Source organism: Telmatherina bonti (genome assembly GCF_933228915.1).
Source record: "Telmatherina bonti genome assembly, chromosome: 22".
Lineage (NCBI taxonomy): Eukaryota > Metazoa > Chordata > Actinopteri > Atheriniformes > Telmatherinidae > Telmatherina > Telmatherina bonti.
Window position 1 is genome coordinate 21208873 of NC_136631.1, and position 72089 is coordinate 21280961.

Below are 72089 nucleotides of genomic sequence, written 5' to 3' on the forward strand. Positions count from 1 at the left end.
CTTGTCTCGGTTGTTGCCTTTGATCTCTCCCCCCTATCTCAGCTCCTCCCGTTAGGTTTGTTGGAGCCAGGTAGCTCCCATGGCTGGAGTAGATAACAGCCGGCATTATCAGATTCCCAGCATTTAAGCAGCAGCTTTGTATTGATCGCTGCAGCGCCTGCTTACAACTGCTCTGCCGGCATGAAGTCTAGGGATGAGATTTACAAACCACCCTGAAGAAAAACAAATAACATCTCGCAGTTTGACATTCAAGACATACGTCTTTTTCACATGATTCCAGTCAAAAGATCCCACATCCTGCAGATAATCTCTCATAGCTACTGTAGAATTCCGTCAGAATTCCGTCAGGCAGCCTTTTCTGAGGATGTCCGGGTTAAAAAGATTAGATAAATGATCAGATTACAGAAATATTTTACATGTTAACACCAAATATAATCAACATAATTACTGTACTGCCCAGGCCTGAGAGGTAATTAAATATTAGGACTTAGCAGTATCAGATGAGGATGCAATGATTAGAGATGTACGAAAGTAGTCCCACCACCAGAACCAGTCTTTTGTGGATTTAATCATTACAAGTGGCATTTATATTTACATTTGTGAAGACTACAGTTTACTAAGTCCTTTCCTTATATTTTGCATACCACTGCATTGATAAATACTGAGAAATGTCCCTGTAAATAAACAATTTCCACTGATGAAGTTCTGTTTTCTTTTACACTAATGCCTTTGACCAGTTTGGCTCCTGTGTGACAACTACTTTGACTGAAACCTTTCTGTCTCCTACAGCGCACTCAGCTCTCCCTCAGTCACAGCCCATTGTTCTGAGCTGAAAGAAGAGATGACATGCTCTTTAGACACTCTTCCCTTGACAGCAGAGCCAGGGAAAAAAAAAAAAGAAAAGAAAAAGAGAAGCTATGCCAGAAGAACCATTTCCTTGTCCTCTGCTACATGATTGGAGGGTAACACAGTTCAGGAGGAAACAGGATCAGGTTTCAGGACTGGACAAAGAAGCGGAGAGGCCAAATAGGGGACGAATAGAGCTGACTCAGTGATTTTCAATGTGTTTTTGTATGTGTGCGTTTGCATGTATTTTCGTCTGTGTGACGTGTTGACATAATCAGACCAGATGAGGACATGCACTATTTGTAACTCTGTGGCCTTTTGGTATTGACGTAGACATATTACTGTACAGAGTGGCCGGGGTGCCGCTCGATCAGCCCCACTCAGACCATATTCAACACATTAAACCCCGGTCAGCTAATACCCTCAGAGGGCTGTCCCTGAAACTGTAACATGAATGAATCAAAGCAGCCACGCAGTTTTAAGCGTCTGACATGGAGAGAAAGCATGGCTTTTTTTTTTTTTTTTTTTAAATGAAAATGAAGATTAACACAAATTTTGCCCTTGGATGAAGCGAGCCTTCAGGCACTCGCATTCACAGAAATGCAGAGGTAAAAGCCGCGACTTTAATACAGGAGTTGTGTCTTGAGTACTCAGTCTAACTTACCGGATGTTTGGCAGCACGAACATTGAGTCACATCTGCGTGTGTTCGTCTGAATGTGTCTTTGTATCTGCGAGTGTGTGTCATTGTTCCTGAGATGCCACATACCTTGACGGACGTTGTGACTCCATCCTCAGCAGTGCTCTGGCCATTCTGTCAAGGAAGCAGATGTGAGAAACAGTCAGTGTGCGTAACAGTGCACGCAACACAAGCGTCAATGTGAAGGACGGAGGAAGAGGCAGATACTAGAGAGTCTTTGCAAGACTGTGTGGGTGGCAACAGTCCACTCTGCTCCTCTACAGGCAAACCTAATAATCTGAGCCTGACACACAAATGTGCATCTTTTGTCCATTCTCCAGTAGGTGTGCCTTGTTGGAAAGGGTAATGACTGTTATTTGTAAAACAATCGCTTATAAATGGCTTTTGTCAAAAACGACATTTTCAGGATACTAACTTTGAACATAAAATACAATGGGAGTCAGATTAGGTGACCAGATTGCATTTTATCCTGTTGCACACAGAGGGGACAAAAACTATTTTTGTCACATCTCGACTTGCCTTGAAGTTATTTATACTATTACAACTATTTCAATGATGCATGTACCATATACGTATATGTTTTCTTTCTTTATGGTAAAAAAAAGTTTCAGTATATACTGTGCAATTAAAAAAGTAAAAGTAAAAGAAAGTTTTCCATTTCAATTGTCTTTTTTTTCTAAGCTTAAATAGAGGGGTTGCATTGTGTTTCAGCCTTTTTTTGATGATGAGATGACAGACCTATAAACACATCAGAGTAACTGGACCAGATCACTGCTAGCCCAGTGGTTAGCAGTGGCAATGATCATCCAACAACTTTATTTGCATTTTCCTGGAAATATTTATTTCAAGATGAAATAAGCTTTGAAGTCAACAAAGGCAAAACTGGAAATCTAGAGATCAAGTTTATCAATTATCTATTTAGAAAGTGAACAACTTAAGACATATGGCATGCTATGCTATGACAATGATTTTTTTCCTCTTTTCATTGAGTATTGCTCAATGAAAAGAGTGCGTTATGCTTCTTTTAAAAAAAAAAAAAAAGGGGGGGGGGAAGATATTACATGAAATTTTCTTTTTTCTGCTCCTTTTCGAGCATGGTGCTCTGTTTGCTTTGTACTGTAAAATCTTGTGTTACCTTTGTATGACCATGTGAGAAATAAATATCAGCAAAAAAAAAAAAAAGGTTTAGGATGCTATACACATCTACAAGACCCATCATTCTCATAGCTGCTTGGTCCAATTAAAGGTCACAGGAAGGTGGAGTCTATCCCAGCAATTATTGGGCTTGAGTACCTGGAGAGAACCCCCACATACACGGGGAAAACATGCAAACTCCGCACAGAAAGGTCACTGTCCCATTGGTGGAAATAAAATACTTAATTTCATTGTGAAGCATTCCAAAGCAAAAATTAGAACAGAAAGACAAAAAACATCAGACTGTTCTCTCTGCAGTGAACAATGCTGTTACTCCCAGTTGCACATTTTTACAACTCTGCAGTAGAGTTTGTGCATGAGATTGGAATGAGTTTGAAGCAGAACCCTTCCTCTGATCTCAAGGTGTCTGTGATGCATGCCACTTTAATCAAAAACAAAGAACACATTAGACAGGGGAAATGAATAAGCTGTACATGCAGTTATTAAAAAGGGCATTATGATTTTTTACATGTGCAAATCTTATCTTTACAACCCGTACAGATTGAGGACCTTAGAGCTGACATGGCAAGAACCCCAGCTTGGGGACCACTGGTCGAGCTGACACTGGAACTGATAAAAAAATTTAAAAAAACGAAATCTTGCATGCAGCACAGTTTAAAAGGGCTGACTGTCTTGTTGATTAAGACATTTCAGTTCTTCCATGCTTTGACTTTAATCTTCACAGTCCAGCAAAACCTGCAGGTAGTCAGACATCTCTCTGTATATCATCTCTCTGTATATAGCCTATAAATTTTACAGATTTGGGCAATAAAACAAAGATAAAACACAAGCCTTTCCAGTGACCAAAGAACAGCCCTTAATTGTAAAAGTCTATCTGGCCTAGTAGAAGGATAACGCTAATAAGCTCCCTACCCCCTTTCCGTTTTTTACTTTGTTTTTCATGACAGAGGGCCGACCCCGCTTGTTCACTTCCTCCATGTCCTCTTCCTCTTCCCTTAGACGGCACAAAGTAAGACAGGCAGTCAGCACAATGACAAGGAGCAGCCTTAACAATCAAACATTAAACAAAAAAGCCACTGAGTGTGTCGAGTTGTAGAGGGAGGCAGAGGCAGTGACAGGAGACAAGCTTTGATGTGTAAAAAGAACACAGACGGAGGATCTTATTTACTGTCAGTGTGATGCCTCAAAGCACATTCTCTGGGTAGCAAGACTTGTGTTTTCCAACCGAATGTTGATACTTATTTTTCCCACAGAGTTTGACTGTAGCAAAAAAAAATAAATAAAAAAATCTACAAACCAAATTTGATCAGTTTCATACAGAAACACCTGAATGGGCTTTACCAAACGTCTCTTTTTAAGCTAGACAATTTAACTGAAGTCAGAAATAATAGTTTTATTTAGGGGGTGTTAATTTGAAGAAATTCAATTTCAGTATAACCTACAAAGGCTGACCTGGAAGTTCAATAAAAGCCCCTCGACCTCACTTATCGCCCAGATTTCCCCGTTTTATAAGTCATCATCTGTTGTCTATGCATTTTTGCTTGTGGTCCAGATCATCTCCTTCACATTACTGCTCAACACATTTCACCCTCATTAGCTCTGCACGGCTGATCCAAATGGCCCAGTTAATGGCGCTTTCCTCCCCAGTAGACTTCCTCAATGAAAGCAAAGGCATGCACACACACTCCTGCAAGCCGCCACATAAATATGCTGAAAGTTGACTGCATTAATAAACAGATGTGATTTCTAAAAATGAATGTACAACAACAGGTTTTAAGCAGATTATGCAAACAGGATTAAGCGAACCTGAGCCAGACAGGAAAAGACCTTTTAAATTCCTCCTGGAACTCCTAAACTCCTACATGATCAGACAAAGAACATGCTCTCAGAGCATCAACACTTTGAGGGTGTTTGAAAGATGAATCTGGCGCTGCTTTGTAGCTAAGCAACCAAGAAACACAATAACCACTGTTTTTCCCCCCTCCTCCCTCTGCCTGTAATACTATCTGACATAATTTCTTGTAATCTCCTCTGTGAGCCAAGATCGACAGCTCCTGCTCAATGCCAAAAAGGAAAACTTGGACTTTTTTTTTTTTTTCTTTCCAAAAAACAAGTAAAGAGAAGAACCATGTCAGAGCACGAGCATATATGCATCACCTTCTGCATTCCTGACTGGACAATATCCTTTCTGACTGGCTAACATTCACTCTGAATGCAAAAACAAAGATGTAAACCTTCTTAAGTAGTGAGTTGTGTTATCACATGCCCAATCCTCCACACCTGCAGCCCTGCTCAGGTGATCCACAACTGGTGCACACCCAGATTAGCTGCAGCTAAGTGGAAATACACTCACACATACACTCAAGCACTTGACTGTACACTGCTGACCACGCCTGGGGAGCAAACATGGCACACATTCCAGCTGTTAACCCTACTTTCTCCTTCACCTTCTTGACTTGTGCATTCCTGTTGTGCAAATACAAACACTTTTACCTTTCATTGTGATCCATCTGATCCCAACATCAAGAAAGCAGAATTAAGTCAGGATTCTGAATTAGCATGCAGTTATTTAAAGTATACTCATGGGACTTAAAATCCATCACTGTACCTATTAAATAGATATATCTTAAAAAGAACATTTTTCTTCTTCACTGCAGCACAAGTATGAAACATTAAATGGAAATTTCTTCTGTTCCATTTAACTGATTTGTTTCACAAAACAAATCACTGTTGAGAACTGCTAAATAATCAAGAAAGTTGACAAGAGCTGTGTGGTCCATGGCTATCAAACGACCACAGGGTGAAGTCTCTCTCAGATGTTCGCACAATGCCTCAGCTGAATGAAACACTGCTGAAGGGAGCCATTGATCTGCTGGGAGGTAACCAGGCCAAATACAGTAAATAAATGTCATTCCCATCACGACTGTGCATCTAAAGCCAGATCAACCACCCACGTTTGAGCGCAGATCATCCAAATGTAGAAATTCACCTGATCCAACAGTGAATTGGTTTCACTCTGCATCATAAAGTGAAGCTCTCATCATGAAAATGCAAAACACATCTGACGTCTGGCAAATAGACATATGGTTTCTGTTTACGTAACACTGTAGTGTTAAAACGATGTGGAACATTTAGGAATCATATAAGTGTGCTTTTAACCAGCATTTAGATGGCAAATCGGGATTCAGGTTTGGACTGAAATGCTTCTAAATCCAGATTGAAGTCCATTTTAAAACGGGATTTGTAATTCTGTTAATACTTAGCTGTTACACTGCTACTGGGACACTGTCTGAGCAGACAATGCTCAGATATAAGTAGCAGAAAAGGAAAATTGCAAATTTAAGGTAAATTGAAGGTAAACTCACTATTAAATATGTGTTTCAAATGAATGGAAAATTATTCAAAGATATGGATTGAGTTTGGTATTCACAACATAAAAAGTGAACTTCTGAAAACATGCCATAACCTGGCAGTGAGGGTAACTGATGCTGGTGGTGGTGCTGACTCAGCTGCTACAGGAAGAGAGTAATTACTGAATCGCATTTATCAGATATGATTCAGAGAATAAGTTAATTTACAACAGTTGTGGGTCAATGACGAATAAAAGGAATTAAAGCAAAGAACTACATTTTTGCACTTTTCATCTGCTTGCTGTGCAGCTCCATGAAGGACAAAAAGCCAAATTCTTTTTCATTTTCAAAAACCATTTGGTTTCCAAACACAAGCACTCACACACCGAGTAAAGCGGAAAAAGTGACTTTTCGTTTGCTGACGTATCATAATGCTTCATTTTCTGCTGCTTAAAACTTGCAGAGAATGGTTAATTGTAGTCCACGTGGTGGACTTTCATCCTCCATCTTCTGGTCTCTAAATCATCAAAAAAAAAAAAAAAAAAAAAAAAAAAAAGGCGTTTCTGTCTGTCCCATCTGTGCATATGACTAGTTAAGACTCTCCCATGCTTCGGCCTCCCTATTCACTCTCCCCAACATGTTCACTGCACAATTAATCTGAGCCCTGAGCGTCTCTCTCTGCCATCAGGAAGCAAAGTGTGCAGCTGGCTAGTAGGCCAGTGACAGAGACAAATGGCAAAAATCCCATTTGTACAGCCAGTGAATTGTGTGATTCAATTCATTACAGAAACTAGAATTTTTTTTTTTTTTTTTTTTTTTTTTTTTTTTTTAAATATACCAGTGCTGTCATAACAGAAAATATTTTTTTCCATCAAAAATGGCACAAATATGGATAACAGAGTGTAACTCTTGCACGTGCCAAAAAGCATGACATTTTCATGGTCTCAAACTTAGCGCTCTTCACAGACTCTGCACCACCATCTGTTCAGCTGAGCCATGCTACTCACCCAGCTAACATGCTGCAAAATGCTGTAGTGTTTGTGAAAACTCTATGCCTAAGTATGGGTGGCACCATTTATAAATCCCCCAATATCTAATATTTCTTGATTTTTTCAGGTTTTCCCACTCATTGAGCAAGCATTTTTAAATCAGTTTAACATTTTTCCTATTAATAATACTTTCATTTGTTGACAATAAAACTTGTTTTCTGTATTTCATTAGTTAGATTCCAATTTAGACATTCTGGAAATGACACCAAAAATTACAACCCATCACTTAAATCTGCACTCTAATCAAATCAGCTCGATTATCTGGGCCGGGAGATGGAGAAATGAGCTTCATTCATGGCTCATGCTGATCCCCTGCTAAACTGATTGAAGACATTTTCAATGTGGTGTACAGAACTATTCATTAGTGAGATCAGACGCACTAAAACATGGGTATCACATAGTCGCCTCACTCGCTTAATTGGCCCAATAATTCAAAAGGAGCAAATTCGCTTGATAGCCTCAAAGAATTAGTGGTCCACTGGTTGCTTCCACACCCATATCTGCTTATCATAACCTTAATGTGGTGGGTGCATATTCATGAGGAAGCAATCAGCCTGTTCAGAAAGCAGCTGAAGAGTTCATGAATAATGATGCGGCTTCAGATAACATTGGTCTGGACAACATCACAGCTTTAATGTCTCACTCAAACTTGTTCAGGAGTGCATTGTGAGAGAATGAATGTTTGTGAAAATTCATGCTCAACAGTCTGATATTGTATCTGCTATGGGGACTTTAAAAGCCCTAAAAATCCTGCACACAAAATGATTAGACTGTAATTCATAAAGATTAAGAAAAAAAAAAAAAAGAAAAAGAAAAAGACTTCATTCCTGAAGTTATTCTTAATGGTAACACAAAGAAAAGCCTAGGAAGTGTTTTACAGGAGAGAGAAGTGGCAAACAGTGATTATGAGGATGAAAACTGGATGATGGAATGGACTTCTTAGGTTTTTAAGCTCTTAAATTCAGCTTTATTATATTTCAAATGACAAATAAGCCAAGGTATATCATACTTTAGTCTTTAAGCTACATTTAGGGCTCATTTAAAGCTCTCAACATAGAAGTGTGTAGATAAAGATGTCCTTTAGAAAATGATTTCATTCTTATGTGACACATTGAGCCACTCTGTAAAGATCATTTACAGGTCGTATCGCCTCTTAACATCCCCAGCTAAGCTGTCAAAGTGCAGCCATTCAATCACTATAAGTAACTTTAGTCAAAGGTCAACTAAAGTGACAGAAGACTAACTTGGGTGTTTGGCTGTAGCTTCATAAAAACGAGCCACTTCAATCACTTGACGTTAAATAAACGCGTCCAATAGAAGTGGACTAAAATCAAGCAGACAACACATGCATACGTCATAAAATATAGCTATTTTAAAAAGTCCCAATGGACACATGAACCTCTCATTACCTCCGTTTCCAGCTGCACTAGTTCCATTGTGGGCCATGGCTCCGCAATTTGTGCAAGAGGCATGTTGGATGGATTTGCGGTCTCTCTCTTCAGCTCAAGTATAAATCTGCTCTCCACAGATCTGTCGGCGCTGCTCTTGGCAAGTGCAGCTTTTGGAAAGCTCCTCGTTCAGGTCCCAAGTCCAGTTAGTACAGATTTATCAGCACTTTGCTCACCAAGACACAGAAGAAGACGCGCGTACAGACGCTGGGGGCCAGCAGCTTACAAACAACAGTAATCCCCTTGATTTGATTGTGGCGTCAGTGAGCCTCTTGAGCGTTATTTGCTAAGAGTAAAAATCCTGAGAAAAACCGCAAACACCGAGCAGGTAAGAGCGTTTGCAGTTCAAGCTTTGGGTCTGGCAAGCGCAGTTGGCAACAGTAAGATCCAAGCTGCTTTAATTAACAGGGCTGAACAAGACTCTGATGCCACATTTAGGAATTAGCCGGTGCCTGAGCTGTCTTTGCAGTCGACGTCGTCACAGAGCTTCACGTCTTCACTCCAATGTACTCGTGATTTTCTCCTGGTCAGAAGGGGGACGTCTTCCCTCTATCCGCCAGCTTCCCAGCAGTACGCGGTGTGCGCGGAGACCTCTGTGGTTCTGTAGTACGAGCAGGTTCCAACTCGAGTTGTCATTGGCAGACTTCAACAGGATTTTATCCAGCCCCCTTTCCTGCTTGTTCCGCCCAAGTCCCCTCGCGCCATCATCCGGTGGAGAGATGAACTGCAAATACGTAATGCAAGCAGGAGGTTCATATTAACGAACATCCTGCTCTTTTTGATGCTTGTTGGTGCAGCAGAAGGTGCAGCGGATCCCCAACTTCCACTGCAAAGCAAGTCAATCCCCATCAGCAGAAAAAAAGCTCAAGAAAAACAAAGACTTTGTGTTAAGTTGCCTGTAAACTGATGGAGATTGGATTGCCTCCTCAAAATGTGTTTGGTTTTCTTCAGAAATAGACAGCTCGTGTTGCATTTGAACCCACATCTCCACTTCCTTTGTGTCTAAAAATGATACACTCTTGCCAAAATTATATAACATTTCTGATTACACAATAACTATGATGTAAAGGATACAAGTTGAGAGTAAAAGCTACTTTAGTAGAAAGACTAGGTTGTGATTGGTGCTGTTCTGTCGTACTAATGCAGCACTCTTTTCATTGACAATAGCTCTCATGAAGGTTCGTGTAGTCTTCAGTAACATAATGCATCCCATCCACACGCATCACTTCTCTGCTTCATTCACCGCCGAGTGGATTCTGCTCTTGGCCAGCTTTGGTTACTATTGGCAACTGGAGAGCATACAACCGCCTTTCTTTGTGGATCTGATCAATTTTTGATTCAAATTCAGATGAAGATGGTTGGCAGAAAAGAACATTAGAAATTGAATGGAATGGACAATGATTTATGATTTGGCCCCTTTCATGGAAGTGTACAAGCAAAATGGTGCTTCCTTTACTTATCAAGTTGAACTGCCCATGCCTGTCTGAGCTTATTGTAGTAACCTTAACCCTTCTTTGATTTTATAAATGGATCACATTTTGTGTGTGTGTGTGTGTTTTTTTTTTTCCTTTTTGCTCTGAATTCAAGCTGCTATGCAACACCTTGTCGTTTCACATCGGAGAAAAACTATCACAATTCATGCATGTCTGAATGCCCACGCACATGGGGCTGAGAAGGAAGCCAGTGAATAAAAAGAGGCAGCACGTAGATTGCTTATTCCTTTTGGTAAATTCATCTTCTGATAAAACCATACCATCAATGAGAAGTCAAGAGGTGAGATTACCCTTCTTGCTATAATCGAATGACTACAAATCATGCTCAAGTTGCATGTAATTTGCTGTAAGGACAATTCCAAAACTCATATGAACCCATGTCTTCATCATTGATAAGCAGCTGCAGGACACTGACAGCACCTCATTATACTATGTCAGGGTTTATTATTCAGCACAAACTTACAACTGAGTCACGTCTCTATTCATTATTGCCTCTAATTTTTCTCAGTTCTATATGTGCAGAGTTGGTCCCATCCTCTCCTTTTTTATGCCCATCAAGGATACCAGATGACTGATATTTAACGTATGTGGCTCCTTCTGATGGATTTCAGGATTTAACTATGAACCAATAGTGAAAAATAAAGCTTGATAAAGGAAATGTAGGAGAAATAAAGAAAAGTTCACGAAGGGAAACAAGTTATGACAAAAAGACTAAAAATGGTGGGAAAATGTTTTTTGCAGCAACTTTAAGGAATTCTCCTTGAATGAGGATCATTTATCAAATACTCCATTGTCATCACACTGACTCAGAGGTCTCCCTCTCCCTGCGACTCCAGGGATAGCCTACCCCCACCTTCAGCTGAAAATGAAGCATCATGGGAAAATGACTCAGTCTGGCTTTACATAGATGTGCAATAAAGCCCAACTCCACCTAGATGTGTTTGCTTACTGTCACATGGCTGAAATGTGTTTTCTGAGGAGCAGTTAAACAGGTCCATTAGCTGAGGCTTGCAAATCAGAAAATCTGAGCCACAGATGACACCATTATTTCATCTCATTTTCTGCTAGAGTGGAAATCACAGAGGTATAACAGGTTGAGTGATGCTGGATAAGCAGAAGAAACAATGAATCATAATATGCCGATGGAAATAAAATGCAAACACAGCACAATCCAAATGTGATGTGGCTGTCAATTGTGATTCTTAGTTTTGCTTTTTCTCTTATTTATATTTCCACTGGTTCATTCCTTTTTTAATAAAATATTGCACATATTCTAGTCTTTTTTTTTCCTTTTCCTACAGCAATGCTTATTTCCTGCATATCTGGGGGTTAATGCTCAATTTCCCTCCGACAGTAACATTATGCTTTTCAGATATGATTTATAATAGTAGCAGTTGGATTTGTGTAATTAGATTACTAACTTGGATTTTTAAATAAGACGGAAACTATGAACAGGGAAACCTCCGTCAAAATGAAGCCACAGAGTTACTCATCCTACTCGATGCTATTGCTGTTGACAAAATAAGGTTTTATGTGTTCAAATGAAATGAAATGAAATGAAATTAAATTAAATTAAATTAAAAGAACGGTATCAATCCTAAAGTGAAATTGCAATGTTGTAGTAGGTTTTATGTTATTTTCTTAAAGAATAAAACCAATGTTGATTACTTAGAAAATAATATTGAATGGTTCCGCAGGCGATAGCTGCTGACAGGAATGTTTTCTGCTATCTTTCTGTCTTGCATTGAACTTGACGAAGCCTCATACTGAACACACTCTGTTGTTTCTATATGAGTTGTGCTCAGTATACCTTCTTTTGTAATCAGTGTTTTGTTTACTCTTGTTCCTCCTTAAGACAACAATAATCTCTTTTATTTAGCTTGTGTTGAGGTTGAGGTGATTGTTTCGACAAATCTCACAAACTCACTGAGCAGTTCTCCACTCAGCTTCTTGTCCATCACTGATACATCCCACAACTACAGAGTCATCTCAGTTTTTCTGCAAATAACAAAGCTGTGTTGTATTGGAAGTCTGGGATGTACACCCTGTGGTGAGAGTATAGATTCTGGTGGTGCTCCTGTGCTGCTGACGACCATCTCATACACACAACCCTTCAGTTTTACAAACCAGGTGGTTGTGGACGTATCCACCTGGAATTTATGGAGCTTCTCACATAACAGAGCAGCTGAGCTGTATTAAAAGCACTTGAGAAATTGAAGAACAGGATAGGGCTGCCTGATTGGTCCAGATGACTGGGTGCTCTGAAGCAGGTGTAAGACGGTGTCTTCAAACCCAAGTCCTTTACAATAAGCAAACTGTAATGGGTGCTCACTTGTTCACTGAGGTGAATTAATAACAGTCTCACAAAGACTTCCCTGAGACATCAGGACAACTGATCAGTAGTCTGGTCCTTCAGAATGTTGGGATTTTATAGTTTCTGGAAGAAAGCAAGATGTTTTCCACACCAGTAGAACTCTTGTCTGACTTTTCAGAACCCTGGAGCCATTGTCTGGACCTGCAGCTTTGTTCTGGTTCAGTTTCTCCAGTTGTTTCTTCTCCTGACTGCAGGAGACATACAGGCTAGAGGTGGAGGCAGGGGAGGTCTCCGGAGATGTGGAGGCAGATGAGGCTGTGTTAAGGTCCATGACTGAGCTGCAGGGTGACAGAGTGGAGGTGTGACAGGAAAGCTGTGGGCCCATGGAGGCTCGGTGGTCTGTATGACTGGAAGCAGGGGGATGTCGTTGAATAATGTTCTGAACAGAACCGATTAAAGAATATGTTCAGCTCATCCGCTCTGTCCAGTCCACCATCAATCTGAGCCCTTTTTAACTAGAAGCTGACCACACATCCCTCATCTTTTTCTGCTGAAGCTGACTTTCTAACTTTTTCTTGCAGACCTGCTTGCACTAATTTATTTTAAGTGTGTCTGAATATGTCACAACTACATTGCATATTCTTGAAATAACAATTTAATTTAAAATGTTTGGCAAATATAACAAGAAGTCCTGTTTTTTTACATGCACTTTACACCATAAACCACCAATGAGAGGAACTATGTTTTGTTGAAGTAGCTATATCTAATGTTAGCTGTAAAAGCAAAACCCCTGGGCGTGTCAGCGTTCTGTTGAAGCACTTTCAGACATTTGGTAATAATTTCCTTTTAAGTGAACTAAATGAGTGAACGTCTGCCATGCAAAGAGAGTAACAGAGAACAAATTAATTAGCTGTTCAGTAGAGGAGCAAGGGTAATTATCCGACCTTAGCTGAATGACTACAGAAAGAGAAGATGGCAATGTAATTATTCAGACGTCACTCTGGCTCTGGGCCATAAAGAGATGATGCACAAACAGTGTTATTGTATTTCAACCATCAAGGGAATTGTCATCCATCAGAGAAATAGCTAACGTGACAGGCTGGGTGCAGATGAACTGTGATGGTGGTATTGATTGGTCATGAAAAAATAAAAATAAGGGTGAGAGTCGGGGCGACAAGCAGCAGTCTTATATTGTAATCACATTTTTCAAATGGTTTGTTTTTGTTACCAATGTTAGATTGTCTGCAGTAATGCCCCTAAACTGATACAATCTCCACATAAGCATAGAACTCTGACTCTTTGCACTGCTGAGCAAAAACAGCATGTTGAGGCTTGATTTTGTATCCCAGGTATTTGGGCTTGGTAAAAAAGGCAGAGCAGGAACACTGCTTTTATAAGACAACCCCTGTGATACTAATCTCAGCACAAAAAACAGTAACATATCATCACATCAGCGATATTCTCTAAAATATGGACCGACCCTTAAAAACATTAAAAGTCAGGATGCTACATGCTGCTATTAGGTTAGTTTTAGTCGGAACACAACACACATATGGAGCTGCTATGAGGGGCATAAAACCCCAACTGAGCTTGAGGGTGCGGAGAAATGATGGAAATTTTCAACAAGAGTGAACAAGAATTTCGCAAATCACTGATTTTCCATTATGGGAGATCAAGTGTCGAGTTGTCAGGCTAGTGCAGTAGTGTCTCACACACACCGGATCAGTTACTTCCCACCCACACTTTTAGCAGAGAACGTCTTAGTTCAACAGAAGATCAATAGCAATTCGCTCAGCATTGATAATGATATTTCCACTGCTACTATCTATAGCTGCAGTCTAAGTTATTTACAATAAACAAGCTGTAGCTCTTCTGATTAGTTTGGTTTCAGTTTTATCTCAACTATAATAACCTTTCATTTGGTTATCATGTAAACTGATCAACTTACATAACCATACATGGAGAGGAACTAGATGCACATGTCACTTTATTTGTTGACAGTAAATTTAACCCCCCCCCCCAACACAACACTACCTGTCTTTCTTTCTCTTGGTTCAGAGGGAGAAACAGCAGGGGGTGCCAAATATCAGAGGGCAGCTCTTTTATGAATACAGCTTTTTGATCAGGTGATGCCCTTTACTGCTGGGAAGCATTCAGCAGCAGATTCTGTGTGGATGGTAAATTTAGACATTAACAAAGAGCTCCTACAGTAGCTCAGGGATAGCAGCAGAGATTCATTCACAGAAGGTGCTAGACCTAAAATCTCAAGTGTGAATGGAGAACACAGTGATTCAAAAATATCACTCAGATGAACAAATATAATGCTATTTTAATTCATTTAGGGACTTTGTGCATAGGTTTGAATTATATAGTTCTATCAATCTTAAGATACTGACTTTTTCTTTGATGTAACGGCTGATGAAGAATGAAAAAAAAAAAAAACATCCAAAGGGCTGTTCATTTCTCCTGCCATGATGGATAACTGCAATGCACAAACATGTAAGAAATCTATGTTCTCGTATCATTAAACAGAGGTGTTGAAAATTTATCCACTGTAAAATTCATCATGGTACGTGCTGCTCTGCTATATTGAGACAGTAAATAATTTAACAACAGAAATGCTGTCAAACTGTAAACATACTGGACTTTATTGAAATAGTGTTAAGCTAATGTTTTCTTATACTGCAGCCTGGAAGTCAACAGAGTTGAAAGGATAAATAGGGAGTCTGTTTTCTTAGACACCAGTCTGGATTTGGTAAAGAGGATTAGGTCAGCTGTTCCTTTGGATTATGATGAAAATTCGTGAATTCCAGCGTCAACTAATGTGGGAAATGGATCAGAATATCACCTGGAGACATCGTCTGACATGATAAATGGAGACTTTAAAATGTAAACAGCTTACTGCAGACCACAGGGAGGAAGGTGGGTACTAAGGGGAGCTACAAGCCTGCTCAATATCCTTGTAATAAACAGCTTTGTTATGGATTTGTTGTATAATATTACAGGTGTTTCTATTCCGCTTCGCCTCCCTCTGCCGTCTTTTAAGTCTCGCGCGTTTCCCACGCAGACATGCCGCCTAAAAAACGTGACAGCAAATATGAGGAAAGTTACGAGTTATGAGCTACAGAAACTTTCGAGCACAGTCCTTCAGGTAAGGAGGAAGGTGGGAGGTAAAGGAGGGTGGGGTCCTTGCTCCGAGGAGCCTGACATTTCCGCGCTATTGGCTGACAGCAGGTGTTGGGGGTGGCGGCGGTGGTGGTGGTGGTATGGCGCTGGTAGGGGGGGTGGGACTCTACCTGTACCTGTGGGAAGGAGTGCCATTCGTCATCGTCCGACTCCAAATCAGGACCAGCCTTTGCTTCTTCTAACAGTCCGGAGAGGTAGAAGTCGGCCAAGACAGCCGGGAAGTGAACGAGCGACTGCAGCAGGACTCCGAGCATGGAGCCTATAACTTCATGGAGCGAGGAGAGAGTCACCGAGTGGCTCCAAGGTGAGCAACATCATCGCAAGTTCCTTTCACCCCCCCACTCCCCACCCCTCCGAAGGCTTTATCCTCTTATGAGGACATTATCTTAGATAGTTAAGTCCAAAATAGAAACAGCACGTAAATCCAATTGGACGTGAAAGGTGGAGGTGGAATGAGGAAGTGGCTTTTAGTGAGACAGAAGCCGCAACAATGTGTCTCCTATTTGTGTCAACAGCGGCTGGAGTGAAAACCTCTGAAACCGTGTAAATGGCTGCCTGTTTCACTTTCATGACATGTTAGGTACACTCAGCTGGATGGACAGATTGCTTTATGACTTGTTTTCCCTAAACAGACAAATGAGGAGATTTGTTTTTTTTTTTTGTTTGTTTTTTTTTTTACAATCATGAGTTATTATGGGTGTTATTTCTGTTCCTGCAAAGTAACAAGAATCACGACAATTTTTAGATAGTTTTTGCATGAATTACCCGAACTTTAAGCTTCATCTTGTAAACTCATTTTTTATATCTAAGATTATGTTGTAACTCTGACACTTAACGTAATTACTTATCAGTTAATAATATAGTTATTACACAGGGATGTTTTGCAGTTGTATAACAGTTGTTATGAACGGATGTAAAACCTTTTTCCACAGCTGACACCAAAGTACATTTTGCTGCCACCTCTTTCCCTCATTTAATTAATTAATTTATTTATTTATTACCATAATAGCAGAGCATCTTTCATGGTTTTACTGATGTAAGTAATGTAAATGAAACCGACAGTCACACATTTTCATCCAGCATGTTTTTTGGGTAAAATATTTTTATTGTAATATTGTGTAAATGCAGGAAAACAAATCCTTACTTTTTCTGCAGTAGCAGCTTAACCTTTTAGAAACCTAATTGTCATGATGCAGAGCAGAAGTCCTTTTTTTTTCTTATTCGTACATGTAGCCTACGGTATATGATATTCTGTCAGCCAGAGATTATTTTAAGTTTGTGCCCTGTGTGTGGCAAAAGCATTTATGTTTGTGCTTTTCTATCTCTCTTTGCTTAGGTCTGGATGCTCCACTTCATCAGTACCTGATCTCAGACTGGCATTTATCAGGTATGGATCTGCTGCAGTTGACTTCCAAGCACCTGGAGGAGCTGGGAGTCCATAAAATTGGACACCAGGAGCTCATTTTGGAGGCTGTGGAGAAACTCTGCTCCTTGGTGAGTCAGGATGCACAATCGTGTGTTTGTTTACAACAAATATGCAAGGCTTTTTAGTTGAGCCTATTGTGGAAGTAGTGTGTGAAGAGAACTATGATCCCAGCATTAACTGCACAGTCCTCATCTCTTGCAGAGGTGTTGTGTATTTTTTGATACTGCAGCGCAGGGATCTATTTTTTTTCCCATTACTGCTAACATTTTTAGACCGTGTGTGTGTTTGCACAACAACTTTTGGACAGCCTTTCAAAAATCCAGGCAGAATTTAAAGCATCACTGCTTTTACTGCCATACAAGCCTTACCTGAATGACATACTCAGAGCTTTTAGCAGCATACAGCAAGATTGACTTCTTTCCACTTTGCTGTCACCTAAGCTATCATAGTAAAAAAAAAAACCAAACAAACAAGCAAATAAAAAAAAATACCCCCAAAAGCCACCATCAAAAGAGTAGTCATAGCTCAGCTGTAACCAAAGTAGATTTAGATGACAAACTTCTGCCCTAATGGTCACCACTCACATTTCTGGGAAGGTTTTCACAAAACACCTCCCCTCTCCTTTTAAATCTCTGATCTGGGTTTTTCTGTTGCATAATTATATTCACTGTCTATCCAATTTCTAGAGGAGATTTTACGGGCTGGAATAGTTGAGTTGGTGTGTGGGGGTGTTAGTGTATTTCCAGACTGGCCTTTGTTTCAGTACAAGGACTGATAGAGCAGGACAGTGCCAGGCAAAGTTCCAGCTCTGGTGGCGTAACAGCTTGTAAGCATCAGGCTAAGACTGCGTATACTGTTTGTTGAGCAGTTGGGAGCTGAGTTGCTGAAATAATTGTGATCCAGATTGAATAATGTTAAGACTCTAATCCAAAGTCTGCATGAATGAGTGAGTAAACTTTTCTTGCAGTGAAAGCTTTCACCTTGAATGGAGTGTGCATGTGGGTGCATATGTCTGCCATTCTTCCTCTCCACCCTCACCAACACTGTACTCATTCATAAAAAAAAAAAAAACAAAAAAAAAACACCCATCAGATGCTCACATCGAGCAAACCAAACTCATTCAAGTACATAGCCACATAATTAATAGATAAAGCATTGAAAAGGCCATAAAAGATTCATGGCCACTTGTTGACAAGCTTGTTATTCCGGCTGTATCATCTGAACCAACAAAGCCTGACCAGTCTGAAGTGCTTGACCAATGATGAGTAGATGTAGACAAAAAAAAAGCTGCTTATTTAGCACATTCAAGAGCCATGTCCCATGCTGCTGTGCAGAAAATTGTGATGACAGGCATATAAACGATGCATGAAAAACAGTCTTGTTGAAGGACCTTTAAGGTTATCCCTGTATCTGTTCCTTCTCTTTGATTTGCTCACTGTGAGATTATCAACTTGTAGCGGAATGGATTTGTATTAATGAATTTGTTCAGGATAAATTAGCCAAACAAATGACTTAGTGTATATTGTTGGTTATCAAATCTCTAAGACAGGTGAAGAAGATTTTTCATACTCAAAACAGGTGGCAAAATGAGAAATAGTTGGGGTATGTTAGTTTTAGTGTAAGAACTTTGTGTAACATGATTTGTTCCTTTTCTAATGTGTAAGATTAAGGACAATATATTGAAAGAAAAATATTAAGCTTTCAGTTCATCTTTATTATGATAATATGATATTCAGTGTACGAAAACAAGGTTTGGTATGCTTTCGTCATCTTAGCATGTATGTTCAGAGATGCTCTTAGTGATCTCTTTTGCCCCATTGCCGTGTTGCATCACAGTGGTCAACAAATGACAAGCCATACAGTAAATTTTGTGTAACTTTTTATGTTTTTGTTGGAGCCCCTGCAGTTGTTTTCTACACGATATGAGAGTGTGATATGGAGGTTTTTCATGATTGGGTATTCATTTGGCTGAAAACAGCTATGTGTGGTCCTGGATATCCTTCTCATTCTTGTCATTGGACTCTTAGAAAGGTGATATTTTTGGGTTCGGGTTTGTAGATGATCTTCTGTGCATCATAGCATTCTGTGCATGTAAAAAGATCTGCATTGTTTAACGAAACAAGTCTCAAATAAGTATCTCTGGAACAAAAAGAACATCCAAGCTTCACAGAAGTAACTGTTGCAGGTGCATTTTTACATTTCACAAAAATTTGCCTTACATGGTTAGAAATCATTAGATGCAACAACATTTTGTTTTAATGTGTGACAGCATTCACATGCTTTCACAATCTGTACTTTCCCCTTTGAAGGGTTTGTGGACAAATAAATAAACTGTCAAACATCAGTGTCATGACATAATCCCACATGGTGAGGTCATGATGTAAAATGTGTCACCTGGAAAAAGTTATTTGTACAGACTACGTCTATTTCATTCAGCAACGCTTTAGAGGATCTGGGTAACTATTACTTATTCTGATCTGAGATCAGTTTGAACTTCAACAACTTATTCGTGGTACAGATTTTGTTTGTTTACTTCATGGTATTACCACAAAGCACTATTTATTAATAACTGCTTAATAGTGGCTGGTTGAGGACACTGCAAAGATGTGCTTTTTTTAGACTATCGAACCTAATCTTTTGGAAGAGGCAGCTCAAGTAGAGCTAAGCAGAATACAGACCGTATGACTCAAATCCTCACAGTCAGTAACAAAATGATTCATGTAGTTTAATGCTGTGCAATGACTTTTTCTGTTTTTAACCCATAAAGACTCAACCTATGATAAAAAATGTTAAGTCATTTTTTTAATATGGAGTCTTAATTTATTTCTTTAACAAAATGTAAAATAAAAAAGTATCTACAGTTTTAGGGATATTTACCATTTATTACTGTGTGATACGTCAACATTTTTTATGGTTTAATCTTCTGCTTTCTAGTGTCCATGAAGGGGCAGAAGACAAGAATCAGATTGTGTTCCACAGGATTTTCAGCAAAGTTTGTACCATAAAGTGATGCCAAATGTCTCAGAAACCGTATATATCATATATGTTCTCATAGTTTAAATTATGATTCTTATTTTTTGTTTATATCTGTCAGCAGTACATGTCAGTAAAGATCTGTGTGCTGAAATTCCTGGAAGTCTTTTAGCCATTTTGGAAAAATCCCAGCTTATGTTGCAATACCATGATAGAGAATGTTATGGCATTCAAAGACTGTATTCAAACTGAAATGTTGTAGACAATAATAACTTGCCTGATATCAAATAAGTGATACTTAGCCCTTCTGTTTGGTTATTTGTAAAGTAATGACAAAAAGTGTGATAGACAATTTATCAGTTAAGTTCTGTGTTCTCTCTAGACTTACGGCATGGGAGGAGAGAACCTACAAGGCCTGACAGAGAAGCTGCGCGCCCTTGCCCACACCTTGCAGATGGGCATCCAGAACCGCTGGCGCCTCAAAGGTTATGATGGATGCGCCTCCACCAAGATGCCTGCTAAAGTCCTGCAGATTGTAGTTGACCTCATCACATCAGCCAAAGGCCTCTTCTCTCTGCTCAACAGGTTTGTAGAGAGGAAGTTATACATGCAGTGCTTGAAATCCTGTTTCACTTGGCAAATATAGTCATAACTACATCAGCTGCATCATCATTTAAAGGCATTGTCTTTATTTAGGACTGCTTTGGTGTATGAATTCCTCCTCCCTGTTGCTGTTTGCTCTTTTATTTTGTCTTCATCTTTGTTCACTTGAGTTGCCTTGCAGTGAAGTCCTTTCTATACCTCTCTAGCCAATATTTGTAGCATAATCTGTGTCTTTGCAGATATCAGTTGTCCCAGCTCAGTGGAGGCACTGCAACCCAGAACATATTCAGTTACTGCAGAGAACTGGGGGACATAGTACACAAGGTAGGTCTGTTCATTTCACTTAAGTGCATAAAAGATCGGTTGTCATCTAGTTGTGTGACTCCCATTTATCTCATTATAATCTGACGTGCACAAATCTGTCCAATTGTTTTGTCTGTCTGCATTGCTGCAAACTGTAGAATTAGAAAACCCACATTGTGAGTTTTGACACATTTAACAGCACGAGACGTTGAACACATGAAATGTTTAATGAGTAGAGGAACCAAACGCGACTGAAATGTGGTTTCTAGTTTTATTGTCAGGCACGCTAACCTTCCAAAGCAGAACTACAACTTGTTGTGCGAGTCCCCATTTCTTTTTACACCAGCCACTAAAACTGAACAAGGAAAACAGAAGCATGTAAGAACTCCCTGTTCCTCAGCTAAGCCCGAGCAATGCATTTTTATCTGTACATTCCTGGCATATTTGGAGGCAGTTGTACCTTGAGGAAGCTTTGGTTGTTACAGCTGCCAACATATCTGGATGGGTTTTATTTGTGTTTATCCCATCTTAGTGTTGTGCAGTGTTAGAAAGAAGTGGGAGGAAGGAGGAATATTTATAACAGGATGCATGTAAAGTGGGTGAAAAGTGTGCACAGGTACTGTAGCAGAGAAGACAGGCCTGGATATGTTGTGCTAGCTGGGGGAGGGAGGCTGGGAAGGGCAGAGTGGGAAGTGAAGAGGAAGGCAGAGAAGGAGGGAGGAGACTGAGAGAAGGATTGCTCTGCCACTGTTAAATGACTTTTGGCTCTTGGGGAGTGAACACTGCTGAAAGCAACAGGCAGAGAGAAGCTATTAACTCTGTACCAGTGGAGACATTAGAGACAAATAAACTGACTGAAGTTTAGAGGAGAAGAAGGCATAGGAAAACACAGCTGATAGAAACAGAGTAAGCAATACAGAGAACCTGTGTAGAAGAGCTTATATATAGCCAGCTCTGGACTGCTGCCCAGCACAACAGGTACTGTTCTCACCTCTTTGATTGGATAATTCCTCACAAGGTCATCCTTCTTTTGCTTTTTTTTGGGATTCTGCTTGTGTTCTTGGAATGGCTGCAGCCTCTTGAATAAAACAAATAAATATTCTGTCTTGTTCAGCTGAAGATCTTTCAGTGCTGAATTCTATGAAAGAGTATGCTCCTAAGAGGTTAAAAAACAGGTACTGGTCATATAAGGACAACATGAAGTGTTGCAAAAGCCCATGGGACTTTCACCTAAAAAATGAAAGTAGTGGTTTATGTTTATAGTGTACATAAACAGGGACGTAGTCTAATGGACCAGTAGGAACAGAGTAAGAAAAAAACGTGTGAGGTTTCAGTGTCTAGCTTGTTGACAGATCGGATGTTTTTGCTCCTACACAGTGAATCAGTGACGGCCCTGCTGACTGTTGTTTTCATTCACTGTTGGCAGAGTGCTGAATGAACGATTAATTAAAATCACAACACTTTAGTCACTTAGGAATTACACTTAGGAATTGTTTAAACAGCTATCAACTATTGTCCGTAAATTTAACCCACTGATTGGGTTTCCACTTTGTCAATTACCAAATAGTAACTAAATATATTTATAAAAATAGTGTGATAAGATACTGTAATTTCATGTAAATGTAAACTCAACACTGCATGCTTTGACAGGTGTAATTATTACTGAAAGTTTGAGACAGTTGAGCTTAAAGGTCAATTTTTAGCAGATGTCAAACTTTTTTAACTGACAAGAGAAATTCAACAAAGATCCTCATGCACAAGAGAGAAGGCCGCATCTGTAGCTGTCATCATACCAATATCCTGTTGTAGGATGAATGTTGCGGCTGAGTTGCGTTACACAAGCTGGTGTCTGTCCCTAATCATCACAGACTAGCATGGTTGTGGCTGCTTAAACCTCGCTCGTGGCTAATTGAGGCTGGTGTCATCCCCCCGCGTGACATATGTGCTGTCAGGAGGCCACGGCTTAATCATGACGTCTTTGCTGCGGAACAACTTCCATAGAAGCTGCACCACATCCTTCACACAAAAGAAAGGATTCTTATTTCCAGTCTCTTTGTGAGTGTTTGAGCATTTATGTGTTTTTCTTTTCTCGCAGCCCGAGGGGCATTCAGGGTCAGTAGTCAGCTGGTGTTGTTGGGATCCCACACTGAAGTTGTCAAGTCCAAGTTTCACAGTACGCAGGCTCAGTTTGCTTTGAAGCAGCCAAGCAGCAGCAGGCAAAGTCCAAGAAAGTGAGGGCAGAGACAGGGACTGAGAGAAAAAGCTCTGCGAACTGTGAACTTGGATTTCACTGTAGTGAACTGGGAAACAGTATTACAAGGTATGTGAGTTTAACTAGGAATCTAACAAAAAAAGGAAAGCGCATACTTTGAATCTAACATTTCATTGGTGTTTTGGCATAATAACCTCAAGGTGAAGAGATTTTAATACCTAGTATTTATTTTAAGAGCTACAGGCTTCTCAGACCGTCGTATAACAGCTGCTTTGTTTCAAATGTGCAGTTTGTGTGTTATGTAATAATTTTGTTTGATTGCAAATATGTGAGAATAAACAACAAAACACAGGAAAAACCTGCTGTGCAGAAGCAGTTGTTGACTTAGTAATGGTTGACATGTTCACTGAGTTTGAGCTACTACTGGATGACTTATTAAAAGGGCAGAGAGAAGAAAATCATAAGAGGTTCAAATAGAGACAGGCCGGATGGACAAGAGGACGAGTAAACTATGTAAAGCATGCGGCTATAATTTAACGCAGACAAAAGAAAGCGTGGTATGTTATGGAAAGGAAGAAGAAAAGTCATTATATCAAATGTAAAGCAGCTTGTATTAATGTGATAAAGTATAAATATATCTCCCTGCCTTTTATTAGCAAGTCTGACCTAATGGCAAGAGGTGATATTTAGTGGGGAAGTCCAAGTATGTCGTCATGCAAGCAGAAATAAACAGAATATGAATAGCTTTTTACCAGACAAGGTAATATTAGCATTTGATATTTTCATATCTGCATACGTTGACCTGCAGATATAAGTAGAAAGAAAATAGAATTAGATTTGTTGAAGTGCAGCTGAAGTCAAGTGTGTTACATTCATGACTGTTAGTGGTCGTCATTCTTCTTTCCTGCATTAGTTTCAGTCCTTTTTTTTTGTGCACACGTCTTCATGAACCCCCCCCCCCCCATATTCTTTTCTGAATGTTACACCCACATAATGAAGCAGTGTTTTGTTTCTTAGACAACAACTAAAGGAACAGCGCACAGGCAAATTAGCCACAAAGTTAGCTCCCTACCTGATCGAGTTAAACACCATGCATCCCAGCAGAACACAAAAGAGCAGCAGATGGACAAATTATTTACTTTTAACGTGTTTGAAAATGCTATGAATCGTGTGTGTCATTTGTCACTGGTGTCCGTGAAAGGTGAGAAAATTCCAATTTTTAATGAACTCAAACTATCTTCAGTTTGTTGTGATTGGGATCTTTTTACCATTTATTTATAGCAGTATTAGAACTTATCTAGTAATACTCAAGATAATGATGATGTATGTGACAATGTTTTAGAAACTCATACATTATACTTAGGTCAGTAAAATAAGTGGGAATATTTCAGGTTTTGTGGGTCTTTTGCTGCTGCAGTAACAGTAGAACTAAAGGTGGACCACTTGTAGAGTAACTGCATTGGTTGATATATCTTGAGCTTTAGCTCTGGGCTCCTTTAAAAACTGTGTCCCTTGTTTGCAACTCAAGTATTTTCATTGAAATCTCATTGAGCTCAGAATGAATAGAAATGCTTGCAAGTGGAGCACCAACATGCTGGAGGCTGTTGAGGCCTAAACACTTCTGTACCACACCTCTTCTCCTCCTGTGTCCGCCCCTTCCTTTTCCTTGTATCTCTATCACTGACATGAAACAGGCATGATCTTACCTGAGGTCTCACATCTGTCATACGCATCAGACATTGTATACCCTTGTGCATATGCAAATCTCTTTTTACAGATATAAAGTAAAGTGAGATTTTGTGAATGAGCTGTGATTTATTTAGTTTTGTTTGTTTGATTTTTTTCTTCTCTGGACTCAAAAAGGATCAGAAAGTGGGAATCCATTCATTTGTGATTCATGCACATATGAAGCCAACTAGGGTAAAGTTTGCTTTCTACTTTCCCACCTCAGATTGGTTTCTGTTTCCCGCCTCTAATAAATATGTAATTACAGATTTTTTACCAGTGATTAAACGATACGTAAAACAGATTGTACTGTTTTGCTGTTGCGGGAGATCTTGGCTTCTATCCAACAGAAAGCAGAAAAACGCAATGACAGCAATGTTGCTATGTGTGCACACATTTTATAACCTCAGCTACTATTGTCACCTGCAGTGATTTGGGGTTTACTACATATTATAATAGTTTCTGTCCTCGCTGCCTTGTTGCAGAGATATGTGTCTGCTAAAGAACTCATTAAAAACTGCATAAAAAAACCCCACATTTTTCTATTCAAATGGCTTTTTATTGAAATGATTGTGTCAATTCATAAAATCAAATTATTCTTTATTACCTTACAATAATTTCCTTTTTTACTGGATATGTACGTCTTTACTTCCATAAGAACTGCATATTAACTTTTTGCCGTTTCATTAGATTCCAGACAAAACTGGCATCATAATGAAAATGTCAGTCAATTCCAGCTTGTGTTAATGTCATGTTGTAAATGGACCTGAATTTAGATCTTGTTATAAATATGGCTGGTATTAGTGGTGGTAAATGCATATTTATTGCATTTAATTCATCCAAGTAGTTGGACGTGTTTTTTTCCTCAAGTGTGACAGTAATTGTGTTCTGCTATTAATAGGTTGCATTCATAACCCTTTTAGACAATAGGAAATACATGAATTTCAACGTATCTACAATGGATGATTGCTGTGAAAGTTAGTATGGACAGCCATACTCTGAACTTTTCCGATTTTTAAAATAAATATTACTTTTACCATTGATTAGTCTTTTGACAAAGCTTATTGAAAACCTGAGTTTCAGCTACAATGTACTCTACTTTGAATGCTAATTAGCCTTGTTAGCTGGCTAACAGAACTGAGATCAAAGTGAACTATTTATATAGAGCCCCACAAATCTATTAACATGTAAATTCGCTTCACTTACACTCTTTATATTATCTGCCTTAGTTTCTTCTGGTAGTGTGTTACATTAAAGCTTCTTGTAAAAGGGTTAAAATACCCTTTAATCTATTCACAAGTGGAGTTCTGTTTGTACTGAAAATAACTTTTGTTTAGCTGCAAGACAGACGCTGCAAGTAATGTGCATTATGACTTTTTAAGTCAGGCTTTTTTTTATTTTTTATCTTGAAAGGCTATTATGCTGTGAGTCAAGTCTGACTAAATGACCAGCTAAGTTTCTACCACACAGCCAATGCACCATGACAAGATTACGTTAGTTCTTAAGCTGGGATCAAGATGAAAATCTAAACATCTTTATCCATGTTTATACGCACATTTTAATAGTTTGTTTTGGTATAAATTGGTATATCAGTGGTTCTTTTGAGGATTCACACTATCCAAGAAATAACAGGAACAGCAACACAGATAAAAGCAGCAAACGCCAGCAGAAAGGTTCAAAGTTGCCAGTAATCATGGCATACCCCTTCTTTCAGTCTTGTGTCATGGCCTTTAATTAGCTCCGTCCAGCAGAGTTCATGTTGTTCCCTTGTTACATTTCACAGGGATTAGCTTCACTTTGCAATCCTTTATGTAACTTATCACATCATTAGGCATTTCAAATTAGCTTAGGAAAGTAGTTCTGCGTGTCCCTGGTCAGTTTAGGTTTTATACACATCTTTCTTTTTCTCTTTAAGTTTTCAATTGCCACCTTCATTAAAAGTTCATATCTTATCATAGTGAAACTTGCAGGTTAATACTGCACTTATTTTATTGAATAAATAATTACTAACTGAGGTCCAGCCAACAAATAGGAGGGTGTGGATCATAGATTTAATTTATCCAACTATGCAAAGCTAAAGAGTTATAAGTTAACCTTTCTGCTGTGAACTATTCATGCCTAATCATGCCACCATATGGGAGCTGATAAAAAACAAGAACTCCCAAGGCACCTGAAGTTAGCAGAACATGACACTTCAATACACTTCTTGACAAAATGTTTTTTTTTGACTGATTAAAGTAAGGACAGAGTATATGCACTGTAGTATTTATAGGGTGCTGCTTTACAGCATGAAAACCTAAGTGCAAAGTTTTGGTCTAGTCAAGGTAACGTCACAGTCTGGGGCTGCTTGCTTTTTTTTTTTTAAATGAGAAAATACATCAAGGCATCAAGTTTAAAGTCAGACTGAATGTTCACAAACTGAAGCACTGTGGAAGATAAACTATGAAGCAGGGCAATGAGTGTGGAAAATGTAAAGTAGAAACATTTACAACCTGGTCACACCTCTTCTATGCATCTTGCATATTTTATTTTGTATATTTTTCATTTTCTTCTGCAAAATCTATAAAAAAAACACCAATTAATATTTGGCATGTCACTCCCTTTTGCCTCTGGAGACCTGCGCCCTTTCGCTTTCTGACTCACACTGTGAAGAGGAAATAGGACATGACTTTTTGCCCAGTTCGTTCCATTTCCATAAATCAATAGCCTTCGAGTGTAGGAAGTAGTGGTGTCATTTCACTGCAGTGTTGTTTATGACATGTTTTATTCCTCCAACAGGACACCACAGTCTATGAAAAGGAAAAGGACATCATCTCTGTTGTAGGTTTGCTCTTGAATTGTCTTTTTTCCATAAGCCATTTCAGCTTTACAATAACTGTTTGAGATATTTTTGCTTTTGGGACAATTATGTTCCAAAGCATCAACTGAGACTGGTTGTATTTAATTTTGCAGTGCCGTCAGCTGGTGGCAGTTTGTGATGAGATCCTGAAGTCCAGCCCTCAAACACTTCTCACTCATACAGCTCAGCTGGAGAGTGTTGACCTGGTCCCCGCGTCACCTGGTGATCAGCTGGTAAAGCTTTGTTTTTCCTGACACTGACCGTTTCTCAATATTTTCCTGATAAATATCTAAAGTTTGTGTTAAACTACTGTAAAGTCTGTCTTCTAATACATTGCTGCATCTCAAGAGTATGAAATAGGGGCTCTCTAGCAGCACGAATCACAAAAAAAAAACAAAAAACTGGTTACAGTTGGCAATCATTTATCAAGTCTTATCAAGTCTTAAGAATCAGGTCTCACTGTCTGTTTCTTCTCTTCTCCCATTTTTCCATCATTACCAGTGTTTATTTCCTTGCCTTCATCTCTGCCCAGGGGTGTTTGTCACCATTTGTTTCCATTCTGCTCTTATTTCATCCAGCTCAAGGTTCTCTATGAACCCACTTCTGTTCCTGTCTCTGAAACCCTCTCTTATGTTTAGCTGGTCACAAACAAAGTACTTTTATCCTGCCTCTCCTCTTGCCTTCTAGTCAGCACATTTGGGTCTATAATTATAGCTCTCATCTTTGCTTGTTATCGCCATAATCTAGATTCCTTTTAGTGTTCATTTCTAAAGAGCCATTTTCTTCTGAACATTTTCCCAGTATCCTTCCCTTTTGTAAGCTCAGTCCATTAAGTAAAAGTCTATAATGTTAGATGGCATTTCCATTTCTTCTTTTGATTTCTTTTCTAATCAGATCTCCAGTGTCTACTTAAAACTATATGCATTTTTATGCAATAATACATTTCCTTTCATTCAAAGCATATATGTTTTTTTGTGTGTCTAGATTATTATCTATGTCTGACAGTGCGCAAGCTTATTTACAAATAAGCAAAACTTCATTATCGTTAACCCTAAGTAATTAAAACCCATTAGCATTAATGAAGTCTGGCTCCTATAGATTGAGAGTAATTAATACTAAAGACTGAGAGAAATGGAGGTGATGAGAAGGAGGAAAGATGTTAGTCACAAGGGTTTGGCATGAAATTCCATAATATTAACATTTTTTGTTGTTTTAAGCTGTCGAGAATTTTTATTTTAGTACCATTTTACTTAAACTGTATATTTTTAATTTCAAAATTATACATGATAGCTATCTGTCTCCAGCTATGGGAATATTTTATATGGATCTCAGTAGTTTATGAACTGTTATATTTTTTTCTCATTAAAATGCTGCTTTTTTTTTCAAAATGATTTTTAGAATACTTACCTCTGCATGTTCTCTCTGCAGGGGTATGTGCACTGCTCAAAAAATTAAAGGGAACACTAAAGTAACACGTTGTAGATCTGAACAAATGACATATTTTTATTAAATACTTTCCATGGTTGAATGTGCTGACAACAAAATCACACAAAAATTATCAATGAAAATCAAATTTATCAACCCACGGAGGTCTGGATTTAGAGTTTTACTCAAAATGAAAGTTAAAAAAAAAACACACTACAGGCTGATCCAACTTTGATGCAATGTCCTTTAAACAAGTCAAAATGAGGCTCAGTAGTGTGTGTGGCCTCCACGTTTCTGTATGACCTCCCTACAACGCCTGGTCATGCTCCTGATGAGGCGGCAGACGTTCTCCTGAGGGATCTCCTCCCAGACCTGTTTTTGGAATGTTCAGTGTGTGTTGATTAAGTAATTTAAACTTTCTTGAGTGTAATTTGGTGGCTCTCCCGATGCTCATTATAACAGCCTGACTCAAGTAAAACATTTTTTTTGGCTGGGCATTATTTCCTGCATTAGCATTTTTATCATTTACAAATGCATACAACTTTATTCTGTTTTCCTTTTTTTTTCTCAGGGGATTGCGATAACATCCACTAGCTCCAGTAACCACTACGTGACTGGAGCCGTTGCTGAGGTCAGGCACTCAAACTGGCTTTTTTTTTCTGCTGTTGACTCAGCCCACTAACTGAGCCAACCATGACTGCCATGTCAGTGACTCAGCCTGCTCCCTATGAGCTCCAGATCAAGAGGTTAACAGTAGCTCCAGCTTGTCTTTTCATAAGAAGTCCATGAAAAACAGCTGTGCCCAAAAAAGATTTAAAAGTTTTTAGTTATTTAAACTTGTTTAGTGAAACGGTGACCTGGCATGACATCTCAGGAAAATCAGCTTCACAGTGGTGAATCACCTCAGTGGTTTGGTTATATTAACTTTCTTTTAAATTTTTCGACACAACAAACTCTCTTTGTGCATGTGGTCTGTCTTGCATTTTCTCAGACAGACAACATTTTATACTTATTTTTACTTCTTCTGTCTGAAGTTTGCGTTCTGCTAAACACAGACATCCCAGGTGTCTGCTTGACCTTCTTATCTCATAGAAGCAGGAAGTTCTCATATATGAAAAGTAAAAAAAAAAAAAAAACCAACAACAAATTCAAGATTATTGTCAACTTTTCATTTTTTGTTTTTCTACTTTTTTAAAGCAGACTTTCTTCTGCTCAAATGCAACCAAAATCTCCATTAAGTTGCAGCAGAACGACTACACAGTAGTATCTTTTTTCCACCATGCACAGCTGAAGTATGAAATTTTAATTTGTCTTCATTTATTATAGAAGGATATGCTCTCTAGACAGAAATCCCCTTGGAAGTGTTTATGTGTGGCACGCTATTTGTATTTGTTCACACGGCTTTGCTTCACTGCTTTAAAACTAAAATCAGTCGTATTCGACGTGTTGCAAATACATTACTGTTTATTTGTAAATGGAAACAGTTTTTTTTTTTTATTGTGCATGCTGTTAGAAAAAAGTTGCTTAAAAGTACAGTATACTTTCTGAAGATTTGTGTTTGTACATTTATACTTATAAAGAACACTTAAATTCTGCAGAAGGGAATAGATTTCCTTATATGCTTCAAAACAGATTTTTAAATGGAGAAGTTTCTCTGGGAAAATAAAAAGACCACTTTAATCAGTGGGCTTGTAAAATATACAAGCGATCACTGAAAGAACAGGAATGCATGGCTTATAAATTGAGCACAAGGGTAGTTCTCCTGTGGGACACGGAGATGAAGATGTTTTTTTTTCCATGATGTCAACAGCAGAGTCCCCTAGACTCTCCTGCTGCTGCAGCAACATTGCTGTGGCTGACTAATAAGAGACATGCTGATATGATCAGCATCCATGAGAAAAACATTCCTTTACCAAGAAAAACAAAAACTATGAACATAATCATGACATCACATTATTAATACTTATTTATTTTGTATTTAATTTACTATGACATTGCCATAGTAAATATTGGGTCAGTTATTCAATTCACCTGGCTGACCAGAAAAAATACTTTTACTTAGTAGTCACAACAAGCTTATCAAGCTTTTAAACATCAAGCATTTAAGTACTGGATGTCTTGTTTGTCGAAAATGCTGTATCATCTTATAACATCCAATGTAGCTGGATAGAGAATACTTCTCTCATGACATAACACGACATTGTGTAATTATGATTGTTACAGTATATACTACATTTGGTCAGGTTTTGTTTGATTGGAGGTTTTATTTTTGCTGTTTGTCTCTTTTTGCAGCCTTCCACCGATGCTTACTTGCAGATCTTAGCTGGTGATGAAGTGGTCCAAGTCAATGACCAGATAGTGGTGAGTGATGCAATATGCAAGAGACCATTGCATTCAACAGTGTGTGTGTATACTTGCATCAGTCTAAGGCTTTCATGTCAGTATTATTCTTCTAAAGCCTTTCATGCTAGAATGTTTTTTTTTCTTTTTGTGTGTGTGTGTTTGTGTGTTACTGCATCAGGTGGGTTGGAGCAGAGATAACCTGATAAAGAAGCTGAAGGAGAATCCCAGTGGAGTGACTTTGGTCTTGAAAAAGATCCCTGGATCACAGCGGCGCAAACACTCTGCCCACCTCTCCTCCACTAAGGTTTGTTTTTAAATTCTATCAACTGATTTCAGATTAGTTATTATAAACTTAGGAAATATAATTTGTTAAAACAAACTTAGATCTCTGTGCAGTTTTACTCATACTTTTTAGGATATTTGAGGTAATTTACAACCAGGGATGAAAGTCCATCATCTTTCCTTCAGAAAGTGGGCTGTTTACACGTTTCTGTCAACAGAACTTAAACCCTTCCTTCATGTGGACGCTCGCTTTGATTTCCGTTCAGCATCACTTGGGATTTGTCTCCATGAACTCTCGGGAGCTATCACTATGTCTGTTGTCTTTGAACTACACCCTGAAATACGTGATGCATCTGAGACACACTCATCCATACACTCACACTGTGCATTTCACACCCCCTTGTGACCATTACCATGTTAATCTCGGATCTAGCTGGCGGCTTGCGGTGAGAGAGCACTTCAGAGGATGTGAATCAGCTATGTGTATCAACTCCATATTGCCCTTAGCGGATGCCCTGATTTTTACTTTCACAGACTTGGTGTGTGTTTGTGTGACTGTGCTGCTGTCTTATCTGCTTAGTGTGCAGAGTGTGCAGATGGAGACCCGAGGAGAGAGCTGCCATCACTGTCCACATGACATCCGCTTTCTTACCCCTGTGTTAAACCCTAAATACACAAAAAACACATACACAGAAAAATATTCTTGTGCATATTCACATGCTTGGGTTTGTATGATTTTTGCTTAGAAGGAGGAAGAGGAGACAGAAGAAAGATCAGAGGAGGATGAAGAGGACGTAGCTGAAAATCCAAGGCACTCCATATTTGAGAGGGTTGCAGCGTCTGTCAGGTCTCTGTCTTTTAGGTAAGAGTATTAATTCCCTTTTCCGAATAAACTAGTCATTTTAAGAAGTGCCCATTTTATTTTACCCCCAAAACCCAAGAAGAAGTCGCTTTGAAGATGAAGACTAACTAAATAAAACTGTGACTGTAGATTTGATAATCTGTTTCTCTTTAAATCCCAAATGATTGTTGCAAGAAAAATAATCGAAACACTTACAAAGCAAATCATCTTGTATAAATCTGTCATCCCAGAAGCGTTGTGTTCTCATCATAATCAAGTTTCTCAATCTTTATATCCAGCAAAGGGAACAATAAAGTTAATTGATCTGTGTGAAATTGGGAATCTGTTAATAAGCGTTAATCTCCACGTTGTGTTAACACACAGACAGAACAGGTTGGGCATAAATTTGGTTCGCTTTAGAACTGAGAAATGGCTCAGTAAAACTCAAGATTTTCAATTGACTCCAGCCTGATAGGTTTACAGTGAGGTCACGGTAGAAATGTCAGGAATTCCACTGAGCACGCCCACAGCTGACTGGAAATGAAAATAGATGAATAGATGATAATACACACAAATAGCTGAGGGAGTTGTATTAAAGATGAGGGAAAAAAGACAAAAAAAGGAGAAGGGAGGAATTAAGAGTGATTAGAGGACAACAGGTGCTGATGGAGAGCAGGCAGGGGAGTGGAGGGAGTGGGTGGCACAGGCTTGTAATTAATGCCGTCCCATTCTGTTACACTACAGATTCTTTTTTAAAGAAGGGAGGGAATATGAACTCATATTTAATGTCTTTAGAAGCTTTAAAAAAAGATTTATGTCACTTTTGTGGGATGTTGAAACATGAAAAACATGTACGGTTTTCATCTTCCTATAGGCTGCAAGGATTTTGAGCACAAATGTCAGATAAATCCACAGCTATAAGTTTCTCTGAGTGATATTCTTTTGCAACAGGCGAGCCATTCAAGGGCCAGAGGTAAAGCAGCCTATGGGACAGGAAGAGTCGGACTTGTCTTCTGACAAGGAGCTGGAAGGGAGGCCGACTCTTACTTCAGATAAAAACCTACAGAGAAGCCTACCAACTCTGTCAGCCTCAGGTAAGGAGCTTTTCTTTGAGGTCCGTCATACGTCAAGGCTGTTTTTAATAGTGAAATTTTAGCTCTAAAAACAAAATGTAGCGTAATTGGCTTTTCAGGGACAGACAGACTTTTTTCAAGTGGAGCACCTACGTTGCCTGCCAACATCAGACAAATGCATAAACGGAAATTAGTCTGAAACCTCTCAGTTCATTTTCTATTATAAGGGGCTGTTACTAAAACACCTCAGACAGTGACACTGATTCACAAACAAATACGAGCAATAAAACATCACAGTTTCTGCTGAATATTAGTGATACTTTTATTTATAATGTCACTGTTACATCACAGTCACTCAGTTAGCTGTTGGTAGGTCGTGGCGTGAGAGCGTATGAACAGGAAAGAGAAGGCTCGTCTGTTCCCTTTTCTTCAAAATAACTCTCTAAAATTCCTTAAATGCTATATATTATATTATAAAAACGGGACTTTTTCAAGAAATAAAAGTAAAACCCAATAAATTTATTTGCCAGACTGCAACAAATTGAACTAGAACTGAGACCTTTCTGTAACCACTGCAGGCATTGGTTGTCACAAGTGGGTGTATTGTCATTATGAATTTTGTTTATTTGCTTGATGCCTCCTTCGATTAAAAGATTTCCCTTATCTAAAGAAAGATATCTTAGAATGAAGCACATTGGAAAAATGTTCAACCCAGATAAAGTGATGATTGTATAATCGAGTCATTAATAAAGGTCGCTGACTACTCGTGTTTGTCATCGTGGTTTGTTTTTACAGATATTTGTCATTTAAATGCTTCCATTAGTGCTAAAATTGCCTCCAGTTCAGTTCAGCTTTATTTATATAGTTACTGAACCTGAGCATTAATTCTTCTCTTCATACGAATCCCAGAGTGTGCACAGGGCGACTGTGGGGAGTAAATCTCCCAACAGAACCAGGGTCAGGAAGGGCCGCCATCCACTTAGCCGTTTATAGGTGGAGAGGAGAGGAAAGAGGATTGAGGGGACAACGAGCACCACAACGCTAGAGCAGCTGTATTTAATGGGAAGAGGAACAAAAGGGGAAGCACATGTTGGTGACATTTACATCAAATAGGAGAGAAAAGTGCAGAGAGCTCAGTTGCCTCAGCTGCCTGGACCTGTAGCATCGGAAGTAACTAACCAAAGCCAACCTTAATGCTGCGCTTGTTCAAAAATGAATAAAACTAAGTCTATTTATAGAAAACACTGTTCAACTGCGGTTTATAGCCACAAAATCTTCACCTCATTGTTTGCTTTCCAGCAGAACTTGAGAATTCGAAAAGTTTGAAAGTACCGTCGAACTTCATGAGAGACCAGTCACCTTCATCCAGAAGCCCCTCACCTCACAGACTCTCTAAGGAAAGGGGGAGTGTCAGTTCCTGCCCTGAAATGGTGGGACACACAGTGAGTGGAAAAGATGCACTCAGTCAGATTTTTTTTTTGGATTGTGTAAAACTTTATTTCACACACTGATTGACCTCTGTCTGGTTACATTTACAGTCAAGTAAGGAAACTAAAAACAGCTCTACGAAAGGTAAGCATTTCTTTTGGATCTTCATACAGATGTTTTGACCATACTAGGCTGAACAAACACCCGTGTATAGACTAATGTCAGCAGGCTGCTTCCTGGAACAGAGATGATAGTCAAGGTCCAAAAAAAAACAAAACAAAAATGAAGACTGAGCTAAGTCAACAGAGGTGCTTAAATTGAGGTCTCCTTACTTTTTGAAGCTTAAACCAGAAAATAATTTGGTAGATTTAGCTGTTTTATGTTAATAACATTCAGAATCACATCCAAACCAGCAGAGTTTACCTGTTAAGCTTCTTTTTTAAATTCCTATTCTTGTGTCACTCCAGGAATGACGACTGCTCTGAGCCGGCGGCGCGTGTCCTGTTGGGAGTTGTCTCATCCGGATTGTGATGGCTGGCTCTATAAGAAAAGAAAGGAGAGCAGTGTCTTCATCAAACAGAAGTGGCAGCGCTTCTGGTTTGTTCTCAAAGGGCCTTGTCTTTACTGGTACAAAAGCCAACAGGTGGGCACAAATTAATATGATGTTGTTGTTTTATTCTTTGACTAGATTGAGTTTAACTTCTGCTTTAATAATTTCTAAAACGTCGCTGTTTACTATGTATAGTTAAATTGTTAAGATATTTTGTTTTAGGCTGCATGTACTTAAATTTGGGTATTTAATCTTGTCTTGTGTTTATACACTTTTTCTGTAGGATGAAAAGGCCGAAGGTCTGCTTAACATATGTAGCTACAGCATAGAGAGTGCTGGACAACACAAGAGAAAATTGTAAGAATGAAGTTGAAAACAGATCTGCTTTATGAAAGATTTTTCTTGTTGCGTTTAATAATAAAGATGCACTGACAGTTTAGCTTTAAAAAAGGTACTTTATTGTCCCCTTTGCTTTTATAAGTTATACTGTGTACTTAATGAAGGACATCTGCTAAATCCAAGCTGTTTTTTTAATTATTAATTTATTTCAGACATGTCAACATTATATATATATATATATATATATATATATATATATATATATACATATATATATATATGTTGGTTTTTTTTTTGTTTTTTTGTTTTTTACAATACCCATGTATTCTGTTGACAAATCTAAAAAGCTGTTTTGCTGTTTTCAGAGTTTTGTAAAAACCTGTTTTCTGTTAAAAGATATTGGAGTATAATCCCAGATGGGAATGGAGGTGGAACTTTTCTCGGGTTCATGTGTGTCAGTGACATGTTTTAATGTCTCTGTCATTTGCGGACACTCGCAATATAACCTTGTGTCTGTCTCTACTAGCGTTTTCCAAATGTGCCACAAGAAATTTCACAACTTCATCTTCGCAGCTGACAACGTCAGCGACATGAGCAAGTAAGATGGAAGCCAAAGATCCAAAATAAGCCTTTCCAACATTAATGATGTTTAGTGATGGATTGAAGTCTTTAGATAAGGATCTGTATGTTTTTTTTTTACCCCAGTTGCCATATAATGTTTTCATTCATTAATGTTTTTTTTGTCAGCACTGAGTACATTTAAGCTGTTAAATGACACTATCATGGTGTTGATCTGCACTGCCCTCTGCAGTTTATTCTGTTTTAAAGCTGGCGGACATTATTACTTTTAAAATCTAAACATATGTTTTTCCAGTCTTGATAAACTGATCAAGTGGATACCAAGCTGGTACACAACTTGTCATATTTTTCTCTCCAGGTGGATTAATTCCCTGATTGCAGTCATACAGAAGCACAATAAGTTCCTTAAATATCCAGATAGTGAAGAAGGTGAGGAGAGACTTCTTGCATACTCACTAACATGCACTTCGAAAACAATTTCTTTCATCCAAATTATTTTGCTCCTGCAGTTTTATGCACACATTTTCTACCGCTTCAGCATTAACGCATGCTGAGGTTGTGCTGTCAACACCAGTGGGAACAAAATAAATTATAGTCCTCTGTTTTTGAAAATTGTTGACACATAATTATGTTTATGATAATTTCACTTGAAGAGTTGACTGTTAATACAGAGTGGGACATAGCTGTTGCTATGGTTACCTGATAGCCGGCTAAGAAACATTGACAGGTTTTGGTTAATGTCATTAACCCAACACTGTTGTTTATGTTTGACAGAATGTTACAGTGAAACTGATTCCGAAAGTGAATCATCTCCACCTCACAGGAGAATCAAGGTGCAGTTAAACACTCACATATCCAATGACATTTAATACACGACATGTTTTTTTGTATTACCGCTGATGCTCATTTGTTTTTCCATATGTATCTTAGAAAATGCAGTCTCACACTCTGCCTCGACCCAAGGGGAAAACTAACAAGGTGCCATCATCGAGTTCAACAACAGAGGGCAGCAAAGGAACAAGTATGGATCGCGGACTGTTTCTCAACTGTGTCTCACTTTCTCTGCTGCTTTTTTAAAAAAAAACATTGATCAGTATGATTAATATCTTTAATCAGTGCAGACCGGAGTTGCAATGTGCTGTTCTCTTTATTACACCCTCTGGATATTCTTCCACCATCACTGTCAAAAATGACTTGGTTCAAAAAATAATGCCATCATTGAATCCCCACTGCTCTGTTTCTATTCAGCGCCAACTCGCTCCTGTGCCTCCATCTTTATTTGCTCTCACTTTACTCCCCTTTCTGTTTCTCTGTTCCTGTGGGAAGGCGGACCAGAAGATGAGATGGGGAGGATGTTAACCAACATAAAGGAAGGAGGAGTTTCCCTGATAGGCCATGAGCAGCCGTTTACGCACGACCACTTTAGGAAATCGTTCATTCGACGCAACAAGAATCCCGTGATCAATGCGAAGGTGCACGATCTGCGGGCTCTGCAAAGTACCCTAAAGGTGAGGGGAAGAGAGTCTCAACAGTTTGTTTGGCTGAGTCCAACACATGCCTCGGGTTACCTTTCCCTGTCCTAACACAAAGCACAAGATTAAATATTGACTCAGGTGAACTTAATGCAGGCGTCTACATTTCTAACTTGACCAATGAATGGACTGTGAGGAAGACATAATCAAATTCTGCTCTCTAAGATACTGTATTTCCTGGTTTTAGTTATCAGGAAGTTTGGTTTTATAACTCCTGGCTAGTGGAATTGTCAAACTTATGTAAATTCTTTTCAAATAGAAGATACATTTTTTTCTTATACAGATAGATACATTTGTGAGCTTAGCTGCATGTTAGTTAACCCTTTCATGCACAGTGGCCATAGAGTGGCCTTCTTTCTTGCATATTTATGAATGAGTTTGATATTTTTGCTGATTAACCGCTTCAGTGAATTTTAGTAAGTCATCCAATATGTTTCCACTCACTGGAGAATAAATAAATATAGGATATAATTGAACATAATGTAATTATGCAAGTTTGACTTTGCAATAAATAGGAAAAGAAAATGATACACCTATATTTTATACAAGATTTACACAATATAATTATGATTATATATTATTGTATAAATATTTTATGAGATACATTAAAATAAATCATGATCAATTCTAAATATCATTAATAAGTGTCATTGCATATGTCAGTAAAATACTGTATTTAAAAAAATGTTGCATTGCTTTTATTAATTTACGCATGAAAGGGTTAAATTGCGCTGCTTTGCTTGTCTTTTAGGCTAAAGAAGCAGAGTTGCAGCAGCTCAGCAAGATCCTGGATGACCCCGACCTGACAGCTTCAAAGTACCGTCAGTGGAAGAAGAACAACGAAGAACTAGTTCAGGAAATCGAAAAAGCTGGCTTCAAATCCTCTGAAGCAGGAGGGGATGTTGGGCCGGTGCAGGACACGCCTGAAGAGGAGGTTGCCTTGGAAACTGTCGCTAAGGAAACAGCCGCCGCAGAGATAGAAGACCTAGACAGACCTATAAGTCTGAGCGATGGTGAGGAGCTTGTTGATGCAAAGCCTTCAGATGTTCTCCTGGACATCCCACAGGACTCTCAGGGTGCAGAGAAGAACCTCGACTTTGATGTCTCACTGGGGTCGCTGCAGGAGTCCATAAACAAACAGCTGACTGAAATGGCAGAGAGTGGAGAAGGAGCTGATCATTACTTCTTCATTTAGGGTAACACTGGAGTAGAAACACAGGAAAGAAATTGCCATATAGCAGTCTGATAAGGGCCCATTTCACCATATTTTCTGCTGACTTTAACCTTAAACAGTCGGTCAAAAAAACTGATAGTCTGCTCTTATCTAATATATCAGAGAAAATTATCATAGCAGACTTTTATCTGCTTTTCTATGAAACAAAAATGAAATATTTGACAAGTTTACATCAGTGAAACATAAACAATTTATCTGGGTTCAGCATGTATTTATGAAATTCTGAGCTTTTTCTTGAAATTGTAATATCGAATAGGACTTGGAATTCATTGAGAATTTCTAATGTAAGGCATGAAATTTTTGTAATATGTAAATATAGTTTTATCATAAATACTGTTTGTATTTGTTTAATAATTTTGCCTTAATAAAGGTACATGTGAACGCTCTTAAACAGAATGTTCTCTCCAGATGTGCTGCTGTTGCTCCTTTTGGTAAAAGCTGTGCTCTTTTTCAGCCTTTTTTGGCCTTGAACGCTTTGGACTTCACTTCACATGTTAATTTATCCACATATGAACAATGTACCAGAGTTCTATGACATTGTCCCTTATGTCTGCCATGCATGCAAAGAGGAATGAGGACTCCATAAGAGTTAAAAGATCAGCTATGGCCTGCACTATTTCAAGAAAAGCTTCGCTAGCTGGATATAAATGATGAGTGTTAATCCATAATATGGGTTGGGAGATATGATTTACATCAACTGGACTATAGTAACATGAAAATGATTGGCAAACACTGATGAAGTAGTGTGTATGAATTCATTGTCATCAAAACTTTTTTTTATCTACTTGCATCCAGTGCTCTCAGATGTGTCTGCTGAAGGTCAGCTCACCTGAATAATAAAATGGCTTGTCCCTACGTCACGTTTGTCTTGCATCACAACCGACTAGAAAATGGTTCAATTTTACTTTTATGTCCAGTTTAAGGTTTGAGAACTTTTTAAATCCTACAGAAAATTTTGACCATCTTTTAATATTGTGTACTTTATTACTTTCAATTTACACTCCCATGTACTGCCTACGTTTGCTGTCCTTTGTTTTGTCAACCTTGATGTGTTAATTTTGCAAGTTTGCACTAACTTGCTGAATATCTTTGTTTGTAACTGAATTGTTCATTTGCTCATCTGTTGACTTAACTTGGTTACAAGCATGTCTAAAATCTGTTCACATAGCAAGGCTGTTTCTTTTAAATCATCTTGTTTGGCTGGATTGACCTTGTCTATAGAGCATTTACTGAAATGATCTTTCTGCCTCTCAGCTTTGTGCTGAAAAAAATTCTGAAATTCTTTCCACATCAAATAGACTGCACAGACGTATGCAAACAGTGACAGTAATATGTTAATGACATTGAGTGCAAAAGTAATATCAGCCTGCCTTTATGTAATGTGTTCATTAAACGTTTGCTGTAGTTATTTAAAGAAAAAAAGAGCTGCTGAGACAATCTTTTTTTTTTTCTTTTAAAGTGACAGTGGCTCTACTCTGTTTATGAAGTTTAATTGTGATCTAGAGGATAAAACCACATTGTGATAGGTGTCGGTAACCATTCCAGTTAAACTTTATTTACAATGTAAAACTTTACTTAAAAAAAAAAAAAAAAAAAATCTCTTTCTTTTCTTTTTCATCTCACATCTCAACAATTTTTTTTTTTATATGTCCTCATTTTTTCTCTGAATGATGAGGAGCAACAAATGCTTCTCTCAGATAATTGCTGATGGCCTTCCTCCTCTGCAATGTATTAACACACACTTGAATGCTGCAGACCAGCAAACTTCCCAAACCTCTGTTACTATAGCAGCATCTAATGGCTGCTTCACATTTGCTGTTAAGACCTAAACAAAAATATTTTTTCCCCGCACCAATTCTGTAATTTGGCTTTTAATTTAATGATAAGGTGTTTAATGTCATGTTTTATTTGAATATGTATTTACCTTGTTTTAAGATTACATTACAGAGTTTTTGCTCTTCATGTCCTCATACATGAAATTTCATCTTTTTTAAATGACTGTACATACATATATATATATATATATATATATATATATATATATATATGTTTCTCTCTGATTTCAGTTAAATTTTTAACATCAGTAAAACGGCACTCAAAGCATGAAGCAGCAAACACTGATTTGTTTTATCACTGAAATAGTTTATTGAATGCACAATGCAACAAGTATGAACACACTGAAAAAGCTTTACAACAACAAGTTATTTTTGAGATATAAACAGTTAAACATCCTGCTGCAATACTCCGCTTCTCACAAATGTTATCGCAATAGGAAATATCACATTCACCAAATTACGCTCCTTGATAAAGGCATTATACAAAAGTTGAACTATCTGCAAAAAATGTATAACCTCGTTAATGTTACTGAAACTTTTATAAAGGGATCACAAATATACTTCAGACTTTTATTCTTAATTCACGAGGAATATCATGTTTACTGGTTTCATCTCATTTTCAGCTTATAGGAGTTTTTTGTGATGATTTCTAGTAGGATCTAAAACCGTTCCTATTTAACATCACATTTTCTAAGAAACTTACTTTTATAATATATCACAAATATTTAACATTTCAGTCTTGTTCAGATGCAAAAATACCACATTTTTGTCAACAGTACAAAGCTAAAAGGCATCACGATGCAATACTTGAATCATGTTTCACTACATGTTGCAGTTGAAGGCATTTAACGTACTTCTCTTTTTTGTTTTGTCAAACATTCATCACTTTTTATTTACAGCTCAAATGGTTTAATAGAGAGCTACATCCATTATATTCACATCTGAATTAGGATTCATAAACAGCCTTATGGCTCACTCCTATTCATAAGTGGACTCAGTAACCTTCATTTCATCAGCTGACAGATATGTGAACTGATAAGTGTCTTTCAGTGGCAACATCTTTGTGAATATGAGTTCATTTTCTAACAGCTGACTTCATATACATCCACATCTGTCTTGCTGGTAATTTCTGGGCATGAGTGACAGGCAGGGCAGACTGTTTGCTCCGCGCGGGATGGGCAGGTTGGGCAGGTTGGACATCTTGGTTGTTTGAAGCTGAACAGCAACGCACTGCCTCCCAGCAACTGCAAACATGAACCCAGCCATCCAAAGTAGAGCGAGCCAGCTGGATGCAAGCTGAGCTGGGGAAACCTGGGGTTACGGATCCCTTGACTTGGATCCACCCCAAGTTTTCTAAGGTTGTGGGTGTACACTCCTAATGCAATCAAGCTCAGCAGTCCTGCAATCACCACCAAGAGTCCTCCTGAGGCTGCTACGCCTCTCAGAGGCAGATCAGTCCAGCAACGGACCCCGATACAGGCCAGAACAATGCCAATGCCGCACAGAAACAAAGAAGTGAGTACTAAGCCCTGCGCCAGACGAACCCGTGGATCTCTCTGATATGGACCAGCTACTGGCCAGCACTGTTTCAGCTCAGACTGCTCAACTTGCAGGCAGCTTTCCCAGAGGCCATCAGAACGCAGCAAAAGCACCGCCTCTACTGACCCAGACCTGGAACCCATCCCTTGACCTTTGGTTCCAGCTCGAAGAAAGGATCCTTGCCCTGATATGCTCAGACGTGCGTGTCCCTCTCGCCACTGTGGTGTGATAGCAGCAGTGAAGACGAGGACCAATCCCAAAGGGGCAAAGACAATCCCCATCACCATGGAAGCTGGAGTGTGCATCATTTTATTCTGAAATCTGGATTTAATTTAAAAAACTTTCTGGGCATGTAGTTATTTCATTTTCCACAAAAAAATAAAACTTCACCAGTTCTGAAAATGCCTTGGGAATTCTCCAAAAATCAAACAAGGCTGCTGGTTAGATATTGATGCGGTAGGAATTATGTCGATCTACTCTGAAAAAACACAAGACATCACAACTGTCATGTGCAGTCTGCAAGAGCCAAGAGAACTTAAAATGTAAAAGCAAAATGAATCAGCACAATGAACAGATCAATCAAAGCTTCTCCATACCTCTTCATCCCAGCTTGCCCCTCTTTCAGCTCAAGACTCTTCATCCCCAGTGTCTGAGTGGGAGAAAAAGATTCAGTCAGAAAAAACAAGATGAAAACTGAGACCCATAAAGACACATCAGAGTAAAGAGGAGCAGGTAAAAGCAGAGGTATCACTTGCTTCACTAATCCTGCACTGGACAGAAATAAAGAAGACCAATGGTCGGTGTCTGTCTCTGTTGCTAGGATACAATAACCTGGCTAGTCTCAATGTGACAGTGTGTGTATGTGTTGCTGTATAAATGAGACCTTGCTAGAACCCTCTCTGTGTGATTTTGTTTCCAAACACTGGAATTGCTGCATTCAGCTGTGTGCATTTGCACAGGAGGGAGCTGTTGTCTAAACGTCTGATGACAGATGGACAGATATGACCTTGGAGCAATTCTGTTGAGTTAGTAATCACAGTCAGTGTCTGAATGCAGAGTGAGTTCATCTCCAGTGTCTCAGAGGAGGAAGGAAAGAATACCCTCAGGTACAGAGAGCAAAACAACCTGAAGACGTGTCGTGCAAGTCATGCAGATGCAATCACTATACATCTCTGTCAAACAAAAATATCAAGATGAAAGCTCTGTGGAAAGAGGCACATTTGTACTGGAAAGGCTGTGACATCAGAAGGCAAGAGCTTCATTTTTAAAAAGGCTATAAAGTCTCATGTTAACCTCTTTTCTTGCTTATGAATATAAAAATAGACCATTCATCTATCCATTTTCTTAACGACTTTGTCAAATTCAGGGTCACGGAATAAGGAACTTCATTTAAAGAAAAAAAAAAATCCTGTTTTGACATTCAAAAAATCTGATCAGTACTGTTATTCAGCAGATTTAAAACATTCATCTTTCTTCCAATGCAAAAGATCCCTTTTGCGTTATTATCTGTCATTTTGTAGACATATAGGCAGCACATCAACATCCTGGAAAGAATGATAATATATTATTTATGATAAATTCTTCTCTTGCTTTAAGACCTAATAATAAATGCATTGAAAGAAGAAAAGAATGCTTTTAGAAAGTTTTCCAAAAAAATCTGTTCTGGTTGTGTTTTAACCTTAAAAGTATATTTTACTATTGGCAATGAATAAAAAGGAAGAACTGATAGTAAAAGAAAGAGAAACAAACTAACATTGTGTTTGGGAGTTATGAGATTTATTCATGAAATTTGTAGCTATAAAATGTGCCATGTGCATTGGCAATAGACCTGTTGGGATGAAAATCCGTGAAAAGTTTTTTTGCACCTTGATATCACTGTTTGTCCATCTTGCATAAAGTTACTTTGTTAACTGAAATGGAAGTTCATTCATTCAGTCATTCATTTTCCAAACTGCTTTATCCAATTCAGGGTTGCAGGGAAGCTGGAGCCTATCCCAGCTGTCTTTGGGGGAAAGGCAGGGTACACCCTGGACAGCTTGCCAGTCCATTGCAGGACCACACAGAGACAAACAACCACTCACACCTAGGGGCAATTTAGAGTAACCACTTAGCCTAACATGCATGTCTTTGGACAGTGGGAGGAAGCCAGAGTACCTGGAGAGAACCCACACATACACAGGGAGAACATGCAAACTCCACACAGAAAGGCCACTGACCAAACCCCACCCCAGCCAAGGATCAAACCAGCAACCTTCTTGCTGTGAGGCCACAGCGCTAACCACCATGCCACCGTGCAGCCTAAAATGAAAGTTGTTGATTGGAATAAGATTTTACTTTAGACATTTTTCATGGGTATGCATATGTGCATATCTGTCACCTGGGTGTGAGGACCCAAGTGGAGGTGCAAACCATGACAGTGTCGATTAAATGGAAATGTCCTCCACCACCATACAAGAGAATGTAGAGCCAAATTCTTAATCTGTTCTTATAATCTTTCTTTTTGTTTTCTTTTAGGAAATCTAATACACATAATTGCTCTGACAATGCCACTGCAGAAGCACCCAGGACATCCCGCTTGAGAAGACTAACGTCCTTTACGCAACCCTTCATGAACAGGTCATACATGTTAGATTAAGATACATACAAATGCACCAGAAAAAAATGGATTTCAAGCCAGAATAAGCAAGAAGAGAATACCAGAATGAATAACAGTGTAGTTCCAGAAACACATACTTGTGGATGTGTGTAATGCTAATTGATGGCTATTTTTTGTTATGGAACAAGAATGTTTGTAGTGCACTGACATGACAGACAAGAGAAGATGACAGACACATGGATCTGACATTGTTGTCTGTTTTTGTTTGGACTAATCTAACCGTGTTCATAATGTCTTCGTATATCAAGTTCAATTTTTATGGTTAAATTAGTTTGTGGGTTTTTTTTAAGTTTGAGCTTTATAGATCCTTCAAAAATGTGTCAAAGCTCTAGTTGGAAAGTCAATTGATGTCTCTTTCATAATGAGATGCAGGGACTCCCAAAAATCACAGCATCTAACCAGAGCAGCATATGCTTCAATGCAAAAATGGCAAGAAAATCAGTACTGGGACATCTGCAGAGAACATCTCAAGCATGCAGGTTCAGAGCATTATGCAAAAACCATCACACACATCGATGCAGTCTGTGAAGTCGGTCACTTACCATTCAGGAGGGATTGTGCACATCTCACTGCAGACTGCCGGCAGCCTCTCTGCTTACGCCTGAATGGCTAATAATTTTCTTTGTTTGGCAACAGATGGTTTAGTCACCGCCTCATTATCTGTGTTCCCTCTATCTTCCCAACTTACCCCCTCAGTTTCAATGCCTGCCTTTGCCTCTGCCTTCTAATTCTCTCCGTCTTCGTGGTTCTGTCCTTGTGTCTGTACCTCACTTTTTCCCTCCTGCCACCCTGTCTGTCTGCTCCTCTGCCTCTCTCTGTGTGCACCCCTCTCTCTCTGACTTGCTGAAGGATGTCTGTGTAATATCTAGGACAGAGTCCTTTTCCTTGTCAGTGTTACTAGACAGGGAGAAGTGAGTTCTCTGTGGAACGTGCACAAGTGATTACTTTAGAGTGCAGAGAGGAAAAAAAATTGGGATGTTTTTTGTTTGTTTGGGTTTTTTTTTTTTTTTTGGTTTTAATGTGCATGAGAAGCCTTCCTCCAGTTGTTGTTCTTTTCTTAGCTTATCCAGTCCACATGTCAAAATGCCCTTGGGAAGAACATTAAGTCCCATATTAACCTTAACATTGTTCATAAAAACTTAATTACTATCAGTGCAGTTATTTCAACACCTTATCCTTAAAGCACATCCTCACCCTTTATGCAGTTAAAAGCAAAAGAGAAAAAAACAACACCTAAACCACTGACTGTTCAATTAACTAATTCAGGGGAAAAAATTAACTGGACCTTTTTCATGTGGATGAGTTTTGGGGTTTTCTTAGAGTTACTTTTGCATTCAGTTGTTTTATCATTTCCATCTCCTACTTAACCTGAAAATGCCAATTTAAACTAAACACGTAAACACAGCAAACAACTCTTATCATCAGTGGGGTTTTATTTTGTTCTCATAAATAATACATCCTGAACAACATGTAAGTGCACAGTTTGTCAATTAGCATGCAATAAAAGAGACAAACGCCAAATCTGCCTTTTGCTTTTTTTTTTTAATTTTAGTACAAAAGAGGCAACAAATGACTAATTAGTCTAGCCATGGTATAACAATGCATTAATAGTTAAAAAAGATACATTTTTGCTTTGAAATGATGCGTTATGCAATAGGAAATTAAAAAAGTTCCAGAGTTGTTCCCAGGAAAAAAAAAAAAACTCTGTGGTTATACCATACAGAAATGTCCACAACTTTGGGCTAGATAATGTCTACAACTAAGTTCCTGTGTGGTTTCATGGGTGGAAATGTCTGACTTTAAGTTGATCAATCTGTGAAACTAGCAGGCACCTTATAGGAGGATACTTTTGGCAGTGAAATAAAAAAAAAAGGATAAAAACTGTTTGTGGGGAATGAAAACGCACCGATAAATTTTACAGCGGAAATGATGAATATACTAAAAGCAGCAAGAATAACAACATTTGAAGACAAATTACGCCAACTGCAACTACTTAGAGAGCTGAAAGAAAAGAATTGAAATTTATAGCAATTAGCTGTTTATAAAACACTGTGATATTAAATTCTATTTACATGTATATGTACACATCATAATTGCTTTAACATTAAAACATTCAACTCAAATTAAACAATAAAAAGGCTGCAAAAAAATTTGGAATAAAATTGATGGAAAATCTGAAAATCTGGTGAGGTCCCTTCAGTCCAGATTCCTTCTTGGTTTTGATGGTCCACAGCCTTTATAGTCTCTGACAGGGCAGTGCTTTTAGAGATGTTTTTCCTGGCAGCTGTGATTGTTCATCCTTCAAAAGACTCCTTTTTATACTTCAATGAGTGTGATCTGGACCTGACCACTGACCGTCTCAGATATCTCAATAAGGTAGGCTGACTGGTTGGTATAGTGTTCAATGATGTTGTTGTCCATGTTGACAAAGATCCTACAAACAAAAAAAAGTGTTATTTCAAGGATACTAGGAAAAATGTCTACAGGGTCAGAAAAAAACATGATCAACGTGATGCATGATCAATCCTACTGATCCATGATGCATCAGTAGGGGTAATATATTCAGTTGTTGTCCCTTTTCTCTCTCCCAACACTAATGCTTAAGTCTTTAATGCTTGCACTAAACAGAAGCTCACGCATTCAGCCTGCAGGGACAATGCTGATTGAAAACAAGAGCAAAAGAGGAGGGAGGAAACTGCAAGGGGGAATGCAACCCAACCTGTAAGATTAGGCTGCTTCCCTGCAGTGATAGCTGTCAGTAAGCTGCAGGAAAAACACCCAAAGGTGTTTGAGCTCCAGTAAAAGGTCATACAAGCACGCACAGAAAAAGGACTTTTCTATCTGCCCTGATGTCATACAGAAAAAATGCCTAAACTCAAGTTGAAAAAGTTTAGCTGTGAGCACATGTTTTGTGTCTTTTTCAATTAATTAAAAAATAAAAGACTTTATGGAAATTTCTCTAATTAAACATGCTTTTTCACATTCAGCTTGTTGTTCATGCTGCCTAACACCGTGGATATTATTTTGAGAGCTGATATTTGTAAACTTCTCAGTACTTTTTAAGTTTTTCTGATGTTCTTAAAGGAAATGAAGTACACAGGATTTCTGTTTCTTTTCTTCCCAACTCAATCCACTTCCACCTCTCAAAAAGTCATCTGACTATTGTGTGGTGTGCGGTAACTTCTAACTTGATAGACAACCTTTAGTGGGTGATAGATGGCCTTTGAGGCGCTTATCAAAAGAAACATCTCTTTGAACACCATTTCCTGATGCTCCAAGGAGATGGAGTTATGAAAGCATAAATAAGTGGAACAATCACCGATGACTCATCTGTAGAGCTGCAAAATCTTTTCATCCTCTTTCTTTTGGAAGAGCTACAATTAACACATTCCAGAGGGCTGGGCCAACTAACCTACCAACCCGGTCTATCAACATGAGCTCGCTGAGAAGATGATCAGCTTAGAGCTACAAATTAATTCCTGAGTTTATCCAAATCACTCACCCCACAGGGACTTTGTTCATTGAACTTTTGTGTCAAATCAGTTTAACCACAGCAGTGCTTAAGACATACCAAAGGCTTGATAAGATAAAAACTCACCCTCTTTTGCATTTCTTGTAGATTTTCCCAATGGTGTCTTTTTGCACCCCATACTTCTCTGAAATCTGTGGAAGGAAAGTAAATTGAGGTCAAAGTTATAATAAATCCTCTTGACAATAGAAAAGATTGAGATGTTCTCAGATTGGATTTAACAAGATCATAATTATGAGCATTTTCTTTTTTTAAAAAAAAATGTGATTCTTACGGCTTGTTGTAGGCCAGACAGGGTTGGAGAGCTGAGCATGAGCGCATTGAACACTTCTTCAGCGTCTGTTTTCACATACAGCAGGACTGTCAAAGTGAGAAAAAAAAGAGAAGATTTATCCTCACAGAACAGACGAGCAACATTATATTAGCTTATTTATTTAAAAAGCAGACTTTTATCTTGTTTTTAGGCATTTAAAATTCTACCTCTTTGTGGGTCTTCTCTGCGGGCTTGTTTGTTGAGTGGAGAGCTGCTCTGGTCTCTGTCTGGATACATCCTCTTGAGACAACTTCTGTCAGCACAAACCAACATCCATGTCACACAAAAGAAGTCACCATTCTTGAATTTTAAAATGACAATAATAGTCAGGTGTTGTTTTGTATTTAACTCTTCTTACCTTTCAGTTTCATCCATCATGGGAGTAGGCTGATGAGACAGAAAAACAGAGAGACCAAAGATCTGATTAGACACAACTCAACTGATAAAGACATTGCTTAATGCCCTCCCCCCTCCTCATTGTCTGTATTATACCTTAAAAGAAGAATGTTATCGCTCTAGGCATTTCCCATGACCTCTAACAGAGCCACATGAGCGTGGACACTGATGGAAAGACACAGATAGGACCATCCAATGTCTAATCTGTCCGATCAGGAAAATGTTCTTTTTATTTTTCTATTCAGTACCATTTTTTTTTTTCAAAATTATCTTCACATATTATTAAGCAGGAATTGCTGCATGAAAAATACTTCTAGATTTAATATGTCGTCCATAATGATAATTCTCATTTTCCAATAGCGATGCCTCTGCGCACGCTCGCAGAGGATTTCTTCACGACTCCATAGTGTGGGAAATCTGACCTGTCTGAACAACACTCTCACCACACGTTTTTGTAAGTGTGTTGAGTGAGAGACATTAAGAATATGAGGGTGGTGTGCTGCATATCAGGTGTGAGAAATTACACCAGGTGTCTGGGAGTGTGTGTATGTGTGTGTGTGTGTCTGTGTGTGTGTGTGTGTGTGTGTTTGTGCAGCTTAATCTCAGTGTCGGTAGCTGCAGTGGCTTGAACTTGTGCCTGGTTTCGACTCCAGTTAGCTCATCTGATCTGAGGTCTGTGTCTAACCTCACTTTCTCTGGCATCATTAACACGACCACGCCCCCGGTTCCCAGTCCCTCTTTTTTCCCTGCTACATACTTTCCCACAGTTTTTTCCCGCTCCGCTTGTGCTTGTCCCATCGCCCGCAGGAGCAGAGATGAGAGGCGAGCAAACAGCGGTGTGGTTAAAGAGGGACCTACCATCCTATGTAAGCTGGAGAGGTGTGTCTCTGGAATGAAGAGAACTGGCTGGGTGATATGGTCGTCCAGGGTTTTGAAGAAGGTGCATTCATTGCTGTTGGAGCTGCTTACCAAAGGCCTGTTAGCTGAGAGCAAAGCACAGAAATAAACATTATAAGATTGCACTTTCTTTGATACTGCAAAGATGATGATGCTGTTGATCTGTAATACTTACTGTTTGCATCATTAATGGTCTTTCCCCTTCTCTTTGATCTCTTCCTCTCCTCATCTCGCATCTTTCTCTCTGCACCCTAAAAAAAACCCCCACAGGCACATGGTTATGTAAATGCCACTGAGTCCACAAATGGAAAGTTTATACTGAATGAATGAAACAAGTACCTTATCACAGAAGATCTTGATCTGGCAGGCAGCTCTGTGTATGAGTTGGTTGGCTCCTGAGCTGATGTCATAAGTGTCAATTTGAAGGTTTAGCGGCAGGCCTTTCACTCCTTTCTGAGAGGAGAAGTCTGTGCTCAGAGAGTTGATCCCAATGAACACCTGGGGAATAAGAATATGCCACAGTGTTTTTTTCATCATTCATGTTTCAAGACACGCCTGTTTTAGACAGTAATAATATGTTAAAGAACAGGTGGTGTACTTCCAATGTAAGTTCTGGTTTATACATATAAAACTCCCCCCCCCCCCGCTTCTCTACAGCAGGTTTGGTGGCCCCACCTAGACACCTTTGGGCCACAGAGAAACTTGCATAGGCCATAGTGGCACTCGTCTGAGATGCGGTGACAAAACCCTGGGGGCAAACACATTTCTAGGATTCTTACCCTCCCTCCTCAGCCACTCCCTTTCTCTCCACTCCACTTTACTACCTTCCCTCTCTTTTCCTGTAAAGTTCCACCTGTTCCGTAGGCCGCCTAACAGAGCGGGCTCTTTTATAATGATGTCAAGACATTTAGATGGGATATGTGACAGTGATGCATGCACAGACTTTTATTTACCTTGGCCTCCTCATTAGGGTTCCACACAAATGAGAGAGCATTGAAGGCCACTTCTTCTATGTTGCTGATGCCACTGAACACCTCTTTGTAGTCAGCTGTTAAAAATGAAAAAGAAAAAAAAAGCACATTTTAGTTTCTGCAGAACAATTTGACCAAGTTTGTTGTTATCAGGGTGATTATTTTATCATGCAACATGGACAATAATGGAGGAAATCTTTCTTTTCATCTGCTTAGCGTACATGCTGGTGTGGATATGTGCAATCACTTTGCATGTGTATTTTGGCAAGTGAGGAACATACCAATGTCAATGACCCTCTGCTTGACAGTTGGTTGGCGTGCATGCCAGTGATTCCAGAAACGGAGCTGCATTTCTGGGCTCTTGTCATTTTCAAATACAGCCATCACCATTGTCTAAACAACAACAACAACAACAAAGAAAAAGGACAGAAAAACATCTATATTAGATCCGTTTGTCAGGTTATCCACAGTGTTTACCACCTGCTGAAGTTTCCCAAATGACCAAATCTCCTTTAAAGACCAATATGTTTCATTCATCACTTCAAATCCCTCTTTTCTCCATGACTGTCATTGCTTATTTGCAGTTAGTTAGCATGTGTTTGTCTGTCGTATTATCCTCTGATTCGATTGACAAAGAAAAGGCTGTAAACCATACCACACCTTCCCACCTCCATGTCCACTCCCCTTTTCTTTTTTTTTCTTTTTTTTAAAAAAACTAGTAAGATAAATGTAACTGTGCTGAGCTGTGCTGCACTCTGGCCCCATTTAACTGCCATAAAAATAAACTAAACAGAGGAGGACACTGTCATTTTAATAGTGCAAGCTCAGTGTGCAGCGTGTCAGCGGAGAATTAGTCATACGAGGAGCCGGCTTCAAGGGAGGGACAGACATTTGGGAAGGGTTTGTTTGGTGGCACGCAAAGATTTTTTGTTTACTTATGTAAAGAGAACATTTTAAAAAGCTTTGAAGGAAAGTTAAAACAAAAAGTTTCTGTTTCTCCAAGTGAAGACTAACAAAACAAAAAGAAAAATCACTTTTAGCATCCTTAACTCACCTTGAGCTTTGTGCTTGTTGGACAGGCACTGCTGTCCATCCCCTGAAGAGTGATGGGATAGAACTGACCCTTGTTCAGGTACACCATAGGTAGTTCACTAGACTTGTGAGAGGAAGCTGCAGGAGCTCCAATGAAAAACTGGAAGTCATTCCTGAATCTCTCTGGTGGGGAGCTGGTGTATGAGCCTGAATACACTGGGCTGGAGTGGTTTTCTTGGAATGTGTCACCGTAGGGAAGAACCTGAAATCCACATAAGTATACTTATTAGTAAAATACATGAAAGAAGCTTAGAAAGTGACCATTTGCACAGGAAACATTGTTCAGCTTCCAGATAATGATGTACAGCCTACCACAGTGCTGGGGTCGGAGTAAGCTTGAGTCTCTGGCCACTTCTGCATCAAAGAGTCAAAGATGTTGTGGAGTTCCTGCTTGTCATACGTGTCTGCTACAACACTGGTTAGGGTGGCAAATGTGTCTGAGGTGGTGGAAATGGGCATCGAGGTTATTTGCTTCGATCCCAGCTCTTCCTGAGAATGGGAAGTGGGAACGCTTTCGGAGAAAATCTTCATGACATTGGCAGATGCCTCAAGCGCAGCGAGGTCGCCGATGTTGGCCAGACTCCTGCCAGGTTGGAAAGAGGGAAAAGATTTAATGATACCAGAAAATACAACTTTTTGAGGTCATCACTGCTTGGTTGTCAACAGAGAAAAGAGAACTAACAACTGGAGCATACACAGGCTGTGCATACATAGAGCAGTCAGTAAAAGCAGTAATGGTGTCTCAATACACAAAACTACTGCAAAAAGCAGCTTGTAGAAGGCAGGGTTTGAGCCTGGGTGGGAACTATTTGTTTCCTAATCCAGCCTTTTTTCTACCTTCTCCATGTTTGAGTTTCTCCATTGAAAATGTCTGGGGACAACACTGTGCCCCAACAATGGGCTTTTCGGAACAGCAGGGAGGACGAGGGAGGACAGAAGGAGGAAAAGACAACAATCTGATATCTTGTGAAACTCAGAATTGAAGACGGTGGTAGAGAAAGAACAGTGGATTGGGAGAAATGGAGAGGTGGTCAGTAGTCCCTTCCACTGCTTGACAAAAGAATAACCAACTCGTGATTTTATAGCCTCCTAAATCACAACCTTTTCTTTTTTTTAACAATCACTTTCTCAAATTCGGTTTTGTGACAGAAAAATTAAACAAATTTAGTGCTTTAGAAACAACTAGAAACAAGAAGAAAACACTTTTCTTTCAGTTTGACGCTAATATTTGAGATGTTTTTGGATAATAAACATATTTCTTGGTACTGTTTCCAGTAGGCTCACCTCTCTGTTGGCTTGCAGATGCCGGTAGCACGGTTGCCAAGAGCAACTTTCTGTTCCTTTTGGTTCTGGAAAAAGAAAAATAAGAAAGTAATACTTGAAGTTAAAGATAAATGGAGTTGATTTTTCTTCAGAAGTACAAAGTCTTGGTTATTTACCCTGCACTGTTCCTGAAGCATTGTTAGAGCTGCCAGGTTGTCTCCAGGATGCAGTCTGGGTTTGGAGTGATTTTGTTCAGAAACAGGGTTTTCCAGGTAGGACCAGGAGTCCATCATGTAGTTTGTGTAATGATTATAGTTGAAGTTCTCACTTTGAAAGACCAGTCCCAGGGTCCTAAAGTAATAACAGAGTATAACAGTTAAAATAAAAACAATTAAAAAAACGAAGAAAATATTGTAAAAGATGCCTGATGAATAATTGATTCCCCATTTATGTCACACAGACTTTGACGGAGTAATCCACTCCATGTAGAGCAGTGCCTGAGCCTCGGAGCAGTGCACATACTTGCCCTTTAGCATGAAGGGTTTCGATTGCAAAACCTTACAGCTGAGTAATATCCCTCCAGTGCAGGAGTGTCCAAAAGGTTTTTAAAAATGCACATAAATAAGCACAATAATACAAGTTAGTTTTCTAGCAACATGAGGTGAGCAGGAAGTACATGTGAAGATTTACTTACTTTGTAAACACAAACACGCAATTGCCACTGAGGAAAGCTCCCATTTTTAATTTCAGTTGCAAGGTAAAAAGAAAAAAAAAATCGAAAGCTACAGCGTGGTATTCTAAGGGTCTGATTTGTTTGGAAAGACTCACTGTGACACTGGATTGTAAACATGAAGCCTGCCAGGATAAACCCCCTTCAGAGTTAGTCTGAGGTGGCTGATGAACAAATAGCTGCAGTTTAGCTTGTATAAACAGTTAATCAAATGTGCTGACAGGAAGAAAAGACCACAGCTTTTCAAAAGCACAGCAGAACCAGAGCACTAGCAGGGATTAATTAAAAAGTGCTAAGTATTTTTAAACAAAGCTAATATTGAGGCACAGAGTGTATTTTAACGTGTTTGGACATCAAACTTTGATTTTAAATTCCATCTTGAGGTTTAAAACTCTCGCAAATGAAACTCGCACACCTGCACATGATTGCACTTGTCCCTCAGACAGGTGCATTAAACATACAGTATCCCCGGCTTAAACCAACCGAGAGCATCTGTCTTCTTCACAGACGGATTAAGGTGGGCTCGTGTCTGCAGTTTCAACTTTATGTAATTCAATGCATCACATGCTGTCATTGCTTTCTGTCTCTATCTAACACCTCCAGAGGAGATTCTTATTTCCCATTCTCCTTTTGTGATCTGTAGCCCCTTGGGTTAGTAACATCACAAGCCGAAACAGACTCACTACAACCACAGTTCCGGCTGTGTGTGAAAGTGTGTGTGTTTGTTACAACTATCCATATCAATTTTCTAAGTGAAAGACCTCCCTAAAAAAGGTTTTTTTTTTTAACATTTGGGTTTCATTGCATAAAAGGTTAGAGGGGGGTTCTGATCCCCTGGTTTGGAGCCTCTTATGAGTCATTTGCTGTATTAAATCACACTTAACTAGTAACAAAGAGTAGTTTGTTACTAACAGAAGCTTGTTACTGGTTAAGTGTGGAAGAAAACAGAACAAAGTTCAGATTTTTAATCAATGTAGTATAAAAGAAAATTGAAAGAACTTACTCAGTCTCTTTGGTCATGTCTCCAGTCCAAATCACCTTGAGCAGGGTCCTGTTAAATCAACTCTTTTGTTGTTTTTGTGTACTTTTCTCTCTGTGTCTCTCTAGCAGAGACGAACAGTGACACACGGATGAGTCAAGTGGTGTGATTCCCTCTGAACAGGGCCCAAATTTATTTCATGTCAGCACAGATTCTTTCTTCTCTTCTCTGATTGGCTGAGAGCTGTGCAACAGGTGTCTGATAGGACAGGTGGGGGGAAACTTGTATGAGAGTGTGCAGCCAGGAGATCATTTTGCATGACAATCCAAGGCAGGAGTGTTTTGAATCTCATTATTGAATGACAAAAAAGAGTGAGATTGGGGATCCCTAATGTGTGGAAGTTTTGGTAATGACTCTGAGAAAGACAAGTAAAGGAAGGGCAACACTTTAACACATGTTAATGGTTTCTCAGTATCATTTTTTTCACTGTCTTTTCATTTCCATCTCAGACACAAGTTTTGGTTTCTTTCCTATCTCGGAGTGATAAGTCCTGAAGAGAAGCTCAATTTTAAGTAGCAAAGTTAAATGCAAGTTAAAGTTACAAGCACAATAATGTGAATTTATTTGTATAAGTTCTGATTTTTTAAAATGCACTGGGATTCTTTTTCCCTTCAATGTCTAACTTTAAATCTCCACAACAAACTATGTCAAACCGTTTACTCCAGCTTACTCACTTCAGAATAAGAGCACAAATACATGAAATACAAAACGCAGACAAAGAAGAAAGAATAACGTTAATGTATTTATTTAAAAAAACAAAATCATGGGTTTTTTTTGTTTTTTTTAAATGTGTGCTACAACCAATATATGATTAATAGATGATTATACAAAAGTGCAAAGGAACATTCGGTAAACTCCTATTAGAGGTTTGTAGAATGATCCTTTTCACGGCTTTATCATTTCATAAAGGTAATGAATCACAGATGCACAGTTAGCTGCACTTTGCAGTTATGATTTAAATCATGTTGAAAATAATTTTGTTATGCAATGAAAATGAGACTTTTTCGATTTAAGGCTTCAGTAGAACTGAGGTGAAACAAATGAGCAAATCATAACTAAAACAGAAACTCTTCCTATGCAGGAAAGCCTCAACTTGCACCTTTGGCTGCCTGTAACTTGCGTTATGAAGTCTTATCACCTACCACCCACACACACACACACACACACACACACACACACACACACACACTCAGCAAGTGAATGAATGCATGTTGGTGTTTATCTGCTTGTTCTTGTATGTACGATTTAACTCCTGAGGGAATCTGGCATGCAAACACAAATGGGTGCGTGCTGCACGCCTTGCCCACACCTTCACGCACACTCGTAAAGAATATTAAACACACAAACACACAGAGCCCCTGTGGGCAAATTGGTTTTAAATGAAAAGAGAAAGAAAGAGAAAGAAACCATTTCATGTATGACATTACCCTCGTCAGCTTGCAGTACATGTGTCCTGGAAAAAATTCTAGATAATTCTCATTAACTAGTTCATTGCCATAAATACTAATACACTGCACGTTTAGATGTGGATCAACATCTCGGTGATTCTTATTCTTTCATTAGTGCCATAAAATGAACACACTTAAATGGCTGTTTTCTTTTTTTTTTTTTTTTTTTTTTTTTATCACTTGTTGTCTCTGTTCTGATAAACCAGAAGATAAATACTTCAAGATCCAGATTCATTCATCTAATATCAAGACTTCAGTACATCAGTCAGTACGTGAAGAAGAGCAATATTTAAAACACACGTTGTAGCGACAGTGAAACGCTTTCAGTTTTTGAGATGTTTGCATTCAGTTGTTTTATAAGGTCCATGCTTAGATTAGACTCTTACATGCCTCATTCCATTTTTAGTTTTTAGTAGTTTCACAGAAAATGTTGTGTTTGCTTTCAAAGTTTACTTTTTACTTTGACTTGTAAAATGGAAAACATGAGCAAACAGTCCACATGATTCATTTTTAAATAAACATGAAGTTCTAACTTAGTTTGTCAGAAGGATTTGTTTCTATTATTTGTCACACATCAGTGTGGCATTTGATATGTATTTTCAGACATTATACAACCATTTATTTCTAAAGGTTTGGTGTCTTGATCGTCCAGACATTAGTTTAATCACCACCCATGTTGTTTACAATGAATTTTTAATTACTGTGAAAAAAGCAACAATGCATACTGTATTGCAATGGTACCAAACCACAAGCTGAAACTGAAGTTTCAAAACCTGATTTTCCTTTCATGAAATAGACAAGCATACAAAAATGTCTGCATTTAGTAGAAAATGTTATTTTATATAAACAAGTAGTTTTAAGATAAGAGTTGATTTAAAAAAAAAATAAAATTATTTACTCAATGGTGAAATAAATGTTAACCATTTTGCAACCCATTGTTTGGACACATGAAAAAAAAAAAACACAGAAGGCACCTCATATACTTTTATTCTCCAGTTTTCATTAAAGAAACAAAAAAGTAAAATGAAATTTCCAACAGACCCAGAAATGCCCTACAAAGCTACCTATGAAAAACTTGTGTGATCACATACAGTTACTTTAGACATCGTTCATCACTCATTTAATAAATATGAACTTAACTAGCTGATTTGAGATAAAAGGTACAAGAATCTTGATTTTATTTCTGAATGATATTTTTTGACGGTAAGATTAATTTCAAATTAAGCTCTCTTTTCCAATTTACTGCTACTAGAAGTCGCCCAAAAAATCTTGATGCTTTTGTACAACAGACTGGTAGAAAATGAATACCTTTAATAAGCCTGTCGTTAAAATTTAGTCGGTCCTCCCTCTATTATATCTGTTTTCATATCAGACTTATAGATGATATAAGTCGCATGCTAACCTCAGGTCTGTCTGGGTGAAAAACAACAAGAGAAGCAAAGAAAGATGAATTTCACAAGATGCTCAAACTGAAATTGCCTTGAAAACTCATCAAGACTCAAGTACCGAGCCCCTTCTGCCTGTTGTGTGACTGTTAGTGTGCATGTGACTGTGCGCGTCCGGCCATGCATGGTGGCACATAAACAGACGTCAGGACTCGTTCTACGCTCGGCTGCTGCTGAGAAGGGATTGCTCTCATCACCTCTCTCCTTCCAATGCGTCCCTCTTTGCCCTCCCCTTGTCTTCCACTCACTCTTCCTTTCACCTCCTTCTCCTCCTCCATTCCCTTAATACCGTTTGGCTCATTATGTCTTTCCTGCTCTCACCACTTGAGAGTAATTTCAACATGCCTTAAACCCTCAACTCATTTTAAGAATCTTACACCAATGACACGCAAGATGAAGAAACAACGCAAAGAGACGTTAATTCTTTTGTTCTGTGGTAGATCCTTCTCATCCACTCTTCCACACTTCAGATATCTCACATCTTTTTCCTCTACTGCTATCTTTTCATCGATGGCAGTGCCAGGTTAATCATGGAGGTATGTGTTCTGAGAGTTAAGAGAGATACAAGATACCTGGGGCAAACTTTGCACTCTTTTGCTTCATACAACAGGAAACTTGGCCTTGTGGAAACAGAATGCACCTGTTATCCGAATGCCCTGTCATACTTATTTCAGCTGCACTGCGCCGCCATTACCACCAGTACAGCTGTTTTTCCACTTCTCTTCTCATCCCACTGTGTCCCACACGTAAAATTCACCAAGAAAAAAAGAAAATAAACAATATAGAATATCTAACATAACCTGACCAGTATCTTTTCTTGCTTGTCATCTGTGCTGTGGAGATACTAAATATTGTTTGTTTGTTTGTTTTAACTGTAGTTTCTCAAAACTCTCAAAAATTTAGAAACCATATCTGCTTGGAGCCAGACATCATTGCTACGATCAATTCAGCGGCCATGATAAGCATCAGCAGAACTGGGAGGCTTTCAGTTGCGAAACAGCATTTGTCGTTAGAACAGTGTTGGGTTATCCTCCGTATCTAATAAAACTATCTATGAGACATTGTTTTAAAAAGGACTGAAATTCATTGTCTCCATAAAAGTGCGTATACACACCTCACAAAGAAATAGGGACATTCAGCATTCAGGTGGGATTTATAGACACATTTAATGCAATGGTAATTCCCAAATCTCAAACAATTTATTGAAACAAAATCCAACAACAGTGGTCAGTAAATAAAATGTCAATGTGTCAATAACTTGTGATGTATTAGATTTAATCTTGGTGTTATGGTGTCCAGATGTGGACAATGTGAAGAAGAAGACTTTAAATACAACCAAAACCAATAAACCAAAACTTTTATTGGTAGGCTCATGGTTTAGACAGGTCTTTTCTTTTTCTTTTCTTTTTTTTTGCAGCCAATCACCTTGTTTGACAATGTCATGTTTAGGAATAACTTATTAAATTCTCAAAAGTTGTACATGTACATTCAAAAGATTTTAAAAAGAGAGTGAAATGAAGTTCACCTGTAAAGGTTTTTGTGCATTGCAGGTGCATTCTGATATCATGATACCAACTATCTTTCACTTATGGCTTAAATTTGTTTTTCGGTGAAAGGGGAAATGCATTTATCCAATTAAAGTACTTTTTAGTTATTTTCCATTTCATGATACTTTATACTTACAGGCGTCATGCTTTTAAACTTTGCTTGCAGAGATTTCCTAGTTATTAGTAAGAATTTGGCATCAATAGTTTTACTTTGGAATCTTTATTTAGGTAGATCCTAAAAAAAAAGTCAATAAATACAGCAGGCCTAAGCTTTTTAAACCAAAGTCTTCTGTACATTTAAATTTGGTAGAAAAAAGAGAATGTGTGCATGAGTGTTTGGAATTAAAACAGAAATCTATGCTACAAGCTTGCAAATGTTTGTGTTTGCATGATCTTTTGACCTCTGAATTTCCTTGTTTCTACACCTGCAATATTGAGGAGGATGAAAACCTCTGCTTCAGGAATTCATTGCCATCACTTTGTTTGATCTGGACTAAAGAGACTCCAAGAGCCTGGTAAGACTCTCAAATCCCCCACCTCATCTGCCCCACTTCTCTGTTCAGTTCCAACCACCGAGGCAGCAACAGCCACTCCCAGAAACTCCACATTGCCCCAAGTGAGGAACCATGGATTGGAGCAAGAGGAGAGGGGGTGGAGGGGTGTTACGTGTGAAAATGAAGGATGATGAAGTGGCACTGATAATAGTAAGAGTGTAGCACTGAGTCAGTAAAATTGGGGAACAAGCAGGAAAGAACAGCAGAATTTTAGGAATCTTAAAGCCATTTAAAGATTTCAACACTTTGGCATGAAGCCGTTGACTGACTGAGGTTAGGATAACAGTTGCCTGGGGCAGGGGGAAGCTGCAGAGCTGAACAGTGCTGGCATTGCGCAATGAACATGCATTTCTCTGAGCTGTGTTTCAGGATGGGGAGGGGTTGGGGGAGAGGGGGGGGGGGGGGGGGGGGACCCCTGTTTCCTCATTTGATGACAACAGAAAAGATGCAAAAAGCTCTGTGCATTGATTTGTTTAATATTTTTTTCTTTTTTTTTCTTCATTGACAATTAAATGACATCAGAAAAGAAACAGCAGATAATAAAAAATAACTGGTAAACTGATTTTTAAGTTACTCAGATTTGCATGACCTAAACTTTGTCACTTTGTGCCTGAAATATTTCTGCTTTGGCAGATGTTATAATCCTAAAATAAATATTTATTAATACTACAGTAGGAAAGCAATGTTAGACCAAATATGCAGAGAGGAGTTATTTGTTAAAAAGAGCAGTTGTTGATATTGGAAGTCTGTGTTGTATTTGTTTCTTTTTAATGCCTGTCTCGGGCTTAATATGTTTATGGAGCTCCAGTATGAAAAGAACTCAAAGACTCAGATTACAACAACAGTGAAATGACACATGCAGGCTGCTGACACACATGCATTTACATCTATAGCTGATCATATAAGTTTCTTTCTCTTTCATAAGAAAACATCTAGCATAAACACATCCTGTCACAAAACCTATAGTGAGTGGAAAACGAAAGGTAATAGTCTAGTCTGCGACAAAAATGTTACCTTCTGAGTTTTTCTCCATGACTTCAGATCAGCTAACAGACAAATAAATGAAGAAACATCAGTCAGAGAGAAGGAAACATGAGACTTGAGTATCAAGATTTAAGGCAACGTGATCTGTGAGGGAAAATTAAAATGGTAATTTAACCTGCCATTATTTGATTTTGGGAAGCGGACTGAAATTTTAGTACTGTGTGACTTTTTAAAAAAATAAATCTGCTGTACTATAAAAAGACATGTTAATTCAACTTTATCCTTGAGTTTAAGCACTGAGATCCAAAGGTAAGCCATTACAAGAACGAAACACTGCAAGTACACGAACAGGCGTTCAGAACAGTAAGTATTAGTTTTTAGGATTTAAAGAAAAAAAAAAAAGACTAAAAATAATGCTAAAGCAAGAGATAAAAAATGTCCCCAACAAATGCATGTTGGTTGGGGACATGTCTGTGTTCCCTCTCTCACAGAGAGTGGGTGTTTGGCTCATCTCCATATCAGGTTTCATTCTGAACCCCCCAGGCCACAGGCAGATGCAAACACTCCTAATAGGTAGTCTTTGAATATCCTAATCTGCAGCAACTAGCAAGTCATAAAAACGTGTTCCTTGACTTGAGGTGTCGAAACATCCCCTCGTCTGTGTGTATAAAGGACACAACTAAACATTTTTTTTTAAATTTAGCAGTTTATTAGTATAAACAGAACAAGGTTTTCAATATAACCTTTATATATATATATATATATATATTCTCATTTCTCATTTCTCATTTTCTCTTTTTTTTTTTTTAATTTAGCAGTTTATTAGTATAAAATTTTCTCATTAAAAACTAAAGTGCAGAACAAGGTTTTCAATATAACCTATATATATATATATATATATATCCTAGATACAATATATATTACCAGTCAAAAGTTTGGACACGCTTTCAGATTGGATTTAATAGGAAAGTGTGTCCAAACTTTTAACTGGTAGTGTTATACACTCCATATACATATACAATCCGAGAGGGAGATATTTGTGTTCAATAGTAAGTTTTGATCTGAAATGTCTTTAAATGTGACCAATGAAAAAGAAACTGTTAAGATGAAGGACGGGTGAACCGACTTCACGTTCAGTCACTGCTTGTCTGCTTGTAGCTACTATCAATGACAAGCCACATCCCCCAAAATTTTTCCAGCCTACCTTTGGTTGATGCTTAAGACTGCGTGAAAGAAATCATTGGCTCATTGTGTTAACCTGGTCTGGCTACATGTTGTCAAGTTAACAGCAAAAACAAACATATTGCTTACCCTGCAGTGCACTGCACTTTCACTACATATGGTACCAACTCCAGTTCAGACCCTTAGTTAGGGTACATTTTCAGAAATATCAGGATATTCTTCAGTACACAGTAGCAGTAGCAGCAAGGTAGCAGCTAAGCTATACTCAATAGGACACCTTAGTGACAGCAAGCAGACACACCCGCACACACACATATGGTTTCCTGGTTTGTGTGGCCCTTATTACACAGGGCTGCATTGAGCATTGCATTCAGGCCAGGCTACCTGCATCGGTTCACTTCTTGCAGGGCCTTTGCGCATCAATGCAGAAAAAGAGACAGTGTGATTACCAACAAGCAGTTAATCTGGTTTACCTGCTGCAGCTCTCTAAATTTACACCTGAGCAGAAAACATGTTTTTGTCTCAAATTAAGTGAGGGAAAGTCTTCATGGTGAAGGCCCCTTTCTTATGGAACCAGCTCCTAGTTTGGGTTTGGGAGGCAGACACGCCTACTACATTTTTTAAACCTTCCTTTTTTTTATAGATCTTATAGTTAGGGGATTTAGTCATCCCTTAGCCATACCGAGGGACGTCCCAAGCACCTCTTTCTCATGTCTTGGTTTCTTATCCTCCATGTAGAAACATATGACAGTATTAGCATCATTAACGTATTTCTCTTCTCTCTGCAGGTCTTCCTGGATAAAAGTTGCAGTGTAAGTTGATCTTTCTTTCCTCTCCTCTCCACCCCAACCAGTCCAGGCAGATGACTGCCCTCAGTGAGCCGGGTTCTTACAGAAGTTTTTCCTTCCTGTTAAACGGAAGTTTTTTTCCTTTTCACTGTCACCACGCTCAGGATGGGGAATTGGATCGGAGTCAAGATTCAATGCAATCTGTTGGTTTTCCTTAACTAAGCTATTTATTACAAATTTGCTCATATTGATACATCTGTAAAGTGTCCTGAGATGACATTGTTGTGAAGGGGTGCTGAACAAATAAATCTGAATTAAAATATGAAACTTCTGCTTTTATACCAACCAGCACATCAGCTAAGATTAGCATTAGCTTGCCTTTGTTTGACACATTCCCTAAATTTGTACATGAGACAAGTGATTAAAAATGATTCATTTATGTTCTTATTCCTGAAGGTGATGACTTCCTTTTCTTCAGCTTCTCATTGAACACCCACTGTTGTTTCATCACTACGTTGTGTAGAACTGCCTTTTACGTGCACCAGTGTGCTCTGTCCAAAAATCCACCAGTGCTGGAAAATGAGCTTTTCCACAAGCTTTTCAGAACCCTGCTTCGAGATTGATAATTGATAAGAAAAAAAACCCAAACATTTCCGTCAAGAGCTCTTCCTTAAACAACACTGTCTCACCATGAAAAATGTTTCCTGGCGTTGTCCCACCAAGCTTACACAACACAGTGTTCATTATTTTCCTAACAGTCCAACGTGATGAATGGATCGGTGAGAATCAGCGGACCACTGCATGATCTGGCATTTCAGTTAAATAGGAACATTTTGCTAGAGGGTTTTTGTCACTGTAGCCTCAGGCTCCCAACTCCATGAAGTACACAAAGTTTGACATTTGGGCTAAAATCTCCTGCAGGCGGTATTATTACACTCTTTGCTCACAGCAGATACAGATATGCTCAAAGGCTTTTCAATGAGACAATTCCGCGGGCTGCCAATGCAACATATCTGGCCTCCATCTCCAACAGAAAAAACACAACTGTGGCGATGAAAAGATTTTCTCTGATGTGTAAGTTGTTTAAGTCAAGCAGACATCCATGTTGTTTTTGGTCTGTGTGTTTGTTCAGTCACTGGGAAAGTGAAGAAGCTGAAGGGAGAAGAAGAAATATGTTTCTGTCAATGATCATTCGCAAATAAAGCCGGAAACACGTGTCTGCACCTGCTCACCTTTCCCTGGCAATAAACATCTCTTTTCCACCTTCCCATTACTCCAGTCTTTTCCCTCCTTCTCCTCCTCCTCGTCATCTTCCTCATCCACCCATCATCCCTCTCTGTCCCTTTTTTGTATGGATGACTGCTGATATTCCCGTGGGATAGTGGAGGAGGAGAGCTTTCCAGGGCTTGTTGCTTCATCATCCCAAATAAAGCAGAGAACATGTTCAGACCACCTTTCCCTTCACTGGCGAAACTCTCAGAGAGAAACAATCATTTTTTATGCTCGCATGTCCTGCGACATGCATTCCTTGTTTGCAGTGTATCATTCTTTTTATTTACCATTGCTCTCCTAATATTAGTCATGCAACCCCTTAATAGAATATTTTGTTTAATGTTTTTGCAGATAAATTTTTAAAAAAAGTAATCACTTCCATAAAGTTTCTTTTATGTAATTTTTTCTAAAACAAAAATAAATAGTAAAACATAAAAATGCACAAAACTTTAGATTGATTTACTGTGAAGGAAAGACCTGTGATACTTCCCCATAATCTATTTCTCTCGCTCCCCCTCCCTTCCCCTTTCTTCACCTCATGCCCAGTTTCAGTCTACATGTCTCAGCTCGCCCAAGAATTGGAGGAACCATACACTCCTTTTCTCCTCAGTCAACAATCACAGTGCCCTGCTCAAGGGCCGCAGCAGGGAGCGCCTGTAGCAGACAGGGAACAAGGAAGATTGACGTACTTAAAATCCCTGTGACCTCTAGGCTTGATCCATAGCCAAGGTCTGCTGCCATGGTGATAAATAATTGTGTTTCACTGTAAAAGCTGCAGGGTTTACTGGCAATCACTTTTATGTTTCTAAGGGGCATTTTTCTCATTTAGTCTTTAATGGTTTTCTTCAGTATTATTTGGTTGAGTTGTACTTTTGTACTTTTGTACATATAGATATATATATTGATATATAAACATATATATACAGAGATATATATATATATATATATATATATATATATATATATATATATATATATATATATATATATATATATATATATATATATATATATATATTAATGGTTTTCTTCAGTATTATTTGGTTGAGTTGTACTTTTGTACTTTTGTACATATAGATATATATATTGATATATAAACATATATATATATATATATATATATATATATATATATATATATATATATATATATATATATATATATATATATATATATATATATATATATATATATATATATATATTTATAGATATAGATATATCTATAAAGATGCTGTTAACAGTCTTGCGACCAGTGTTCAGTATTTTAACACAGGAGGCATCTGGTCAGCTGATGCAGGCGTTGTGAACAACTTTTTTGTGCTGTTGCAAGGATGCATCGAAGCAGTTCTGTGCATTTCCTTCAATAATTTCTTCAGAATCTTTCACAGCCTTTTTACTGTTTTTTTACTGTTAGAAATCATCAGGAACATTTAAACATTTAATAGTTTTTAAGATACAATCTGTCCTCATAGTAGCAGTAAAACAGCTTAGCTTTAGTGATACAATTCATTACACTGCTATCTTACCACAATTACCACATTTTAAATGTGGTAATTTCCTTTATAAAAGCTTTCTAACAATAATTTTAGTAAATATTGTATCAATTGTGGGTAAATTGTGTCATGTGACAGCAGCAGTATGTTTAAACTGGAGAACGAAGATGACTGGTGAGCTTGCTGCATCGATGTTATTTGTTTTTTTCTTTGTGAAACCTAATAGTTGTTTCACACAAAAGACTGAAGTTTTACATGATGTGCATGGCACTTCAAACAACAAAGACTGAACACACTATAATTAAAAAGAGCAGGATAGATCATATTAGTATGCATAAATCCAGCAGGTCAATAGTGATTGAAGAAATGACATTTCGTTTTCTGTGTACATCTTTGAAGTGCGCATGTGAAGGGTACACTGGATAAATTACCTTAGAGTGTCATTATTATTATTATTAATAATGAGCAAACTGTCACACAAAAATGAGTGCATGTTACAAACTAACTGGATTAATGGTAAAACACTCAAAACTTAGCTGTGTCAGAGCAATCCCGCCCGTACTAGCAATTATAAGTATGTTGCTTTATCTAGGGCTTGAGGGGAACACAACGCTGACTCTGGTCCACATGTTGAAGTGGACACTGAACCTCACATTGCCCTCATCTGTGTGTAAGTGTGTTTATGATTTACTATTAACTTATCATCTGAAAATCTGAGCATGGATTTAAACAGCTGGATTTGTGATTGGCACACGAGCAACATTTTATAACTGTTTCATTTGACAAGTTCTCTTTTTGAATGACATCCGGCAAACATGCATCTGCTATTGTGTGACCTAAGACTCTACTGAAAGAGAAGTCACCTGCTATTCTGATGGTGGGGAGGAGAGCAGGGAAGGAGGGTTTAAAAGGGAAGGGCAGAAATAATAGAGAAGTCAGGGAGAGACAGTCATGCCTTAAAGACAAATGTGCCTTGTCAACCGTTTAAAAGAAAATGCAAATCAACGCAGAGGTGTGAATGGAAGACTGGGGAAGATGTGAGGAGATGAGGAGGGTAAAGGAGACAATGAGTGTTTATGTGCTGGGGGTGTAGGATGGAGGGAGTTAGGGAGGGAGTTGTCGTCTCCTGCAACAAGTCTAACCTGAATCCAAAGCTAACAAGATGCCGTGATTGCAGGGTGCTGAAAATATGAAGGAACAACCAAAGACAACATGAAAAAAAAGAAAAGAAAATTAAACATGGGTCTTTGTTCACTACTATCTTTTCTCAGGTTTCAGACTGACAAGACCTTTCTGACAACAGTTTGTGTCATTTACAGACAAACGTTCTCCCAAAAGTTTTCTTTTCAGTTTCTGTAATAAGCAGACAGGATAAAGCCTGTGCCTCAAATCATGCCACAGTCAGGATTGGGCAACATTTGAAAGGCCCTATATAAGGTCTTCACATTAGTTTTATCTCTTTTCATGAATGTTCTTATGAACATAATATGGTGCATACAGGTGATGAGCAGCGGAAGAAACATTTTTAACAATTGTGTAAATATCAAATCAAATTTAAATTTCTCCCCCAAAAAAGGTGACTATAAAAAACATTAGCACTGTCAGAGAATGCACCCACAAAATCCTGTTTCAGAACCTCACTAACTATTTCACTGTGGATTACTCTGATTACATATGAACTAAACATTGTGTTCTCAGTGCATGAAACAAAATAAGTCATTTGTCAGTAGCATCCAAAGTGTGCTTGTGAAATGAGAATGGAATGAAACAAATGGAAACTTCCTAAGAATCCACACAGACACATCCACAAAATCACTACATCCCTGTGAATCAAACATTTTCAGCACGATGGGATCAACAGTTGCAGAAAAGTCTCCAATAAAGAGCAGGGAAAGAGTACAAATATAAGTTCTGAAGAATGTGTGTTCTCACTAGTAGTTCTTTATAATAATAATAATAATAATAATAATAATAATAATAATAATAATAATAGTAATTATTATTATTATTATTATTATTATTATTATTATTATTATTATTAAGGTTTGGTTGCCAGGGTTTGTGTATTGTGCATGCCAATTCACAAAATATTGCTATTCACAAAAAAAAAAAAAAATACTTGAAACTTTGTGAAGATTAATAGGAAAAAAATTCTGTTTTCATTGCTGTCTACAGTGCTTAATATAAAAACACAGCATCACAGAAAACTCATCAGAAAGGAATATTGTGCATCATAAAAACATGTTTTGAGCAGCAATTAATTTAGCTCTTTTAATTCGATTATGGCATTTTACATTTCTGGTTAATTTAAAGTGTAAATTTTACTTCTCTTCAGGCCAAACTTAATTTCCTTTTAACTAGTTAAAACAACTCCCTGAAACTAATTTTTTTCACAATGAAAATCCAACCCAGTTAGCTGTTGAGTTAATTACAGACCAGAATTGCTTTATAATAATGTATCACAAGGCATTAAGCAATAAAGTCATCAAGAAAGTATTTAAAGTTACTTCTGCACCCTGAGTATAATTTGTGCACATTATAAACTTGAGTGTCCATATTATTGTATCTTAGATGTTGGCCAAATTACGTTTCCAGTTAAGTTGAGGTAGATTTCTATTTTAAATCATGTGATTTTCCATTTATGCAAAAGAAACACCTTTTTTTATTTACAACATAGCAGAAATGACAAATAATCTAAACCAGGTCAGATTAAGCAGAAATTGCACATGGCTGGTGATGCACAAGACAAATACAGCCTTTTTCAGTTTGTTTTGTTTTTGCGTTTGCTCCATGCTTTCTTTGTGTCTCATAATAAGCCATTTAAAAAGGTGTAGGGAAATTGGGTTGTTCAAAGTGGAAAATAACTATGTGTTAAAAGGATATAGTTCTCATCCAACAGACAAAAACAAGAAAATATTCAATTAAATTGGCCAGGAACTGTGTCTAGCACAGCCATTACTGAAATAATATTTTCCAATTATCCACAAGCTGTTCTTAGAAGGATTACTGACTATTAAGTGAAATTTGGTTAGTTTTCCAATAAGCAGCACAATAGAGATCCATGATTTGCATCAGAGAAAAAGTCCCTGAAAAAACTAAATGAAACTTAAACAATGAACAAGCTATTATCATTTTTCTCCTCATTCTTCAGTTATTTAGATTGTCTATCAACCTGAAACAGCTTCTTTACCATTTGATTGACTTTCGGCTATCTTCATTTTCCATGGTTGATGTATAAAAATGCACAATAAGTCACCGAAACCAGAGCTCTGTAGTGATGCCCAAAACATTGATGATTTGTTGTTGACACATGACGCATCCACCCATGAACTGTGTTAGATTGCATGCATTAATTTGAGCATTCTTTGTAATGTTGTCATTGTCACTTTCGAGCACAGGTGTTCAAGCCTGGACTTGCAGAGGATTTATGAAAAGCTTGCTCTTCCACAACCACTTCATAACGTGTTAACAAACTTTCAAGTTGGAATATTGCCTCATGGAGAGGTGACTTCCTGTTGGGGGGAGCTGTGTTGTCATGAATGCATCCCCTCATTCCCTTCTCCTATCTAACGTACATACATTCTTCAGTCATTACCAATAGATGCTGGTCTGTTTGGTTTTTAAAACAGGCTCGGCAGTTATTAAATACACACTGTCACTAACGTTCGTGCATTCTTTTGGAAATGGAGGACAGCGCCCACGCACCGCACGTGACACACACACAAAAGAACCATGTTGATACGGGGCAGAAAGTAATTATCACATACTGTGTATCATCATTTACTGCAGAGTACTGAGAATAGTACTCCTTTTCTGGGTTAACATAAGTGGCTGCAGGTGAGAAATTACTATTATAAGATGTACAAACTGAAAATGCACCTTGTCATTTGGAAATAAGAGGATCTGAAAACATCTGAAATCAATTACACTTGACTTTAGAGGAAAGAAATGTAACAAACGCAAAGGACGTCAATAGAAAATTATTACTTTAGTTGGAAAAAAAGGAGAGAGAATAAGAAAAGAAAAGAAAAGAAAAGAAAGGAAAAGAAAAGAAGTTAAATAAAAAGTTGGACTGCTGAAGGAATAAAATCAGACAGTTTACCTGGAAAATAAAAACTGTTTGGCACAAAATAGCCATTTACAGATTGTTCGATGGAATAAATGAAACCTTTTTAACACATTGCTTTTTTTCTTTAATTATTGCTGTTATATAATTTGAAATGAACTAATTATACACAGTTTGGATTGTTAGATGGATTGATGAATATGTTTTTTTCTTTTTGTTTCTTAAGGTATTTTAATGATTAAGATTAGCAGTGATTACATTAAAAGGACGCCTGAGTTGCAGGGGATTCTCGTTATAATTTCATTTAATTGTTACAATAAGCAAAACTAGTGTATCTATTGGGATTTGAGATTAAAATTTCAATTTACACAGAAATCATATAAGTTAGAGCTTTGAATTTACTGAATAGTATAAAATGTAGTTAGACATCAAGCTAAGTAGATACGTTTTTGCATTAGATAATAACTAAACAAAAAACAAATATTTAAACACATCATAAGACATTAAAATCAATAAAAAGGAAAAACTCAGTTCCCAACAAAACAGATTTCCCAGAGTATCAACAGAGCAAAGTTTGTTGTGTTGATCATTAATAAAAAAAAATGTATATTCTTAATATTGCTGTATAATTACCAGTAAGAACCTGATTTCTATCTTTTATAAAGAAACACAGTGGAAAGATTCCAACTTTTGCAGGTGCATACAAATGTTAACACCAAGAGCAAGAAGCACCTGCATATTTAACCTCTTCCACCCACAATCTGAGAGCTGTAATCAGTGTCTGCATAATTAATATCTACCATGTCTCATTCCAGAAACCCATTTAGGACATCAAACCATGAAAAGCGTGCAGGGGCAGAAAGTATTTAGAGTTTGTAGTAATCAAACTGCTTGGGAAAAAAAAAAAACGGAGCCAGCCTCTGAAAAGCTTTCCATAACTTCAGATGTGAATTCATGAAAGATGCAATAACAACGAGCAAGCACTCCGTGAACACAAACTGTTGCCAAGCAGTTCATTCCACCCAGATGTGATTTCCACTAAAGTCTTACATTCATTATGTTTGTAGACACTGTGTATATTCATCAATACACTGATAATGAATCCTGTCTTGGCTATTGTTGTGTTTGTTGCATACTTATATCTTAATTTGTTCTCATGCAATAATGAAAATTCCAAAGATACCCTGATTTTCCTATTTTGGGTCATAGTGTCCAAAATTTTGATATCTTGTAAAACCTGCCAGGAGCTTCTGTATTTCTTGGCCCAACACCCTGACCATTTTTTGTTGAGTTGATGTATACTGAAAATTACCTTATTTTGCAATAAGTAATACTTGAAAAAAAACCCTGGAACCCGATGGCAATCAGGATAGCCCCTAACATTTGCTACAAACTAACTTAGGCCAAGACCCAACTTAACCTGCTTTAAAGCAGCTAGCCAACAGGCAGACAAACTGACAGACAGACAGACAGATAAACATCAGCAAAAATAAAACCTCCGCCACCTCCTTGGCAGGGGTACCAACATACACAAGTTGTCCCGCTAGAAGATAACAGTAGTTACAATTGTTCTCGTGTCAGTTCATAATAATCTTAAAGGCTTAAAGGAGAGGAAGAAACATCCATTTACAAACATATTCAGATTAATCTTAGTGTTCTTTTCTGACAGTGGAAATCTTTGGTTAACTGAAAAGCTTGTTTATGCTGCATTTGCCAAACAAGGGAGTTTTTGTCCCTACAAGTGCTTTCATTATGCCTCCAAACATTTATAATATCAGATCCATAAAAAAAAAAAACAACC

At 38.2% G+C, this 72089-nt stretch overlaps 4 protein-coding genes across 4 annotated transcripts in view; 1 reads left to right on the forward strand and 3 right to left on the reverse strand.

Annotated features, from left to right (window-relative positions):
• The window catches only part of rps6ka1 (ribosomal protein S6 kinase a, polypeptide 1), a 53470-nt gene extending 44343 nt beyond the window's left edge, over positions 1–9127 (reverse strand). Inside the window, exons 1-2 of the mRNA XM_079262080.1 lie at positions 8508–9127; positions 1614–1658 (exon numbers count right to left, since the gene is read on the reverse strand). Of these exons, the coding sequence (XP_079118206.1) occupies positions 1614–1658; positions 8508–8570 (108 nt within the window). The 5' untranslated portion in view covers positions 8571–9127. The remainder of the gene's footprint in view (positions 1–1613; positions 1659–8507) is intronic.
• Positions 9128–15791: 6664 nt separating this feature from the next.
• cnksr1 (connector enhancer of kinase suppressor of Ras 1) lies at positions 15792–40527 on the forward strand (the record flags this gene model as incomplete). Its single annotated transcript, XM_079262079.1, has 21 exons — positions 15792–15843; positions 16876–17033; positions 20321–20523; positions 20781–20865; positions 27560–27601; positions 27734–27853; positions 29617–29676; positions 31338–31406; positions 31567–31692; positions 32417–32532; positions 33463–33605; positions 34884–35026; positions 35123–35156; positions 35480–35655; positions 35846–35919; positions 36428–36499; positions 36839–36909; positions 37255–37313; positions 37411–37501; positions 37807–37988; positions 38764–40527. 21 exons carry the CDS (start codon positions 15792–15794, stop codon positions 39205–39207), a joined length of 2520 nt encoding a protein of 839 aa, XP_079118205.1. The 3' UTR covers positions 39208–40527.
• Positions 40528–42163: 1636 nt separating this feature from the next.
• On the reverse strand, positions 42164–42928 carry cldn23l (claudin 23-like; the record flags this gene model as incomplete). Its single annotated transcript, XM_079261844.1, has 1 exon — positions 42164–42928. The coding sequence occupies one exon, from the start codon at positions 42926–42928 to the stop codon at positions 42164–42166; it is 765 nt and encodes a 254-aa protein (XP_079117970.1).
• Positions 42929–47592: 4664 nt separating this feature from the next.
• On the reverse strand, positions 47593–55487 carry grhl3 (grainyhead-like transcription factor 3; the record flags this gene model as incomplete). Its single annotated transcript, XM_079262041.1, has 14 exons — positions 47593–47710; positions 48875–48939; positions 49080–49165; positions 49286–49371; positions 50347–50497; positions 50587–50662; positions 50751–50909; positions 51365–51459; positions 51664–51775; positions 52437–52676; positions 52787–53057; positions 53759–53823; positions 53914–54088; positions 55471–55487. The coding sequence occupies 14 exons, from the start codon at positions 55485–55487 to the stop codon at positions 47593–47595; spliced, it is 1716 nt and encodes a 571-aa protein (XP_079118167.1).
• Between the last annotated feature and the right edge of the window lie 16602 nt (positions 55488–72089).